The sequence below is a fragment of the Thamnophis sirtalis genome, unplaced genomic scaffold, assembly GCF_051295495.1.
Source record: "Thamnophis sirtalis isolate CommonGarterSnake01/CBP01778 unplaced genomic scaffold, rThaSir2_p1.2 scaffold_14, whole genome shotgun sequence".
NCBI classification, from domain to species: domain Eukaryota; kingdom Metazoa; phylum Chordata; class Lepidosauria; order Squamata; family Natricidae; genus Thamnophis; species Thamnophis sirtalis.
Window position 1 is genome coordinate 9,916,704 of NW_028261394.1, and position 71,698 is coordinate 9,988,401.

General features: G+C 45.4%; 2 protein-coding genes across 2 annotated transcripts in view; one reads left to right on the forward strand and one right to left on the reverse strand.

Moving 5' to 3' along the window:
* Positions 1 to 12,121: 12,121 nt before the first annotated feature.
* Positions 12,122 to 45,708, reverse strand: CPPED1 (calcineurin like phosphoesterase domain containing 1). The gene is made up of 4 exons (XM_087728876.1): positions 45,550 to 45,708; positions 36,222 to 36,440; positions 20,664 to 21,086; positions 12,122 to 12,430 (listed from the first exon to the last, which is right to left on the reverse strand). Exons 1-4 carry the CDS (start codon positions 45,614 to 45,616, stop codon positions 12,198 to 12,200), a joined length of 942 nt encoding a protein of 313 aa, XP_087585002.1. The 5' UTR covers positions 45,617 to 45,708; the 3' UTR covers positions 12,122 to 12,197.
* Positions 45,709 to 68,302: 22,594 nt separating this feature from the next.
* The window catches only part of SHISA9 (shisa family member 9), a 229,109-nt gene continuing 225,713 nt past the window's right edge, over positions 68,303 to 71,698 (forward strand). Inside the window, exon 1 of the mRNA XM_087728458.1 lies at positions 68,303 to 68,921. Coding sequence (XP_087584584.1) covers positions 68,383 to 68,921 — 539 coding nt within the window. The 5' untranslated portion in view covers positions 68,303 to 68,382. The remainder of the gene's footprint in view (positions 68,922 to 71,698) is intronic.

A 71,698-nucleotide genomic window follows, 5' to 3' on the forward strand; every position in this document is an offset into this window, starting at 1 on the left:
GGGAGGTCGTTTTCACCGGCAGAGTGCTTGGGCTACCACAGGCGCCCCCGACACAAGTGATGTCGAGCTGGCCATGCCCACCCCAGCCACGCTCCCTCTGCTCCCCTCCCAAGGTCAAACACAACCCTGATGCGGCCGTCAATGAAATCGAGTTTGACACTCCTGCTCTAAAGAACGCCAAGGCAATCAGCTCCAGCTTAAATAATCAGTTCCAGACCCCAAAGCAGTGGTGGGTTTCAAGAATTGTTCGAACCTACTCTGTGGGTGTGGCCTCCTTTGTAGGAGTGGCTTGCCGCCCATGTGACCCGATGGGAGTGGCTTGCCGCCCATGTGACCGGATATGAAGATGCCAACGACACTTGTCAGAACCACCTTAAATTACCTCACACACAGCACTGGCATGCATAAGAATGTGATGCAAACTTGTTTTTTAAAAGGCATATTTGGTTTGCGTTAAAACAACTTCAACACACGCAATGTTCTGATTGCACCACAAACGCAGTAGTCATCCTTACCTTTCACAGAGGAACTGAGTTTTATAAATAGGAGCATGATAGTGTAGAATAATCATATCCAAGGACCAATGATGGATTTCAAAAACTTTTGGAACCTCTTCTGTAGATGTGGCCTGCTTTCCGGGTCCACTGGTGGAACCTCTTCTAACCGGTTCGGTAGATTTGACGAACCGGTTCTACCGAATAGGTGCGAACTGGTAGGAACCCACCTATGCCCCAAAGGAAGAGTGGGGAGTTCCTCTCTTCTGAATACCTGGCAGCGTTCAGTTCTGCTGACGCAGGATTTGATTCTGCCCCTTCCAAATATTGAACCCGATTTAGTCCTCGAAACTCATTTATGTATCACAGATGAAATAAAAACTCCTCGCCTCCCATATCTTCCTCCCCCCACCACCAGATGAGAGAAGGGATCAGAGATAGAAACACAAATAGATTGCTTTTAAGGAGGAAAAGGATTCGGTGATATTGATTTTACAAAGCCCTATTTAACAGAAGATAATGAGATGAGACCATGAATAATCTGTCGAGATGAGACCTCTTTGTCATTTTAACCTTCCTGTCTTTTGGCAGCCAGGAATGAGACATCTGAATAATGCAAACACTATTGATTTTAGGATAATGTTTTTTGAAAAGCAAAGGAAGAAAAATGTAATAGACTACAACAGCAGAACGAATTGTTTCTCTCTCTCTGCCTTTCGTCATTCCGTGCTAGAGGTATTTCACCTTCTGGAGAAGTAGGTACCTCCCCGGTCTTGTTTATTTAATTTCGTCATGCAATATTGCACGGCGGGGGCAGAACCCCCCTCCCCAAACCATTTAATAACATGACTACTCAGTTCCTTTCAATTAATGCATCTAAATTCCAGCAGGCAAGAATAGCTGTAGCTCAGGGCTAAAAGTTCTCGGAGCTGTCTCGAGTTTTATTATTTATTTGCAGACATTTGAGTAATGAAATGTCTGCAAATCAACCATCAAGCTCGGAGCACCCAGAACTCCACATCTAAATCCATTATCGTGATGTTTTCGGTTTTCAATGCTTCTTTTAGTGTTAGCAGGCCAAGAGGATACCAAGGCATCCTGGCTAGTTTAAGTAGAAGAGTACTTGTGGCGTCCTTGGTGGTTTCCTTGCAGGGCTGTGTTGTGACCGAGGCTTCCCGAGAGCATGAAGCAAACTCCTGGTCCCGACAAAAACCCCTTTTATTAAGTGACTGTGAATTCTGCTCATTCGCATCCAACAAAGTCTTTCAAGGGAGGATTTACAGTCACAGACCTTCTCTGGCTTGGAGAGCTGCCAGGACGATATCTGCAAAACTTGGCAAGGAGTCTGGGAGAGTCATGAACCAATGAAGCAAAGGAATTGTCTCCTGCAAACTCCACTCCCCTTTTGCTCCTCTTTTCTTTCCTCTGGGAGGGGCCATTCATCGTCCACCTGTGGCCTTACTCCCAAGTCCACCCCTGTTCTTTAGCTGCTCCCTTTGTTTGGCAACTCTGCGCATGCGCATACTGGGAACAGGCTCCAGCTGTTCATCTGCCTCACTGATGTCTGACTCTGAAAGCAGCTGATAACTGGCATACAGCTCTGGACCCCTCTCTGCCTCCGACACAGAGCCCTCCTCAGAGCCTGGAACTTTGATATGGCCCAAAGGCTAATCAATACAGTGTCAGGCCTGCAGTGGTTCCTTTAAGAATCTTTGGCCTGCCACACTCTTATTAAGCTGGGGATTTAGCAAAGGGTAGAATGTGCTGTTTTCAAAATAAGAAGTTCCTTCCTAGAAGCTCAAGGTCATCTTTTGTCTCCCAAACCTTTACACCTGGACGGAAGCAGTTAGGCGTGGACGCCAGCGTGGAAGAAGGAGATTGGACCATGTGATGGACTGTGGGTGTGGGGGCAAGATCATGAACTTTTAACTGGGTGGGATTCTGATGTAACTTCCAGAGTCGGAATACCATAGCACTATGCCAACATGCCTGCTTTATTAAATTGGAACTTTAAGCAGGGGTGGGTTTCAAAAAATGTTCGAACCTACTCTGTGGGTGTGGCCTCCTTTGTGGGAGTGGCTTGCTGCCCATGTGACTGGATGGGAGTGGCTTGCCACCCATGTGACCAGATATGAAGATGCCGACGACACTTGTCAGAACCACCTTAAATTACCTCACACACAGCACTGGCATGCATAAGAATATGATGTAAACTTGTTTTTTAAAAGGCATCTTTGGTTTGCGTTAAAACAACTTCAACACACGCAATGTTCTGATTGCATCACAAACGCAGTAGTCATCCTTACCTTTCACAGAGGCACCGAGTTTTATAAATAGGAGCATAATAGTGTAGAATAATCATATCCAAGGACCAGTGGTGGGTTTCAAAAAATGTTGGAACCTCTTCTGTAGGTGTGGCCTGCTTTCCGGCTCCACTGGTGGAACCTCTTCTAACCGGTTCGGTAGATTTGATGAACCGGTTCTACCGAATAGGTGCGAACTGGTAGGAACCCACCTCTGACTTTAAGTATAGTTTTGGCTTCGACTCTGATTTAATTTTACATGGTATTTGGAACGCTTACATACAGACCCAAAGACTCTTATAAATATATTTGTGAAGGAAGTCTATTAGACTGTTCTAAAGTACTTCAAAACGCTTGGAAAAGGCCACAATACACATCAAGATCAAATAACAGGGAAGGGGGAAAAATATGATTTTATAGCTTCTCCAAATTGAATGTTCTACCTTTGCTCTCGCTCCTCTTGTTTTGTTGTCGCCGCAACAAAAGCCGGAGTTCATTTGATCGCACCACAAAGGCGGTACATTTTGCAGGATGCGTCGGAAAATATATATATATAAAGAGGGGAGGGGGCTGTCTCCCCACACACACACACACATACACACACTGCACTTCCAACGGAGGAATTAAAATTTGATGCCTGGCTGTTCCTGTGACAGAAAGCAAGCACAACAAAAGAGGTTTGCACAATAAGGCAGCGGCTTATGAGAAGAAATTACCGGCTCTTTTGTGAAAGCCTGACCCAGTTGGGCAATCTGGCAGGAGAGAGTCTCTTTGTACTAATTCACTGGGAAGAGCCTGCCGAGCTGTAAAGCAAAGGGGTTTTTGAAGGCCTTTTGCAGCCGATCCCGTCTCCCCGCCACTCCCCGATTCTCCGGAAGATCAAGATTCCCCCCAAACGCCTCTTCAGATGTCTTGCAGCAAAGATCAGGGGGTCAGGTGGGCGGCCGAGTTTGGGAGAGCTTCCGAGGAGTTTTGGGAATTGATTTTATGGAAGGGGTCGGGGAAGCAATTTTGACACACATTTGTTTGGCTGGATCTAAATCAGGGGTGGCAAACTCCCTTTTTAATGAGTGGGTAAAGTGGGCATGGCCAGCTTGACTTCACTTGTGTCAGAGGTGCCTGTGGTGAACCGAGTGTTCCGGGAGTGAAAATGGGCTCCCAAGCTCCATTTCCGTCCACTAAATCATCACCATCATCATTTAACAACCTCGTAATCCCTTGCAGGGTGGAGTCTGGGCAACTGAATGGAGCTAGGAGTGTATTTGAATGGCCAGATGCCTTTCTTATCGCCGGTGCAGAGTTTTGTTCAGCAGATACATTCTCAAGTGTGCCCAGAGAGAGAGAAATAAATATCTTGCCTCTACCGAGGATCGAACTCACAGCCTGCTGATTGTGAGGCGAGAGCTCAACCCCTCTAGGGAACAAGAGAACACCCATGGCTTTTGAACGGTCACTAAACGAACTGTTGTAAGTTGAGGACTGCCTGTATTCACAGCCGCCAGTCTTTCTGGAAAGATAGAAATATCACCTTCCGCAGATCAAAAGCTTGTTTCCTTTGATGATAATTAGTAAGTCTCTGTAGGTGGTTTGTTTCCTAACTCTGCTCAGCAGGAGTTATGTTGTTCTACATAAACAAATGAAGGGGAAGTGCTGTGTGACCACACAGGTCTCTGCCTCTCCTGATTAGGAGAGGCATCCAAATCAGTATTAATCTTGTTTTAAAAAAAAAAAAGTACAAATTGGCCGGCCCAAGTTCTCTCCCCCCCCCCCCCCCTCAGTGACTTTGCAGGTGGAAATGGGATTGCAATATGAAGTTAGCCAAGGGTTTGTAACTGGAATGCAGGTAAATCCTCAATTTTCCAGTGTTCAATCCACTGCCTGCTCTACAGATTCGTTACAGGTCCTTGACTTATGACCACAATGGAGCCCAAAATTTCTGTTGCTAAGCGAGACATTTGGGAAGTGGGAATTGTGAATAATTAGTTACCTTATGGTAAGATGGGTGACCAATAAATGTTATACATAGATGATAGAATGAGCTAGAGAGATAGGATGGATGGATGGATGGATGGATGGATGGATGGATGGATGGATGGATGGATGGAGAGAGATGGGATAGATGATACATAGATAGATGGATAGAGATAGGTAGGTAGGTAGGTAGGTAGGTAGGTAGGTAGGTAGGTAGATAGATAGATATAGAAAGATAGATAGATATAGAAAGAGATAGAGGTAGAGAAATAGGGTAGATAGATGATAGATAGATAGATAGATAGATAGATAGATAGATAGATAGATAGATAGATAGATAGATAGATAGATAGATAGATAGATAGATAATAGATATAGAAAGATATAGAGATAGAGAAATAGGGTAGATAGATGATAGATAGATAGATAGATAGATAGATAGATAGATATAGAAAGAGAGAGAGAGAGAAATAGGGTAGATAGATGATAGATAGATAGATAGATAGATAGATAGATAGATAGATAGATAGATAGATAGATAGAATAGATAGAGATAGAGATAGAGATAGAGATAGAGATAGAGATAGAGATAGAGATAGAGATAGAGATAGGATAGATAATGGATAGAAAGATAGAGATAGAGATAGGATAGATAGATGATATATAGATAGGATAGATACGAATATAGAATAGATAATAGATAGACAGACAGACACACACACACACACACACACACACACACACAGGATATGATAGATAGATAGATAGATGATAGATAGATAGATAGATAGATAGATAGATAGATAGATAGATAGATAGATAGATGACCAGAACTGAAAGCTCCTTATCTCTAGGATCAGGCAAAGAAAGAGAATGATACCTGTGGCTTTGTACAGAAAGTAAAAAATTACCCCTTGGCAAAGCCACGTTTTGTGTGCTACTCAGAAGCTTTGTACACCCGGCATCCAAGTTTCTGCTGTGAATTTGTTATTTCAAGCCCAACGCTTTCCCCCCTCCTTCCTGGCTCTTCTCAGTCGAAGACTTGGCATCCCGGCGGCACCCAAAGACACCTTGAGATGAAATGGTTGCACTTTACCTCGGCGGCTACAGAGCCCCTTGTCATAAGCAGAAAACCTTGAGTTGCAGCCCACAGCAATTTCCCTCCTAATGGAAAGTAATTTCCCCCAATTTCCTTCTTCCTCCAAACAGGCATTCCGCATGAACACCATACCTCTACACCTAAAAATAGCAGCCGCATATGGAAATATGGGCTTTTATTTTTCTTTACTGTTTTAGATATAAAAGTGGTTGAGGCGGGAGGATATTTCTCTCGGGTTTTTTATTGATTTCCGTGGGTCCAACACAGATTTAAAGGTGAGCTATACGTATGAACAGTGCAACTGATCTTATTTCCATCCAGCAATGTATGTTTAAACGGGGTGATTCATGGTCCATCAGACTGTTGGGGGGGCCCGGACGGGTGTGGCTAAGTGGTCATGTGATTGGGTGGTGGATCTAAGTGGTCATGTGACACGGTGGGAATGGCTAGGTGGTCATGTGATTGGGTGGTGGAGCTAAGTGGTCATGTGACTGGGTGGGCGTGATCAATTTAGCAGTTCCCCTACTCACCCACCGCCCCTGGATCATATAGCAGTGGAAAACATCCTGAAAGGCTGTTTTTAAAGTGTTTTAAAAGACTTTTTTCCCCATTTTTTTTTATTTTTACACATTAAGAAACAACGTAAAAAAATTCTCATCCATTGCATACAGTCTGTCGTTTGGTTACAAGTGTTTTTGCATCCATATTCTCAATTACATATACAATCACAGATTTTCTGTCTAATATAACTAGATACCTCATTTTCATTGTACAACATATATTCAATTACAATTAATATTTCTTTCTTTTCAATAAACCTAATTCCCTTGCATTCTTGATTGTCTGTTTAATAACAATATACCTTTATGTAATTACTTATCTCATTCTGAATATTTTTACAGTATAAAAGAATTTGCCAACTGTTTATATTTATATATCACTATTTTCAATTATTTATAATCCCACCAATCATCCATCGAGTATGCTTATGTTCATTATTGTCCTTGTACATCATACACCAATCCTTTATCAAATGTACATAGATTCATTATTATCCTTATCCTTCATTTTAAAACAAAAAATTCTAAATTATTCAATTAATATTGAATTCATATTCATATATATGTCAATCTTTCATTGTATCGTTATTAATCTATTTAGCAACATAATTGCATTATCACTTATCTCCTTTAATTAAAACATAAGTAAAATATTTTTCATAGAGCTGAGGTGGCGCAGTGGTTAGAGTGCAGTACTGCAGCCACTTCAGCTGTCTGGTAGCTGCAGTTCGGCGGTTCAAATCTCACCGGCTCAGGGTTGACTCAGCCTTCCATCCTTCTGAGGTGGGTAAAATGAGGAGCCAGATTGTGGGGGCAATATGCTGACTCTGTAAACTGCTTAGAGAGGGCTGAAAGCCCTATGAAGCGGTATATAAGTCTAACTGCTATTGCTATTGCTATTCATTTCCATGTTTTTTTTTCCAGCCACTGATAAAACAAATCCCATATCTTGTAAAATTGCTCGTCTTCTTGTTCTCTAATTTCAAATGTCAATTTGCTCATTTCAGCACACTCCATTATTTCTCAAATAACTTCTTCCTGTTTTGCTATTGTTTCATTTTTCGTGTTTTTAAAGACTTTTAAAGCACTATTTTACAAGCTGGCAGCAGGGCTGTTTTTCAAGCCAGTAGCAACTCCTCCCCTACTCAACCACCGGCCCTGGGGCATGTGGCTGAACTGGGGAGATCGCCCCTCCGTCAGCTGGTCCTCCCCAGCACCCTTCGGCCTTTGGTGGCAGCGGTGTGATCAGAAGTGCAGCTCAATCAGTGAAGTAACTAACCAGAAAGGCAGCTGGAGTGGATGCTTGCTGGAAGATAAAAGCTGACGGCGATGGGCGGGCTGGATACTTTGCATTGGAGGGCTATATCCAGGGGTGGGTTTCAACCGGTTCGCGGCGGTCCCTGCGAACCGGTTGGTCGCCGAACCCGGAAGTAAGTAACTTCCGGGAACGGCGAAGGGCGCGCCCGCCCGCCCGCCCGCCCGCCCGCGGTCCTTACCCGGTTTTGATGAGTTCTGCGCTTCCACGCATGCGCAGGATGCATACAGCGCCTGCGTGATCATCCAGGAGCAGCTGGAGCGTTGCGCAGATGCTAGTACGCATGCGTGCACTGCGCGTGTGCACGAGGACGCCGCCGGCCCCGTTCCAACCGAACCGATTGGAACGGGGTGAGAAACCCACCCCTGGCTGTATCAGACCTGCGGGCCATAGCTTGGGGATCAGTGGTATAAATGCTTGTAAAAAAGAAAATTGATGGATGGATGGTGCGTGCATCTGTGAGAAAAAAAAAAATCCTTCACAACAATTGTACCTGGATTTATTTCCATCCAGCAATGTATAAATGCTTCGGGGGGAAAAATAATTAATGGATGGATGGATGGTGTATATGTGAGAGAAATCCTTTACAACTTAAGCAGAAACGAGCATTTTATTCAATTTTTACACCCCCTATACCGCCGAGCATCACACTTCCTCCCTTGGCAATATAGCGGTAACCACATTTAATTTTTCACCCACCGAAGACTGTCACAGACTGTAGGAAAAGGATATTTTTTAAAAAAGAAACGGTAAAGCAGGACACCCTATTTTCCTTGCATCAACTCTACACTGGCCAAGTGAACTCTGACCCATGTTTTGGGGTGTGGAGGGTTTTTTTTGGAATTCAGCTGGATTCATGTTGCAAAACAGGGAGGTCTAAGTGACATTTCTCCATCATGTACGCACTTGGGTGCGTGAAAATTTACTCATGCAAGCACTTATAGAGGTGATATTCAGCCAACACGTTATTCTTTCATGTGCACACATAACGTTATGTGAAATTGGGAACACATTAAACTATGGAAACGTCAAATATAAACAAAAGCAGGCCTTTCAATGATCCCTACAAATTAAAACGAAATTGAAAAGATTATTCATGGCTCTCTCGGGCTTACCCTGGACAAGCTGCGTAAGAGAGGCCTGCAGCCATCTTTTCTTTTGAGTCTTTGGCCTGCCACCCTTTCTATTATTCTGCTATGCATTTTTCTATGGTGGGAAAATGAGAGGGGGATTGTACAGAGTTAGATGCTATGTAGCCATAACAACATTCTTCCTAGAAAGCCAAGGTCATCCTTTGTATTTGCACCTCTGCACCTGGCCGGAACTGGATGGGTGGAAGCTGCCAACATGGCAGTGGAAGATTGGACCATGTGATGGACTTGTGGGCGTGGGGGCAAGATCTTGAACTTTCAACTGGGTGGGGAAAACCGGGAAGCTTTCAGATTCTGGTTTTCCCAGATGCGCCAACATGGCTCTCTTAATGAATTGGAATTTTGAGCAATACTTTGCCTTGGACTCTGATTTACTTTTGGATGCTGTTTGGAACGCTGACAGGGAGCTACTTCCAGAACCAGTAGATGCTTGGGTGTGTGTTGAGTTCAGACACATTGTGTGACCCCAGCTTGCTCTGCATTATTAATACCAAGTCCCAGTGGAGTTTCCTTGGGTGTGAAGGTGAAAAGCAATCAACAAACAGGAAAGAATGAGGGAATTCTATTTCATCGGGACTGGAATAAAATGCTTCTTATTTACTTGTCTTGAGGATTGACAAACCAGAGCGATTGTGAGGTGGTGATTGGCCATTCAGTTAGAAGGAGGGGTTTGGAGTGAGGATCATCAAACTTGTTGCTGAAGCACAACTCCCAGCAGCTCCAGCCAAGATGGACAATGGTGAGGGTGTCAGGAATCAACACAGAAAACTCTAGGACAGGAGTGTCCAGCCTTACCAACTTGATGAAGTGTGGACTTCAACTCCCAGAATTCCTGAGGAATTCTGGATGCTGGTCCGCACTTCATCAAGTTGCTAAGGCTGGAGGCCTCCGCTCTAGGAAGCTACAGGCCCTCCATTTGTACTACCTGGTCTAACCCAGGGGTTGGCAACCTTAAACACTCAAAGAGCCACAAAGTTCCTAACTGGAAGCCCCCCATTCAATTCTGGAGCCGACCAGAAGTTCAGTTCCCCCACCATAGAGTTTCCTCCTAGCACAGCGTCTTTTTTCCTCTGCTGACCGGAAGTCCGGTTCCCCCACCATAGAGTCTCCTCCTAGCACAGCGTCCTTTTTCCTCTACCTGTCCTAACCGAAAGCCCTATCAATTGCGGAGTCAACCGGTGACAGGGAGCCACAGCAGAGGGATGAAAGAGCCACATGCAGCTTCAGAGCCGCAGGTTGCTGATCCCTGGTCTAACCTGACACAGTGTCAATCAATCGGGGTTTAATACTACTACACTTCAGGTGGCCTATACTTATTCATCATTTTCAACAGGGAGCAATTACACAGTCCCGCCCCCTCTTTTCAATGAAGGAACTGGCCAACCCATGGCTGCCATTTTAATCGCAGAAGGCAACTGCCAATAATGCTATGTCACTCTTCCAGGAAACCACCCAGCCACCCACCAATTCAGTTCTTCCACACCATTCTCAACCCACTAAATGTGAATTAGGGAAAGGTAAATTGATGAGGCCCTCTTCCACTAGTACCAATTATCCCAGCCCTTCCTGATCCTGCCTGCAGGTATATTTACGGAAGAGTGGAGAGCACTGTAATCTCTGGGAGGCCAAAGGCACAAAATTGGTATGTGGCATCGTTTGATAAACCCCTGGCTGTGATGGAAGTCTGTTAACTCAGCAAAAAAACGTGCGGAGAAAATGTGAATTTAATTTGATCTATTATATAAGGGCATAATGATGCCCTCCATCTGCTGTGAAATATAAGCGATTCCTTTTTGGCGGTTTGCATAATATCATAGAGTGTTCCCAGCCTTATTGGTTTGCCAGGGACAGAATAGCTTGCTTGCTTATCCACAAGGGCCTTTGTGCGCATCTGTGCGGGCGCACGCGCGCACAGAGCTGCTTGTTCTCTAAGAACAGGATGTCCCCAGGAGTGGGTTGCTGGTGGCATTACTGCTAGTTTGCCGCACAAATTTTGCTTCACTCACGTGCACGCCTCACTTGTGTTCCGCACACATGCGTATTTGCACCTAAAAGGGTCTGCGCATGTGCAAAACATTAAAAAGGGGGGGAAAATACATTTCTGCAATGAAAATACATTTCTGCATGCGCAGAAAGGAAAATCAAGATGGCGGGCACTGTAGGAGAACCGCTTTGGGGGTGTGGCAGGCCTGTTGCAGCGACCCAGGCCCCCAAGTTACTACCGGTTCTACTGAACCGGTCCGAACCGCTAGGAACCTACCTCTGGACCCCCCCCCCCATATTTTCTTGTCTGGATTACAAATTCGAGAGGGGTGTCATTATGTCAACAATGCAAGTCGAGAACTTTTCATGAGGAGGAGAAAGTATTCAGAACTTACAATACAATACAATAGCAGAGTTGGAAGGGACCTTGGAGGTCTTCTAGTCCAACCCCCTGCCTAGGCAGGAAACTCTATACTGTTTCAGACAAATGTCTATCCAACATCTTCTTAAAGACTTCAAGTGTTGGAGCATTTATAACTTCTGGAGGCAAGTTGTTCCACTGATTAATTGTTCCCGCTGTCAGGAAATTTCTCCTCAATTCTAAGTTGCTTCTCTCCTTGATTAGTTTCCACCCATTGCTTCTTGTTCTGCCCTCAGGTGCTTTGGAGAATAGTTTGACTCCCTCTTCTTTGTGGCAACCCCTGAGATATTGGAACACTGCTATCATGTCTCCCCTAGTCCTTCTTTCCATTAAACTAGACATACCCAGTTCCTGCAACCGTTCTTCATATATTTTAGTCTCCAGTCCCCTAATCAACTCTGTTGCTCTTCTCTGCACTCTTTCTAGAGTCTCCACATCTTTACTACATTGTGGAGACCAAAAGTGGATGCCGTATTCCAAGTGTGGCCTTACCAAGGTATTATATATGGTATTCATGGGATCTTGATTCTATCCTGTCTATGTAGCTTAGAACTGTGTTGGCTTTTTTGGCAGCTGCTGCCCACGGCTGGCTCCTATTTAAATGGTTGTCCACTAGGACTCCAAGATCCCTCTCACAGTTACTACTGTTGAGCAAGGTACCAACTATACTGTACCTGTGCATTTCGTTTTTCTTGCCTAAATGTAGAACCTTACTCTTTTCACACTGGATTTCATTTTATTAGCTAGTGCTCAATGTTCAACTTGCCGTTTGTTATTCTAAGCGGGGCATTTCCTTAGCCAATAATAGGTTGAGAAAAGGGAACTCAGACCGATGTTTTATTTAAAAAATAAAATATCACAGAAACAAGAGAGAAAAATGCTATTTCAGAACCTAGAGAACTAATTTGGTTTTATCAACGCCAGGAACTCTTTTTCGACATTTTGATGGTCACTCAGCTCGCTCAGGCTGTAGTATCTATGGACGATCTTTTCTGCGGTGACCCCTACCATGCGCACCCCGTGGGTGTCCTCTCCTAGCTGGCATCCAATGGCCGACGAAATGACCATGTCGAGATCTTTGTACGTTCCTCCAGCGTTTTTGTGAAGGTGTCCAGAAAATACTGTTTTAATACCTGTGGGAAATCAAAAGAAACCATTATTTGGGCTCAACAGCAATAGCGTTTAGACTTATATACCGCTTCACAGTGCTTTTACAGCCCTCTCTAAGCGGTTTACAGAATCAGCCTATTTGCCCCCAACAATCTGGGTCCTCATTAGACCCACCTCGGAAGGATGGAAGGCTGAGTCAACCTTGAGCCAGTCAGCATTGAACTCCTGGCAGTGGGCAGAATTAGTCTGCAATGCTGCATACTAACCACTGTGCACCATGGAAAGAAGAAAGGAAGGAAGGAAGGAAGGAAGGAAGGAAGGAAGGAAGGAAGGAAGGAAGGAAGGAAGGAAGGAAGGAAGGAAGGAGAAAAGGAAGAGCAATAGCACTTAGACATATACTGCTTTACAGCGCTTTACAGCCATTTCTAAGCGGTTTATAGAGTCAGTATATTTCCTGGAACAATCTGGGTCCTCATTTTACCCACCTCAGAAGGATGGAAAGCTGAGTCTACCTTGAGCCGGTCAGGATCGAACTGTGGGAAGTCAGCAGAGTTAGCCTGCAATACTGCATTCTAACCGCCGCATCTCATTGCATTGTTATTGTTCAGAGAAAATGTGGAGAGATTCCTTGCGAGCCTTGAGGAGCTCACTAAAATCTTCCAAAGACCTCCATCTAATATTGTGAACATAACCAACGTGGGTTCAAGAAGATTGGAAAGATCTATAAGGTTGCCCAATTTTTTTTTAACAAAATACATTTGATTAGTGAAAGTTGGACCGTAAGGAAGACTGAGCACCAAAGAATGGAGGCCTTTGAACTCTGGTGCTGGAGAAGACTCCTGCGAGTCCCTTGGACTGCAAGATGATCAAACCGGTCAGTTCTAGAGGAGATCCACCCTGGCTGCTCTTTAGAAGGCCAGATACTGAGGAGGAAACTCAAAGACTTTGGCCACCAGATGAGAAGGAAGAAGGACTCCCTGGAGAAGAGCCTCATGCTGGGAACGATGGAGGGCAAAAGAAGAAGGACTGCAAGGTGATCCAACCGGTCAGTCCTAGAGAAGATCAACCCTGACTGCTCTTTAGAAGGCCAGATCCTGAAGAGAAACTCAAAGACTTTGGCCACCTGAGGAGAAGGAAGGATTCCCTGGAGAAGAGCCTCATGCTGGGAAAGATGGAGGGCAAAAGAAGAAGGACTGCAAGGCCATCCAACCGGTCAGTCCTAGAGGAGATCCACCCTGGCTGCTCTTTAGAAGTCCAGATCCTGAAGAGGAAACTCAAAAGACTTTGGCCACCTAATGAGAAGGAAGGACTCCCTGGAGAAGAGCCTCATGCTGGGAACGATGGAGGGCAAAAGAAAAAGGGGACGACAGAGAAGGAGGTGGTTGGATGGGGTCACCAAAACTATCAGCATGAGCTTCAATGGACTCCAGAAGATGGTAGAAGACATGAAGGAAGGACAGGGGTCGTGATAGGTCGGACACAACTTCCCATCTAAACAACAACAACAAAAGTATTCCATATACCAGCAGCTACTGCCAAAGAAGCCACATTTCCAAGGGTTGGGGGACAGATCGAGATGACAAGGTCTTATTTTCAGGCTTCCTCTTCCCCAATCCTTTTGAGTTTCATTTTAAAGCCTGGTTTACAGATAAAATTATTCCCTTCATTGCACTTGTTGTCTGAAGCTCAAACATAGTCAATCAGAAATAGGTTTTGCGGTGTCTTTCAGACCGTGATCCTTGAGCGTTTCATTTCAAGACACTAATAAAACATGGCATGCAATTTAAGACATGATCCATGCTTTGACAGACAATTGTTGCTAATGTGCCCCGATTTCAGATTAATGGGAAGGCACAATGAAATCTCAATGAGGGGAAGGGTTAAAGAGAAAAATAACAACAATTCCCTGAACTGGTTTGCCACCCAATTCCAAAGCTGTGAGAGTAACACAATCCCCTAGCTCGCTTTTGGGGACCTCACACCAAATGTGTTGGGACTCCCACTAATTCTGGTTGACTTGGCCAACGGCTAGGACCTGTAGGAGCAGAAGTCCAAAACACATGGAGTGTTGTGGCCCGCCGGCGCAGCTGGCAGTAGATTCGGACAGTGAGGAGGTTGGGGAGGAACCCTGGGCTTTGAACTTGAGATTCCTGTTCCTACGCAAGAACATGGATTCTAGTCCTATATTCTAGTCCTGGAACATGTAGTCCTGGAGCCTGGGGAAAGCTCTAATGAGGGCTCTGTGTTGGAGGCAGAGAGGGTGCCAGAGCCGTCTGGCAGTTATCAGCTGCCTTCAGAGTCAGACATCAGTGAGGCAGAAGAACAGCTGGAGCCTGTTCCCAGTGTGCGCATGTGCAGAGTTGCCCGACGAAGGGAAGAGCTAAAGAACAGGGGTCAACTTGGGAGTAAGGCCAAAGGTGGCCAATGAATGGCTTATTTCCTCCCAAGGGAAATAAAATAGGAGAGAAAGGGGAGGAGTTTGCAGGAGACAATTAATTTGTTTAATTGGTTGGTGACTCTCCGAGACTCCTTGCCAAGTTTTGCAGAGATCGGCCTGGCAGCTCTCCAAGCCAGAGAAGGTCTGGGACTGTAAATCCTCCTTTGAAAGACTTTGCTGGATGTGAATGAGCAGAATTCACAGCCAATTAATCAAAGGGGTTTTTGTCCCTTTATGCTCTTGGGCAGAGTGACCAGACGAAGGGAACAGCTGAAGAACAGGGGTCGACTTGGGAGTAAGGCCTCAGGTGGACGGTGAATGGCCCCTCCCAGAGGAAATAAAAGAGAATATCAGAATTCCCTCCCCAAAAGGAAGAACTTCCAGAGGGGTTTAGAGACAAGACCTACAGCTTTGGGCTACACATTGTTAGGTTCTTCTGAATTATGCAGGTGGCCAGAGGTTCTCCTGCCCAAAGACAGAAGGATTGTCCTTCTCTGCGTGGCACGACAAAACCGCGGTCCACTAAAGCGCGCCCGATTAAAGCGCGTACCTGACATCATCAGCAGCGCGACAAATACGACCGCGGAGAAAAAAGGGCGCTTTAAAAAGCGCTTTTAAAGCAAGCCGATTCACGTTAAGGTAAGGGTTAGGGTTAGGGTTAGGTTAAGGGTTAGGTTTAGGGTTAGGTTAAGCGTTAGGGTTAGGTTTAGGGTTAGGTTAAGGGTTAGCGTTAGGTTTAGCGTTAGGTTAAGGGTTAGGTTTAGGGTTAGGTTTAGGGTTAGGTTAAGGGTTAGGTTTAGGGTTAGGTTAAGGGTTAGGTTTAGGGTTAGGTTTAGGGTTAGGTTTCGGGGGGTTAGGTTTAGGTTTACGTGTTAATTTTAGCTTTACCGCTCACAGCGTGCTTTTTTCGTCGCGCTGTGATGACGTCAGGTACGCGGTTTCGTCGAGCGCGCTTTAGTCGACCGCAGTTTTGTGGTGGAACCCCTTCTCGGATCATATTTTTCTCCTCCTTTCGAGGAACAGTTTTACGGCAGAGAATCAAAACGAGAGGAATGCTCCTTTTGGGATGTTATTTTTTTTCTTTTAAAGCAGCCAGGATGGCGTGACACTATATCCTCTGGGGTTTTGCACCGATGCAACCTGCCACCTGTTTTTCTTCTGCCGCTTTCCGCTGGATTTTCAGATTTGTCTCTTCAAGGAAGGTGCCGGGAGTAATTGAAAAGCAACCTACATACACAACCAACATAGGTAAAAAAAAAAAAAAAAAAAAAAGGAGAAAACCCCCCCACCATCCATAAAAACCGACAGCGAAATAGTCACTGGATTTTTTTCAGCTCCCTGCCATTCACCCAACTCAGTTTTCAGATCTCCCCAAGGTTCCTGCGCCGAACACAGCACCACCAAGTTAATCTGTCCCAGGTGGCCGTTGCATCTTACAATTCGATGTCATAAAACTTCAAAAATCTGGCTGTTTTCTGACTTCGGGGCTGGGTTTTTTCAAGCTGAGTCGGCTTTTCATTGGGTGGGTTTTAATCAAAATACGCTTGGCAGAACTTCCAGAGTATTTTAACATTCTGGTCTGACACCACCTCAAAAAGAAACTTTTAATGAAGAAAACACAGCAGGGAATAGGCCAGCCGCAGCTATCTGGAACAGGGAGTAAGTTACGTTTTCATCATCTGACATCACCTGATTAGCAACGAATGCGTTCTGCGTTACGATGTGCAGAATGTCCTCTGCTTGAGGCATCCCGAAGCCATCCTTCCCTCCGGATTTCTCGGTATCCAATTTTAGTAGTTTAATGATGCCTCTGTGGGGACCTTGGTGCTGTCTGAGCTTGGCTGTTTTCTCGCAGAGGTTTCATTACCCAACTAGGTGACATCATCAGTGCTAGAAGAGAGTGGGGTTTGCGAGGAGGAGAAGGATGATGAAGAGGAGGAGAAGAAGGAGGAAGAACAACTGTGGGGTCCTTGGTGCTCTCTGAACTTGGTGGTTTTCTCGCAGAGGTTTCATTACCCAACTGTTCTGACCGAGGCTTCCCAAGAGCCTGAAGCAAACTCCTTGTCGTGACAAAAGCCCCTTTTATTAATTGACTGTGAATTCTGCTCATTCACATCCAGCAAAGTCTTTCAAGGGAGGATTTACAGTCACAGACCTTATCTGGCTTGGAGAGCTGCCAAGCCGATAGCTGCAAAGTTTGGCAAGGAGTTCTCGGAGAGAACATGGGCCAGTCCTGGAGTTTGGGGAAGGCTCTGACGAGGGCTCTGCGTCGTAAGCAGAGATGGGGCCAGGGCCGTCTGGCAGTTATCAGCTCGCTTTTGGGGACCTCACACCAAATGTGTTGGGACTCCCACTAATTCTGGTTGACTTGGCCAAGGGCTAGGACCTGTGGGCGCAGAAGAAGTCCAAAACACATGGAGTGTTGTGGCCCGCCGGCGCAGCTGGCAGTAGATTCGGACAGTGAGGAGGTTGGGGAGGAACCCTGGGCTTTGAACTTGAGATTCCTGTTCCTACGCAAGAACATGTATTCTAGTCCTATATTCTAGTCCTGGAACATGTAGTCCTGGAGCCTGGGGAAAGCTCTAATGAGGGCTCTGTGTTGGAGGCAGAGAGGGGGCCAGAGCCGTCTGACAGTTATCAGCTGCCTTCAGAGTCAGACATCAGTGAGGCAGAAGAACAGCTGGAGCCTGTTCCCAGTGTGCGCATGTGCAGAGTTGCTAGACGAAGGGAAGAGCTAAAGAACAGGGGTCAATTTGGGAGTAAGGCCAAAGGTGGACAATGAATGGCCCCTCCCAGGGGAAATAAAATAGGAGAGAAAGGGGAGTGGAGTTTGCAGGAGACAAATTCATTCCATTTCAATTCATTTTAGTTCAATTCATCAGGGTGAAGATCTGTTCCTGACTTCTTGCCAAGTAATTGCTGCCACAGCGTGGCGTTTGGAAGATATCGGCCCGGCAGCTCTCCAAGCCTGATCAAGGTCTGCAGTTGTGAAACCTCATGAAAGACTGCTGGCCGGGACTTTGCTGGAGAGGAATTCCCTTTAACCTAAATAAAAGGGGTTTTATCGGGACGAGGAGTCGGCTTCGTGCTTTTGGGAAGCCTAGGTCAGGACAGAAACTGCCTGGGAACCATCATCTCTTTAGGTGGCTTTTGAGCTGAATTAGATGCATGGTAGTGATGTTAGGATGGAAGGTTTTCAGGGAACGTTCTCCATGTATTTAATGAAGGGATTGTTTCATTTGGGAGTTCCTCTAAATCAACCCCTTATAGGTTAGCCCTGGATGGATTTCTTGGGACTCTGAACTGGTCCGTATTTCATTTTTCTTTTTTAAACGAGGGTGCCTTCTTTAGCATTCCGCTTTAATAGCGGGATTGGTTTATAGCTCCGTCTTCTTTTGCAGGATTTATGTTAGCAACCTTCTCATGCATTCCGGAGTGGATCCTATCGTGCCCCTTTGGCAGATTTACTACGCAGTGGTCCGTTATGGAAATGTTTGCACTAGCAAATGCTGATCTTGATGTGTAAATCCGAACCCCCCGGGGAAATAATCAACTGGGAATGGAGTGACTGCTAAATTGGGGTCAGGCCAACGGAACCCACGAGTGTTTTCGGTCCTGCATATTAAGAGTCACATCCCTGCTACTGTTGGCACCATCGCTTGGCTTATATAGAGTGGACTGGGGAAAAAGAAATCAACGGTCTTGACCTTTAAATCTTTTATTCTTCTAAATCAGTCGTTCTTTGTTTTTCATTTCTACTGGCTATTGCAAATTGATAGTCTCATTGAAGGACCATTTAATAAACTTCCCTACACAATTGAGCTGAAGAGGTATGTTGCTAAGTTACATAGAATAGAATGAAAGAGTTGGAAGGGACCTTGAAGGTCTTCTAGTCCAACCCCCTGCTTAGGCAGGAAACCCTAACACCACTTCAGACAAATGGATATCCAACATCTTCTTAAAAACGTCCAGTGTTGGAGCATTCACAACTTCTGGAGGCAAGTTGTTCCATTGATTAAACGTTCTCACAGTCAGGAAATTTCTCCTTAGTTCTAAGTTGCTTCTCTCCTTGATTAGTTTCCACCCATTGCTTCTTGTCCTGCCTGAAAAGGTGCTTTGGAGAATAGCTTGACTCCCTCTTCTTTGTGGCAACCCCTGAGATATTGGAAGACTGCTATCATGTCTCCCCTAGTCCTTCTTTTCATTAAACTAGACATACCCAGTTCCTGCAACCGTTCTTCGTATGTTTTAGCCTCCAGTCCCCTAATCATCTTTGTTGCTCTTCTCTGCAGTCTTTCTAGAGTCTCAGCATCTTTTTTACATTGTATTATATTGTATTGTATTGTATTGTACTTTACTCTACTATACTGTACCCTACTCTGAGAAAATTACCTTTTCAACAAGTTTCTTCACTCTTTTCTTTGGTTCCTCCTTAACCACCATGATATCTTTTGGTAGCACTCAATCCTGGCTTAACGGTGAAATTAAAATGTGGCAGATTTTTCAATTGACAAATATTTATGATAAGGACGCAATTTTATTTTTAATTAGCCCAACTGTTAGGGACACTTGTAAAGTGAGAAACGAAGCTCAGCATTTTCACACCAGATGTAGCTTCTGAAACTCAAGTTTAGCTCTGTGGCATAAAATGAATGGGCCGTTGAAGAAATCCAATTAAACAACAGACAGGCAAATAAACATTTTCTGTTTCATGGGGGACTTCAAACGGAGTAAATACAAACAGGTTGTTTTAGAGGGGGAAAAAAATGGAGAGAACTTCAAGGGAACAGAAGGCTGCCATAGAACAAGTAATTATGAATGAAAGAATTCATAATGATGGGCTTCAGATAGGACGAATCATCATTTATTTAGGAATGGTTTATGTATAAACCAATGCCGGCCAGTGACTGAAATATTGATAAACATTCTCAACAGGTGCATCCCCCCCTCCCCATTTCATACAAAATATCTATACAGGGCTTCCAGTCAGGTGTACTCTGAAGATCAGGGAGAAAATGGTCATAGAAAAAATTAAGTTGTTTTTGTATTTTTAGAATAAGAGATAATTTTGTAACTATATTGGTATTTGAGGCAAAGGAAATTGGAACTTCCTTCCTTCCTTCCTTCCTTCCTTCCTTCCTTCCTTCCTTCCTTCCTTCCTTCCTTTGATCCATCCATCCATCCATCCATCCATCCATCCATCCATCCATCCATCCATCCATCCATCCATCCATGGTGCACAGGGGTTAGAATCAATATTGCAGGCTAACTCTGCTGATCAAGGTTGACTCAGCCTTCCATCCTTCCGAGGTCGGTAAAACGAGGACCCTGATTGTTGGGGGCAAGAGGCTGACTCTGTAAACCGCTTAGAAAGGGCTATAAAGCACCGTGAAGCGGTATATAAGTCTAAGTGCTACTGACGATTAGCTGTGGTGGTGCATTGGTTAGAATGCAGTTTTGCGGTTAATACTGCCAACAGTTCGATCCTGACCAGCTCCAGGTTGACTCAGCTTTCCATCCTTCCGAGGTCAGTAAAACGAGGACCTAGATTGTTTGGGGCAGAATGCTGACTATGTAAACCGCTTAGAGAGGGATGCAAAGCACTGCAAAGCGGTATATAAGTCTAAGTGCTACTGCTATGACTAAGTTAACAATGGCAACGATTCACTTAGGAACTGTGGTTAGAAAGTCCATAACATGGGCCAAAGTAACTGTCTCACTTGCTTAGCAACAGAGACTTTGGGCCGAATTGTGGTTGTAAGTCGAGGACTACCTACAAATAAATTTAGAAAACTGTATCCCACGGACGGAACTGATACCTGCTCGGCAGAATTTTTCCATCAGCTCGTGTCGAACGGCCTTCTCCAGATTGAAGTAGTTGTGGTCCTCTTCAGGTTCGTTTACGAAGAAGGGGATGTGCTGGAAGACGACGGCATGGCGGCACTGCTTTTTCTCCGCCAGGGCCAGCTGCTGCTCCAGCCACGCGTCCTGCGCCGCCTTTAACGCCGCGCATCGAGAAGCGTCGAAATACAGCTGGGAATTCAGCACGAGAAAGAAGACACCGCCGACCCAAAAGCTGAAGTAATCATCGCCCCACTGCTGGCAATAATCGCGGACGGTTTCCGGCGTGGGTGTGTTGCCCAAGTCGTGATTGCCGCTGACGAAAACCAGAGGGATGTCGCTTCTAAGGTCCTTCAGGACATTTCTTAGGTCCCGGATTTGGGCCTCGCGCCATTCCGTCCCTGCAAAACAAGAAGCACGAAGTGTTAGGACCATAATGGCGAACCTACGGCACGCTTGCCACAGGTGGCATGCGCCACCATTTCTGAAGGCACCTGAGGCATTGCGCTGCCAGCTCCAGCAGATTTTTGGCCTTGATTTTCGCCCCTTTTTCGCCATCAGGCTTCTCTGAAGCTTCCGGAGGGCGAAAAACCGCCTAACGTGCAAACCGGAAGTTTGGGAATGGACTTCCGGTTTGCATGTTGGGCTGTTTTTTTGCCCTCCGGAAGCTTCAGGGAATCCCCCTGAAGCCTCCGGAGGGAGAAAAACAGCCCAACGGGCAACCCGGAAGTCCGTTCCTGAACTTCCGGTTTGCAGGTTGGGTGGTTTTTCACCTTCCCCAGGTTCCCTGAAAGTGTCTGGAGCCTGGGGAGGGACAAAAATGGACCTACAGGGCTCACCGGAAGTCGGAAAACGAGCCGTTTCTGGCCTCTGAGGGCCTCCAAGAGGTGGGGGAGGCTGTTTTCATCCTCCCCAGGCTCCTAGAAAGCCTCTGGAGTGTGGGCTGGGCGAAAAACTCCCCCCTGTGCAGGATGTTGGGAAATGCTCAACCAGCAGAGAGGGAGTCTCAAGTGAGGAATTAGCTTAGAATTGTTGCGTAGCCGCAAGAGATCCAAAACCAGGGGTGGGTTCCTGCCAGTTCTAACCTCTTCTATAGAAGAGGTTCCACAAATCTACCGTGCCGTTTAGAACTGGTTCCAGCTCCCTCCTCCCTGCCCGTCCGCACATCATCAAGATGAAGAGCGAGAGGAGGAATTCTGGGAGTTGAAGTCCACAAGTCTTAAAGCTGTCAAGATTGAACACCCCTGGGGTTTTTTCTTCTAAAGGGTTAGGGTTGCAAGGGTCTTATAACTTGACAGCTTTAAGACTTGCGTGCTTCAAATGCCAGAGTTTCTGAGCCAACATTTTGGTTGCTAAGCAAGAGCGTTGTTAAGTGAGTTTCACCACATTTTACAAGTTGGCCACGCCCACCCAGTCACGACTGCCAAGCCACTCCCACTCAGTCACGTGGCTGGCAAGCCACTCCCACCCAGTCACATGGCCAGCAAGCCACTCCAACAAAGCAGACCACACTTACAGAAGAGGTTCCAAAATTTTTTGAAACCCACCACTGTCCAGAACTGACCCTCCCCTAATCTCTGTAGAGCCTCATCTCTCTGCTTCCAAGAGAAGGCAAGCAGTCTGAGGGGGCTACCATGAAGAAGGCGTCAAAAAGTACCTGAAGGTGGGACAAGTAGTAACAGATGGAAACTAATCAAGGATATGTATTACCCTTCCTTCCTTCCTTCCTTCCTTCCTTCCTTCCTTCCTTCCTTCCTTCCTTCCTTCCTTCCATCCATCCATCCATCCATTCATCCATCCATCCTGCACAGAGGCTAGAATGCAATATTGCAGGCTAATTCTGCCAACTGCCAGAAGCTCGATTCTCACCAGCTCTAGGTTGACTCATCCTTCCATCCTTCCGAGGTGGGTAAAATGAGGAGCCAGATTGTTGGGGGCAAGAGGCTGACTCTGTAAACCACTTAGAGAGGGCTGTAAAAGCACTGTGAAGCGGTATATAAGTCTAAGTACTAGTGCCCGCCTTCCTTCCTTCCTTCCTTCCTTCCTTCCTTCCTTCCTTCCTTCCTTCCTTCCTTCCTTCCTTCCTTCCTTCCTTCCATCCATCCATCCACCCATCCATCCATCCACCCATCCATCCATCCATTCATCCACCCACCTATCCATCCAGCACAGAGGCTAGAATGCAATATTGCAGGCTAATTCTGCCAACTGCCAGAAGTTCGATTCTCACCAGGCTCAAGGATGACTCAGCCTTCCATCCTTTCGAAGTGGTTAAAATGAGGATCCAGATTGTTGGGGGCAAATAGGCCGACTCTGTAACCCGCTTAGAGAGGGCTGTAAAGCACTGTGAAGTGTTATATAAGTCTAAGGGCTATTGCCCTTCCTTCCTTCCTTCCTTCCTTCCTTCCTTCCTTCCTTCCTTCCTTCCTTTCATCCATCCATCCATCCATCCATCCATCCATCCATCCATCCATCCATCCATCCTGCACAGGGGCTAGAATGCAATATTGCAGGCTAATTCTGCCAACTGCCAGAAGTTCGATTCTCACCAGGCTCAAGGTTGACTCAGCCTTCCATCCTTCTGAGGTGGGTAAAATGAAGACCCAGATTGTTGGGGGCAAATAGGCTGACTCTGTAACCCGCTTAGAGAGGGCTGCAAAGCACTGTGAAGCGGTATATAAGTCTAAGTGCCAGTGCTATTTATTTATTTATATTTTTTTGCAGGAATTTCCACTGACTCGGTCTGCCTCCATCTTTCAACTCCTGCCATTCCATTTTTTTTACAAAGCCCTCGGAGTTGTAAAAGCCAAGAGTAAAAAATGCAATTATCTCAAAAACGGTTCAACATTTTTTTAAAAAAAAGCAACACAGTCCAAGTGAACCGTAAAGTGTCGACTATTTAATGGCCTCAAAGCAGAGTGCCAATACTTCCGGCTGTAAAATGTGTTTGATCTCCTGTCAAAAGCATTTGTTTCATCTGATATGTCTAGATTTTATAGGGGCTTCAGAAGAGGTGTCAGAAATAAAGTCGCAGGGATCCCGTATCAGCTTTCTGGCTGTAAATTATCAATTAACATGCTGTGGTCACTCAGTGGTGGCTAGCAAGCTGTTGAGGTCAGACATCGAGAACTTGAGGGTGGAAAGCAAGGGGTTTCAATCAAGATCTCCTGAAAAAAGTCTCTTATTTATTTATTTTCTAGCTAGATATCCGTGCTTTGCGATGAAACCGTATGATCGGGCTATGCAGGAAAAATTCAGTTCACAGTCCGTTGGCTCAGCGGCGATCGGTGATTGAAACACATAAGGGAATATCATTCCCGCCGCCTTGAGTCCGGAAGCAGTTCCATGGGTGGAAGGCGTAGACATTTTGGTGAGGTACCAACATTTATTACTGCAAGGAGCCCCAGGTCGCTCCTGAGTGAAGGAGTGGAACGTCTGCCAGTTTGAACTGAGGTAAAAGAATGTGAGGCAACTGGCAGTTGGAACAGAGTTCTTTTCAGGTGGGGAGGGGGAGTAGAACTCCTTAGCATCAGAGCATGTTAATTACTGTATAAGAAATACTAATGATCCGATGGTCATTTTGAAAAAATCTTTTCTTAGCGAGCACCTAGAAGCCAAAAGGAACATACGTGCCAAATTTCACGTTTCTAGGCTTTATGGTTTTGGAGATTTTGTGATGAGTGAATGGTACTTGGCTTCTATCTATCTATCTATCTATCTATCTATCTATCTATCTATCTATCTATCTATCTATCTATTATCTATCTATCTATCTATCTATCTATCTATCTATCTATCTATCTACAAGATTTTTGATTTTGCCTTAATTACTTTATAAGTAACTTAAGGCAGCTAACATATTGCTATTTGTGTGAAAAATATGTGTGTGAATGCATATAAAACAGTTGCCTTATTAATATGTCAGTTTTATTAAATAACAAAGTTAGTGGGCTTATATGGCTGGAGGTGGCGCAGTGGTCAGAATGCAGTATTGCAGTCTAACTCTGTATTCCCACTGCCAGGAGTTCAATCCTGACTGGTTGAAAGTTGACTCAGCCTTCCATCCTTCCGAGGCCAGTAAAATGAGGATGGTGGGGTGACATGATAGCTGTTCGAATATCTCAGGGGCTCCACAAAGAAGAGGGAGTCAAGCTATTCTCCAAAGCATCTGAGGGCAGGACAAGAAGCAATGGGTGGAAACTAATCAAGGAGAGAAGCAACTTAGAACTAAGGAGAAATTTCCTGACAGTGAGAACAATGAATCAGTGGAACAACTTGCCTCCAGAAGTTGCGAATGCTCCAACATTGGAAGTTTTTAAGAAGATGTTTGTCTGAAGTGGTGTAGGGTTTCCTACCTGAGCTGGACTAGAAGACCTCCAAGGTCCCTTCCACCTCTCTATTCTATTCTATTCTATTCTGTTTTTAATTCTACTCTACTACTATTCCTATTCCTATTTCTATTCCTATTCTATTCTACTCTTAATTCTACTCTATTCTACTCTACTTATTTCTATTCTATTCTATTCTTAATTCTACTCTACTACTATTCCTATTCCTCCTTCTATTCTATTCTACTCTTAATTCTACTCTATTCTACTCTATTTATTTCTATTCTATTCTATTCTATTCTATATTCTACTCTACTACTATTCCTATTCCTATTCTATTCTACTCTTAATTCTACTCTATTCTACTCTACTTATTTCTACTCTACTCTACTCTACTCTACTCTACTCTACTCTACTCTACTCTACTCTACTCTACTCTTTCCTATCCTATCCTTAAAGCAGAACAATTCATTTCAACGATCTATACAGCCTCCTACTTCTTTCCTAAACCTTAGCCAACAATACATTCATGCAAAACGGAACAAGCCGCATCAAAAGAAATGACATTTGGGTTAAGGTGTGTGTGTGTGTGTGTGTTTTTAAAATAAAAATAAAAAAAGGACAATGAGCCACACCGATCTTCTACAAGCGAAGAAGAAGAAAACAGAACAGAATAAAATCCTGAAAAAAACATCTTGCAAAACATCCATCGCTCCCCTCCATTTCCACTGCGGCATCTGATTAGCACTTTAACATCCCATCTTTAATATAGTGTCAAACTTAATAAAAATCGGCCGGGTTCTCTGTTATGAGCGCTGTCCAAAGCGAAGCGGCTTTGTTTTAACCTGATGGTTTTGGCATGAGTTCTCGCCTCTGCCTTCTGTTCCTTAAAAAGTACAGCTCGTTTCTCTGTCCTGAAAAATATCAATTTGTGTCATGTCTACTGAGCGGAATCATGCTCATTACCGCCAGAGAATTAAGGGCTTGAAAATTATTCTGCTAGGTTAGGAAGGGGGAAAAAGAAACCCACAGAAAGTGAGGACAGTGGAACAGCTTGCCACCAGAAATTGTGGGCGCTCCACCGTGGTGGGATTCAAATAATTTAACAACCGGTCCTCTGCCCTAATGACCAGCTGGGTGGGCGTGGCTTGGTGATCATGTGACTGGGTGGGCATGGCCAGCTCAACGTCACTCAGGTCGATGGGCGCTTCACCTTAGCTGTTACAATGTCATAAGGGTTAACCGGAGAAGCAGTTTCTGTAAGCAGGGCAATAAAGATGAGGCTAGAAACAACACCAGAATGTCTCCTTCCTGCCTTCCTTACAGGATTAGCCCTGTGAAGTGGAAAAAAACAAAAGGAGATTTCTTCCAACAACCGGTTCTCAAAACTGCTTAGAAAGTTAACAACCGGTTCTCCCGAATAGGTGCGAACCGGCTGAATCCCACCACTGGCACTCCATCACAGGAGGTTTTGAAGCAGAAGATTGGACAGTCACTTGTCTGAGATAATAGATATCAGGGGTGGCAAAGTCGATTTCACTGAGAGCCGCATCAGGGTTGAGTTTGACCTTAGGGAGCTGGGGGAGGGAGGCGTGGCCAGCTCGATGACACTCGTGTCGGGGGGCGGGTGTCCTGTAGTGGCCCGAGCACTCTGCCAGTGAAAACAGGCTCCCGAGCTCCGTTTTCAGCTGCGACAGCCTCCTGCAACCCTCTGCCAGCGAAAACGGAGCTCGGGAGGGCTGCACGCAGCAGCCCCCCCCCCTCAAGCTCCATTTTTGCTGGCAGAGGCACTGCAGGCCAGCCCTTCACTGTTTCTAGGGAGGCCCTACAGGCCTGATCTCAGCTCCCCGGGAGCAAAATCCAAGCCTTGAGTTTGCCACCCCTGGTATAGGTTCTCCTGTTTGACCAGGGGCTGGACTAGAACCGCGGTCACCAACTAGTGGTCCGTGGACCGCTGGTGCTCCGTGAGAAAATTTCGGTGGTCCGCAGAAAAATCTTTGCATTTTTTTATACTGCACTAAGTCAGGGATCCTCAAATTATGACCCCTGGGCTTGATACGGCCCGCCAAAGCAATTACTCCCATTTGCTGACGGGATGGGGTCCTTCAGGCACTTAGCTTGGCTGCCTGTTTAGTAGCTCTAGCCCCTCCCTCCTTCCCTGGGAGTCCAGGCCCTTCAGTGAGCGGTGCGTGAAACTTCGGCCGGGGTCCTCAAAAGACAGTTCGCTTGGGGGGGGGGGAGGCGATCTAGCGCCTGGCCTGGCCACAAGACCCACATTCATTCTTGGCCCTATTTGAGATTCCTAGCTGCAATGGACAGCAAATGTAGGGTTGACCCCAGCGGCTTCTTCCCCGTTAACAGGGCGGGCCAGCTCAGTGCCTGAAGGACCCCATCCCATCACAAATTCATATTAGCGGTCCACGGGATTTAAAATTATGAATTTAGTGGTCCTGGGGGTGGTGGTGGTTCTGAAAGGTTGGTGACCCCTGGACTGGAAGACCTCTGAGGTCCCTTCCAGCTCTGTTCTATTCTAATCCCCCAGCTCTTGTAAAATACGACAAAGTCTTTGGCTTTTAAGATGCCTGGGACAACTGCAGCAGCAAAAAAAATAAAATAAAATAAAATAAGGCATCATCAGCTAAAGTGGGCTGCAATCAAGCAAAACACTTGGCACCGTTTATGAACCCGTTAAAGGAACTAAGTAATCAGCGGCAGTGTCTTTGGTTATGTAAATGGTGATTAAATGGGGAGGGGGGGGTTTGCGCTCGGATTGTTGTTATCATTACTAGTAGGGCAGGGATGGATTCTTTTCCCCTCCCCCTCCCCCACCAGCCCCCTTTCCCCTTGATTGTATGGAAGCCTTTGATGATACCCAGAATAAGCCGATGCATGCTATTGCAGGAGGAGATCGGCAGGGTTATTAGAACTTTGCGGGGAACGGAACTCTGCTGCAGAATGTCGCTCCTTGGTTATCGAGGTGATGCAGATGTTGGGGTGCTGATTGGAAAGCTTAAGGGATCTTCCCTTCCGCAATTGGGACCTCTGGATATCTCGGTATCAATTTTAGTAGTTTAATGATGCCTCTGTGGGGGACCTTGGTGCTCTCTGAGCTTGGTGGTTTTCTCGCAGAGGTTTCATTACCCAACTATCAGAGCTAGAAGGGAGAGGGGTTTGCAACTAGAAGGATGATGAAGAGAAGAAGATGGAGAAGTGTTGTGGCCCAGCAGGAACCGTTAGAGCTGCCACCAGACTCCCGACAGCGAGGGGCCCTCTGAGTCAGCTCTGGAGGATGTGGAGGACCCTGGACAGGATTCCGACTCCGAGCAGGGCACAGAGAGGCTGGTTGGCCACCAGGAGGCACCTGAGTCTTGGACCAGTGGGGAGGAGACAAGGGAGAGTGAGCCGGAGGCCAGTAGTGAGTTGTTCCTGGATGCACGCCATTGAAGAGCTAATAGGCGTCAGGAACAATTATGCAATTACAGGAGGTAATTGCACTAGCTGGTGGTCATTAGGCTCCTCTCCAGACTATAAAAAGGCTACCTTGCATCCGCCCTCTTTGCAGAAGTCAACACAGGATTGAATGTTGGAGGACATTACTGGGAGCTTGGCAGGCTGGATTGCTGCCAAGCCTTATCTGTGTTTATTGCTGCCTGAATTTGTCTGAGTTGCTGCCAAGGTTCTTATCTGTTTGTTATGCTTGGCTTTCAGCCACCAAGGTTTTGGTGTCTTGCTATTAAAGTACATTCCAGTTAAGCTTGTCTCGGCATTTGTTACTGGATGGAGGGGGGAGTCAGAACAGAGAAGGAACAACTGTGGGGTCCTTGGTGCTCTCTGAATTTGGTTGTTTTCTCGCAGAGGTTTCATTAGCCAACTAGGTGACATCATCAGAGCTAGAAGAGAGTGGGGAGAAGGATGATGAAGAGGAGGAGGAGGAGGATGAAGAGGAGGAGGAGAAGGAGGAAGAACAACTGTGGGGTTCTTGGTGCTCTCTGAGCTTGGTTGTTTTCTCGCAGAGGTTTCATTAACCAACAGTTCTGACCGAGGCTTCCCAAGAGCACGAAGCAAACTTCTGGTCCCAACAAAAGCCCCTTTTATTAATATACTGTGAATTCTGCTCATTCACATCCAGCAAAGTCTTTCAAGGGAGGATTTACAGTCACAGACCTTCTCTGGCTTGGAGACCTGCCAGGGCAATCTCTATAAAACCTGGCAAGGAGTCTCGGAGAGTCATGAACCAATTAAGCAAACTAATGGTCTCCTGCAAACTCCACTCCCCTTTCGCTCCTCTTTTATTTCCTCTGGGAGGGGCCATTCATTGTCCACCTGTGGCCTTACTCCCAAGTCAACCCATTCTTTACCTGTTCCCTTTGTCTGGCAACTAATTGTCTCCTGCAAACTCCACTCCCCTTTCGCTCCTCTTTTATTTCCTCTGGGAGGGGCCATTCATCATCCATCTGTGGCCTTACTCCCAAGTCGACCCTTGTTCCTTAGCTGTTCCCTTTGTCGGGCCACTCTGAACATGCGCACACTGGGAACAGGCTCCAGCTGTTCCTCTGCCTCACTGATGTCTGACTCTGAAGGCAGCTGATAACTGTCAGACGGCTCTGGCCCCCTCTCTGCCTCCGACGCAGAGCCCTCATCAGAGCCTTCCCCAGACTCCAGGACTGGCCCATCTTCCTCCCCAACTTCCTCAATGTCTGAATCTGCTGGCCGCTGGCGGGCCACAACACCAAGTAGGTAACATCATCAGTGCTCGAAGGGAGTGGTATTTACAGGGAGGAGGGAAAGAACAATTCCTCGGTGCTCTCTAAGCTTGTTTTCCTTGCAGGCTTTTCATTACCCAACTAGGTGACATCATCAGTGCTAGAAGGGGAGGGCTGCTCTCTGTTTATATGCAAGCGACTCGCCAGGTCAGTTGCTAGTGGGAATGATCTTGATGCTTCCTTAATGAGGTTGTTGTTTAGAGCAAAGCCCACTCCATTCTAGCCCTGATGATGCTAGCTAATTGGATAATGAAGCACCTGCAGGAAAAACAGCCCAGCTCAGAGAGGACCCAGGATCCAACGGGTCAGCTCTGAATTATAAATATTCCGCTGGTAACGATGCTTTGAAATCTCTTTTATTTCTCCCCTTGCAAGATGGGGCAAATTTTGCTTAGGAGAGAGACTTCGGATCCTACAATGCTTCCATGCTGGAAATATTTTAACAATAGGAGCCAGGAGGAAGGCAGGTAAATTCTCAACTTATATAGTGACCTGTTCTGACCCCCCATCCTCCATCCAGGAATGAAAGCCGAAACCAACGTAAACGAGAAGGTTTCTTTTAATCAGTCAAGACTCTCGTTGGCTACAAGCCACATAAACAAAGAGATAAGCACTCTGGCAGCAAGTCCTACAAAACTTGGCAGCAATACAAACGAACTCTGGCAGCAATCCAGCCTGCCAAGTTTGTTTCTTGTTAGTCCTTAACGTTGACTTCTGCAAGAAGGGCATGGCACAAGCAGTCTCTTTTATAATCAGGAGAGGATCTTAATGAGCATCAGCTGAGCGTAATCACCTCTTGTAATTACGCCGTTGTTCTTGACGCCGAGTAGCCCTTTGACGGCGTGCATCCCGGAACAACTCACAGGTGTTTTCTGGATCACTCGCTCTTGTCTCCTCCCCACTGATCCAAGGCTCAGACGCCACCTGGTAGCCAATCAGTCTCTCCTCGCCCTGCTCGGAGTCGGAACCCTGTCCAGGGTCCTCCACCTCCTCCAGGGCCGACTCATAAGACCTCTCGCTGACGGAGTCTGGCAGCAGCTCCAACAGCTCCTGCCGGGCCACAACAGTGACCAATCGAACATTACAGACGTGCTGGGAGAAAAAGTGACTTATGGCCGTTTATCGCAATAACAACTGCTGTAGCATCCTCACAGCCATACAATCAAAATTCAGTCGGTTGATCACTGACTCCCATTTATGATGGTTTCAGCAACCCAGGGTCCTGTGATTCCCTTCTGACAACCAGATTCACTTAACGACCTTGTTATTGACAACCGCAGTGATTCACTTAAGGACTGTCGCAAGGTTGGACTCAGTCTTTCCTCCTTCCAAGGTGGGTAAAATGAGGAACCAGATGGTTGGGGGCAAGAGAGGCTGACTCTGTAAACCGCTTAGAGAGGGCTGGAAAGCACTGTGAAGCAGTATATAAGTCTAAATGCTATTGCTGTAATTGATTGGATGTTGCATTAGGAGCCCTGGTGGCGTAGTGGTTAGAAAGTGGTATTGCAGGCTGACTCTGCCCACAGTCTGGAGTTTGATCCTGATCGGCTCAAGATTGACTCAGACTTCCATCCTTCTGAGGTCGGTAAAATGAGGACCTAGATGGTTGGGGGAAATAAGGCTGACTCTGTAAACCACTTAGAGAGGGCTGTAAAGCACTATGAAGCAGCATATAAGTCTAAGTGCTATTGCCCTTCCTTCCTTCCTTCCTTCCTTCCTTCCTTCCTTCCTTCCTTCCTTCCTTCCTTCCTTCCTTCCTTCCTTCCTTCCTTCCTTCCTTCCTTCATGCCTGCCTTCCTTCCACCCATCCATCCTGCCATCCATCCATTCATGGTGCACAGTGGTTAGAATGCAATATTGTAGGCTAATTCTGCCAACTGCCAACAGTTCGATTCTCACCAGCTCTAGGTTGACTCAGCCTTCCATCCTTCCAAGGTGGATAAAGTGAGGACCCAGATTGTTGGGGGCAAGAGGCTAACTTTGCAACCCACTTAGAGAGGGCACTTATGGCACTCACTTGTAAACCTTTAGAAGGGGTAAAGCACTGAGAAGCGGTATATAAGTCTAAGTGCTTTTGCTATTGCTGTGGTTGATTGGGTGTTGCATTAGGAGCCCTGGTGGTGCAGTGGTTAGAATGTGGTATTGCAGGCTGTCTCTGCCCGCAGTCTGGAGTTCGATCCTGACCTGGCCAAGGTCAACTCAGCCTTCTGTCCATCTGAGGTGTGTAAAATGAGGTCCCAGATTGTTGGGGACAAATGGGCTGACTCTGAAAACCGCTTAGAGGGGGCTGTAAAAGCCCCGTGGAACGGTATATAAGTCTAAGTCCTATTGCTATTGCTAAAAAGGAGATTCCCTCCCCCCCCGCCCGCCCGTCCAAATGGTTCTGAGAGCAGAAAGAAGATGGATTTGAAGTCTCCCTGGGGAGACCCATCACTCTCGCTTTGCTTGCTGTTCCTTGCCAATGTTTGCCCAGCTTAGACCAAACACACAACCCAGCTCAAAAGCAATTTTGGTGCTCAAGATGTTCTGTTCAAACGTTTCACGCCCCGCATGGCTAAATGTGTCTTTGGCAGTTGTGTGTGATGCATGGGAGGGGGGGGTGCGGGTGGAGGGGGAGATGGGCTACATAAGCAAGACCCAACTTCTCTAGAACATCCGATTTCTCTTATTTTTTTAAAAAACAAGAACCAAAAAATTAAAGAGAGAATCAATTTGCATGCACACTTTCTCGTAACGGCTTCGCTGGAATTCCTACCCTGTTTTCCCCCAAAATAAGACCTCCCCGGATAATAAGCCCAATCGGGCTTTTGAGTGCATGGGCTAAAATAAGCCTTTGCTCGAAAATATTGCAACACAGTAGCAGCCATGAGGTGACCACACTCACCACCTCCTGCACCTCAAAACTAATAAGACCTCCCCGAAAATAAAGCCAAGCACTTATTTCAGGGATCAAAACAATATAAGACCCTGTCTTATTTTGGGGAAAACATGGTAGCTGATTGTGCAAAGGAAGGGAGCTCTTTTATTTATGTATTTACTTCTTCGTGTATTATTATTTCTTTCTTTATTAAATTTATTGGCCACCCATCTTACCCCGCCCAGGTAACTCTGACCAATGTTAACCAAATTCAACTTTTTCCAGGAGGTAGACCTGGCTGACTTACAGCCAAAATTCCTGTTGCTAAGTGAGACATTTGCTAAGTGAGTTTTGCCCCGTTTCACGATCTTCCTTGCCACGGTTGTTAAGTGAATCACTGCAGTGGTTAAGTCAGTGGTTAGTTTAACAAGATTTTGCTTGTTAGAACATCACAAAAGGTGATCTCGTGACCCCAGGGTACTTGCAACCGTCATAAATATGAATCAGTTGCCAACCATTGGAATTTTTGATGGTATGACCATGGGGACGCCACAACCTTTGTAAGTGTGAGAAGCAGTCATAAGTCACTTTCACTTAGCAACGTACATTGTGGTTGTAACGTGAGTACTATCTGTACAGTTTGATGTTTCATTCAAAGGAAATGTCACAATCTCAGGCCCGGATTAAAACCCGCCAACGATTCATCGCAAAAAATGAAGGCTGCCTCCAAGAGAGGCCACATCAATTTTCAACACAAAACACACAAGCAAAGTTGTAAGATGCCAAGCCAAAGATGATTTTAGCGTTGGCAGTTTGAACAGAACTGTTTGTAACAAGGGATCGCTGCGTTAACACATCGGAGAGGTTTTCTTTTTTATTTATTCTTGCTTGTTTTTTTCCCCCCTTGTAATTGACAGGAGATCCATGCTGGGAATTCAAAGGAGAGATTTTTAGGGCAGAGAAAATCTAGCCTGGGGTGGGGGGTGGGGGAATCCTGCAAAGTTGAAAGAGAGAGAGAGAGAGAGAGAGAGAGCCAAAAACAGGAAGTCCCCCAATTACTGTCAGGGTTCCGATGGATGCCATAATCAAATCATGAGCCTCCAGCCAAGCTTCAAAAGAAATCCAGTCATTTATTAGGATTTTTATGTCAGTACGTACACCAAGTAAAGCCAGCTCTGACTCCATGTAATTTACGGCCCAATCATGACCCTGTTCCCCCCGCCCCTTCCAGGGTGTGTCATCACATTCACAACGAGGCAATTTCGTGGATTGTAGAGACCACTCCCCTACAGCTGTAGAGACCACTCCCCTCCGGCCTGAGTCAATTCCCTCACGGCTACGATTTTCCCCATCGCGCCTCCGTTTTAATAGAAGCAGTAAATGCTTCATTCTCTCCTTTTTCGTTGAAGCCAGGAGATGCCAAGCCAACCTATTTGCCGCTCGGGGGAAATTCCGGCTGTCGCAGACCGAAAAACGAACCACCGGGGCCGGGCAGAATTTTCAAAAGCTGGTTTCATTCCGGCACCCTTTGGGGCCCAGCTAGCGATGATTGCATTTGGAAACGGGAAAGGCCTCGCCTTCGATAATGGGAGCAATGGCTGAATGTGGGGGATTTTGATTATGCTAACAAGATTATTCCATGCAGCTGTGTGAGGGAAAGCAACGCCCGGCACGCAGCCTGTCTGTTAATCCGGCTTTAACAAAAGCCGACTTGGATGGAGATGTTTTATTGAAAAAAAAAAGGGGGGGGGTTGGCAAGCCTTCTCGGCCCGCTCAAAATTGGCCGGCTAAAATGAAATGAAAAGTGGGTAAACATTTGCAAATCGATGTAGGTGTGTGTCGGTGGTATCATTCAAATAATTTAACAAGTGGTTCTCTGCCCTAATGACCAGTTGGGTAGACCTGCCTCGGTGGTCATGTGACTGTGTGGGCGTGGCCAACTCAACGTCACTTCCGTCGATGGGCGCTTCGCCTTAGCGGTTACAATGTCGTAAGGGTTAACCGGAGAGGCAGTTTCTGTAAGCAGGGCTAGGAACAACACCAGAATGTTTCCTTCCTTCCTGCCTTCCTTACAGGATTAGCCCTGTAACAGTGGTGGGTTCCGGATCTACCTGCTCGGTGGAGCGTCGCGCAGGGGCCGTACGCTCCATGTGTGAAAGCCCCGATCGGTTGAAATACCGGTAAGGAGCGTGGGTGGGCCCTCTGGAGGACCGTACTGGAACGGTACCTGGTGCTCCCAGCAGGCACTGGTACGCCCGTACCGAGGTGAACCGGTCATATCCCACCACTTCCCTGTAAAGTGGGAAAAAACAAGAGGGGATTTCTTCCAACAACCGGTTCTCCCAACTGCTTAGAACCACCATGGCAAACCTATGGTAGCCATATTTGGTGGCACGCCAGCTGATATTTTTGTCCTTCTGGAAGGCCAGGGCAGGCTGTTTTCGCCCTCCCCAGGCTTCAGGAATGCCTCCGGAGGCTGGAGAGAGCGAAAAACGGCTCCAACCGGAAGTTCAGAAACAATCCATTTCCAGCTCCCAGAGGGTCGCCAAGGGAGGCCATTTTCGCCCTTCCCCAGGCTCCAGGAAGGGCTCCTGAGCCTGGGGAGGGGTCTCGTATGCATGCACGGGGTGTGTGTGTCATGCGTGCATGTGCAGGTAAGCAGGGAGATTGAGTGGGCACGCGTGCACAGACGATTTTGCATGTGTGCGCAATTTTGGCACGCCGTAAGAAAAAGGTTCAGCATCCCTGGCTTAGAAAGTTAACAACCGGTTCTCCCGAATAGGTGTGAACCGGCTGAATCCCACCACTGGTGTGTGTGTGCGCGCGCAGTAGTTCCCATCACAATGCACTGCCTGCCACACAGGTAGTCCTCGACTTACAACAGTTTGCTTAGTGACCGTTGAAATTACAACGGCACAGGAAAAAAGTGACTGAGGACCATTGCACTGAGGTGGCGCAGTGGTTAGGGTGCAGTACTGCAGGCCACTTCAGCTGACTGTTATCTGCAGTTCAGCGGTTCTAATCTCACCGGCTCAAGGTTGACTCAGCCTTCCATCCTTCCAAGGCGGGTGAAATGAGGACCCAGACAGTGGGGGCGATATGCTGACTCTGTAAACCGCTTAGAGAGGGCTGAAAGCCCTATGAAGCGGTATATAAGTCTAACTGCTATTGCTATTGTTTTTTCACACTTACAAGACCATCGCAGCATCCCCAGGGTCATGTGATTTACAATCGGATGCTTGGCAAACTGACTCACACTTACGACGGTTGCAGTGTCCCGGGGTCACGTGAGTAACCCTTCCGCGACCTTCGGAGGAGCAAAGCCAACGGGGAAACGAGATTCACTTAGCAACCGCGGTTACTAACTTATCCACGGCAGCGACTCACTTAACAATGGTGGCGAGAAAGGTCGTAAAACCGGGCAAAGCTCCCTTAAGAAACGTCTCACTCGGCAACATCAATGTTGAGTTTCAGGTGTGGTCAGGTGTGGTCGTAAATTGAGGATTACCCATATAGCCCTGGGACCTTGGAGGGGGGGGGAAGGGTCAAACCACGATTCTTCCAGATCAAGAGTTTGAACTGCCTTACCAGGCATCCCGTGTATTAAGTCCCCGCAGAGGACTAGGAACTTTGGTTTCGGGTTAAGGCGGTTAATGGCTTCCACCGCTTGCCGGGTGAGCTGCAATTCGGCTTCCCACTCGTCCCCACCGCTGTTGCAGTCGCCGATGCTGTAAGCCTTCATCAGCCCCAGCTGAGGGTCCGCTCCTTGGATGAAATAGAAAGGGCCCTTCCATTCCCGCTCTGCCTCTGGAAATCAGAACAACACAAAACAAAACAGGGGAACAACTGATTAACCAGAATAGTGTTCTCTTCTCATCCCTGGCAGGAATGGAATGGAATAAGGAATAGAATAGGATAGAACAGAACAGAATAAGGAATAGAATAGAATAGAAAAGAACAGAATAAGGAATAGAATAGAACAGGATAGAATAAAGGAAAAATGGAATGAATTGACTAGAACAGAGAATAGAGAACAGAATAGAATAGAACAGAATAAGGAATAGGAATAGAATAGAAAAGAACAGAATAAGGAATAGAATAGGAAGGAACAGAATAAGGAATAGAATAGAACAGGATAGAATAAAGGAAAAATGGAATGGAATAGAATAGAGAATAGATTAGAGAACAGAATAGAACGGAATGGAATAGGAATAGAATAGAACAGAATAAGGAATAGAATAGAATAGAAAAGAACAGAATAAGGAATAGAATAGAACAGGATAGAATAAAGGAAAAATGGAATGGAACAGAATAGAATAGAGAATAGAATAGAATAGATAGAACAGAATAAGGAATAGAAGAGAACAGAATAAGGAATAGAAGAGAATAGTATAGTATAGTATAGTATAGTATAGTATAGTATAGTATAGTATAGTATAGTATAGTATAGTATAGTATAGTATAATATAAAATAGAAATTAGGAATAGGAATGGATATGATAGAATAAGGAATAGAAGAGAATAAGGAATAGAAGAGAATAAGGAATAGAATATAATAGAATCACAGAGTTGGAAGGGACCTTGGAGATCTTCTAGTCCAACCCCTTGCTTCAGCAGGAAGCCCTACACCACTTCAGACAAATGGTTATCCAATCTCTTCTTAAAAACTGTTGGGGCATCCACAACTTCTGGAGGCCAGTTGTTCCACTGATTCATTGTTCTAACTGTCAGGAAATTCCTCCTTAGTTCTAGGCTGCTTCTCTCCTTGATTAGTTTCCACCCATGGCTTCTTGTCCTACCCTCGGGTGCTTTGGAGAATAGCTTGAGCCCCTCTTCTTTGTGGCAGCCCCTGAGATGTCAACTGTCAACCTTTGTGATCGACAAGCTCAGCGTCTTAGCCACTGAGCCCCAAAGCAGCACTGAGCCTTCCAAACTTGACACCCAGCATTGTTTTTCAGCCTTTGTATTCACAGCACCAGTTAGCAAATGTTGTCCAAAAGCAACATCTCATTAAAATGCGATAAACAAACTATGGAACGAGCAGCGGGCTGACAATGCATCATACTGTTCCTTGATTTGCTAATTTGGTAAATTCAGTTAGTCAGGCGTTCGTGGGAAGGCAGATCAAGTAAGAGACATGGCATGGATTTTAAGAATGTTTTTCTCATTTCAAAAAAAAAGTTGCAGGCTAAAATAACAGAATTTTGGAAAGTCTTTCTCGCTCTCTCGTTCTCGCTAACCAAACTTAATCAAAGTGGGGCAATTTTAATTTTCTTTTTTTATGCCTTCTACTTTCTCAGGGCTGAAGTCCAGAGAGTCCTCAACTTATGACCGCAACTGGGCCCACATTTTCCGTCACGAAACGAGACAGCCGTTCAGCTAGTTTTGTCCCATTTTACGACCTTTCTTGCCACAGATGTTAAGTCGGTGCTTTAGTTGTTCAGTTAGTAACGCCGTCGTTCAGTGAGTCCCGCTCCCCCAATGGCTTCGCTTGTCAGTAGGTCGCTAAGGGGGACCGCGCGACCCCCCCGGACACTGCAATTGATGTAAATAGGAATCAGTGCCCAAATTCTGATTAGGTGACCATGGGGATGCTACAATGGTCGTAAGCGTGAAAAATAGTCATTTTTTTCAGTAATGTAATTTCAAACTGTCGCTAAATGAATTGTTGTAAACTGAGGACTACCTGTATCTTTTTTTAAAGCCTCTGTAATGGTATGTGGGAGTGACCTTGCAGATAGGAGAAAGAGCCACGGACAACAATGAGATAAGAGGTCGCTGAGGCCAAAAAAGGAATGGGGATAGCGGACATCTCAGGAGAGACCCCCTCTAGTTAATTGAACTATAGATGGGGTGTGTGGGGAGATGTATTTTCACACTTGCAAGATTCTGCTCATGTAACCCTACAATAAAGTTGGAACTACTGCTTCTGGATGGGCTTCTTGTGTAAACTAACTCACAACCCTAACTCTCACTCCCATCTCTTTAACACTTTGCTATAGAACAAAAATATAGAGTAGAGTAGAGTAGAGTAGAGTAGAGTAGAGTAGAGTAGAGTAGAGTAGAGTAGAATACATAGTATAGCATAGCCTAGAATATAGAGAATGGAATGGAATAGAATAGAGAATCAAGAGTAGAGTAGAATAGAATAGAATACATAGCATAATATAGCATAGAATATAGAGAATGGAATAGAATACATAGAATAGCATAGAATAGAAAACATAGCATAATATAGCATAGCATAGAACAGAATAGCATAACATAGAATAGTATAGCATAGCATAGAACAGAACAGAATATAGAATAACATAGAATATAGAATACAATATATAATATAAACTATGGAATAGAATATAGAATAGAATAGAACAGCGTAGCATAGCATAGAATATAAAATAGCATAGCAAATCATAGAATAGAATAGAATAGAATAGAATAGAACAGAACAGCATAGCACAGCATAGCATATAATAGAATAGAATAATAGAGTTGGAAGGGACCTTGGAGGTCTTCTAGTCCAACCCCCTCTGCTCAGGCAGGAAACCCTACACCACTTCAGACAAATGGTTATCCAACATCTTCTTTAAAACTTCCAGTGTTGGAGCATTCACCGTTTCTCCTCTAGGTTGCTTCTCTCCTTGATTAGTTTCCATCCTTCCATCCTTCCTTCCCCATTCCCAAATCCAGGTCTCCATTCTTCGGCAATCATTCAATCCAGTTTACCACCATCTTTAGTGCCCCCTAATAATGTTCATTGAAAAAATCACCCCCAAAAATGTTTGATAAAGAGAAAGGAATGTATCTAGTTGTGTATGCATGAGTTAAAAACAGGGGGGGGGGGATTAATTTTTGAACATTTTTTTCTTTCAAGAAAAGTTTTTTTTTAAGAAAAACCGCATTGAAAAAAAGGATGAGGAGGGATCTTAAGGAATTCTAGCATTTTTGCAATACTGAGCACCAGAGGTGCCAAAGAAAAATTACTTTGCACGCACGTCTCTTGATAATGAGATTAACTCATTTTTTTATTTTTTAACCTTGCCAACTTTAAGATGTGTGCACTTCGACTGCCAGAATTCTCCAGCCAGCCTAGTTGGTGGCATTTTTATTGTTTTATATGCACCTTGCCAACAATCCTATCTGCCATATGCTAGCATTAAAAAGCGCTATATAAATAAAATACATTTCAAATCATAGTTTAAAAAAACCAAAAAACCTGGATCATTTTAGCAGAGATACAGGTAGTTCTCGATTTACAACCATTCAAAGTCATTTTAAAAAGTGACTTACGACCATTTTTCACACGTTCGACCATTTGCAGCGTCCCGATGGTCCCGTCATCAAAAGTCAAAATGCTTGGCAACGGATTCATGTTTATGACGGTTGCAGTGTCCCCGGGGTCACACGATCCCCTTTTGCGACCTTCTGACAAGCAAAGCCAATGGGAAGCCAGGTTCACTTAACAACCGTGTTACTAAGAACTGCAGGGACTCACTTAACAACTGTGGCAAGAAAGGTCGTAAAATGGGGCACTTAACCAATGTCCCATCTAGCAACACAACTTTGGGGTTGTGTTTATGTCCACAACATAAACTGTGGAGATACATCAAGGGCTAGGGGAGACATGATAGCAGTGTTCCAAGATCTCAGGGGCTGCCACAAAGAAGAGGGAGTCAAACTATTCTCCAAAGCATCTGAGGGTAGAACAAGAAGCAATGGGTGGAAACTAATCAAGGAGAGAAGCAACTTAGAACTGAGGAGAAATTTCCAGACAGTTCGAACAATTAATCAGTGGAACAGCTTCCCTCCAGAAGTTGTGAATGCCCCAACACTGGAAGTCTTTAAGAAGATGTTGGATAGCCATTTGTCTGAAGTGATATAGGGTTTCCTACCTGAGCAGGGGGTTGGAGTAGAAGACCTCCAAGGTCCCTTCCAACTCTCTATTCTATTCTATTCTATTCTATTTTATTCTATTCTATTCTATCCTAAACCTGAAGACCAACTGGCCAGTGCATGCATGCCTGGGGGCATTTTTGGCTGTTTTCCAGACCATTTTGGGGGTGTTTTTCAGGCCTGACTATCTGACTAGTGCGCCGGAAACAGGAAGAGCAGTTGGCAATGGCACACATGTCCACAGAAAGGGCTTTGCATGCAACCTGTGGCACGCATGCCATAGGTCCATCATCACAGGTTTAAACAATTTCAAAGGATAGCAAGCAGTTATAGGACACATTATGGGTTCTAGTGAAGGTAACTGTGGAGCCTTAATTAATACAGTAGGACCTAAATATCAGCCCAATTGAATTCACTTAATTCTTTTTTAACCTCACAGTGGAAAAAGTCCTTGAACTGAACAACTATTACGCACTGCAAAGTAACTCACACTGTTCCCAACTATAGGCAGAACAGCGTTCCCAGGGAACTAAATCCAGCCAATTAGTTGCAAAGATCAACAGATTTATTGTGATGTAACATCAAGATTTCTGGAAATGAGCGAGCTAAACACATGCTTTTTGGAACACCCCCTAGTTGTGCAACAGTTAGTTATATCATTTTAAAGCCAATTCAGCCCTAGGTCTAAATATTAAAATTGGCAACTTCCTTAACATTCTTAAATGCATGGTGCTGATTTCCTTGGGTACAGCATTTATTGACAAGTTTTGCCAATGCGACAAGTGGTAATTCAAAGAATAACACACAAAGAATGAGATTTGCATTAGTGTATTTTTAGACTGCGAACTATAGTATATCAGGAAGTATGATAGTCTTGTTATTACTAAGCGCATGAGTGTATTAGTAACACTCAATCTCAACTTAAAGTCTCTGTACCTGTTAATCATCGTTCTTCAGAAGTGTAAACAGACATCACTGTGTTTCATTATTTTTACTATAATATAAACTAATTTGAACACTAGTCGCTCTCTGTTAATGTATGCCAATTATGGAAGTAGACCTTTGAGATGTTCTTTTGTGAAATGAGTACATAACAAATATTAAGGTGTGCAACAATCTATATATATATATATATATAAAAGGCAAATACCACTCACACATTATGAAATCTCCGGAACCGTAAAGCCTACAAACTTGAAATTTGGCACGTATGTTCCTCTTGGCTTCTAGGTGCTCGCTAAGAAAGGATTTTTTTCAAAATGACCATCAGATCATTACTATTTCTTATGCAGTAATTAACATGCTCTGATGCTAAGGAGTTCTACTCTCCCTCCCCACCTGAAAAGAACTCTGTTCCAACTGCCAGTTGCCTCACATTCGTTATCTCACTTCAAACTGGCAGACGTTCCACTCCTTCACTCAGAAGCGACCTGGGGTTCCTTGCAGTAATAAACGTCGGTACCTCACCAAAATATCTACGCCTTCCACCCATGGAACTGCTTCCGGAATCAAAGCAGCAGGAGCGATATTCCCTTATGTGTTTCAATCACCGACCACCGCTGAGCCAACGGATTGTGAACTGAATTTCTCCTGCATAGCCTGATCACATTGTTTCATCAGGAAGGACGGGTGTCCAGATAGTTTAATATACACGGAAATGACTTTTTACAGTTGCTGTTCTCGCCAAGCACTGCAGGCAATCCTGTCCATACTTTATCTGAATTCAGTCAGATTAAATTGTCAGGAAATTACATAGTAAGAGGACAACCAGATGCAATCACATTGATTTCAATTTATTTCTGTAACTGGTGGGTTTGCCACTCACTAGCCAAAAGATTGAGGTAAATACGCTACACAATGTTGAGAATCTATTACCGGTAGTAACCCTGGCAGTGTCAATCAAGAGTGCCTAAATAGTTTTATCTACACATTTTCCTAAACCTCAAAATCACACTCTTGCATTAGATAACACCTTAACAGGGTGGTTTTTGTTTTTTTTTTAAATTGTATTTAATTAATCCCTTTGTCAGCTGTCTCAATTGCAGTAGCAACTACGTTTTGTTTTTTTTAACAAAAATTAAAATATTGCAAAAAAATATTTGGGTTCTATCGCAGTAGCATTTAGGGATGGTACTTGTACTTGTACTTGACGCCTCTTCACCCATCGTGGGTATAGGCGACTTCCATGGAAATTTGACGCCACTGTTTTCGGTCCTGGGCTGGGGTTGTCAGGTGGTGCAGCCAGTCGTTATTATATGATTTTCGGCTAAGATTGAATGGGCGCATGACTATATCTTCCGCTTTCCGTTTGAAGTGACGCAGAGTGGTTAGACGAACACCTCCTTTTGGCCGTTTCCAGGTCGGACCAGGCTTTGCAAGCAGGGAAATTTTTGGGATTCGATTTTCTGGCATTCTCAATGTATGGCCTCGCCAGCGCCAGCGTCTAAGTTCTATAATGGCAGATACATTTTCATTGATCTCACATTTTCGGCGGATTTCAGCATTGGATATTCTTTCAGAGTACTTGATTTTCGTAAGTCTACGCAAGCAACGGTTTTGAAATAAGTCCAGTTTGTGTTGATGAGCAATTTTTATTGGCCAGGTTTCACAACTGTATAATAACGTTGGTATGATAGCAGCCTTGTATATACGGACTTTGGTTTTCAGGCGAATGTCTTTCATATGTTACGTTTCAAAAAAGTTATCACCAAACTCTTCTACTTTTCACACCAACTAACTTCCAAGAAAATATCCAAGAAGATGAGGTTGTGCAGCTCTCCATGAAATAGTTTTGAGAAATCGCACAGATTGGGGGCAAAATGCAACCCAATCAACCATGGCAGGTGAAGGCTGAGCACACAACCTTTGCCAGTGCTAAGCTCACCTGGGCAAAGTTTTGTATGGCATCAAGGGTTATTTTACCCTTCCAACTGTTCCCTGCAGAGGGATTAAGCTGGGACAGGTGCCCACAACTTTTGCTGTCCCCCTCTTTGCTTCTCCTTCCATCTGGGAAGGAACCAAGTGGGCTTAAACCTTTCCTGTACAAGCAAGGATACTACAGGTAGCCTTCACCTTACAACCTACATTAACAGATTAACAGACTTGGAAGGGACCTTGTAGGTCATCTAGTCCAACCCTCTCCCCCACCTGAGCAGGGGACCCTACACCATTTCTGACAGATGGCAGTCCAGTCTCTTCTTGAAAGCCTCCAATGATGAAGCTCCTATAACTTCTAAAGGCAACTTCCGTTCCATTGCTTGATTGTTCTCACTGTCAAAAAATTCCTCCTTATTTCTAGGTTGAATCTCTCCTGGGTCAGTTTCCATCCGTTATTCCTTGTCTGGCCTTTGGGTGCTTTGGAAAATAGCTTGACCCCCTTCCTCTCTGTGGCAGCCCCTCAAATATTGGAAGACTGTTCTCATGTCTCCCCTGGTCCTTCTCTTCACTAGATTAGCCATGCCCAGTTCCTGCAACCGTTTTTCATATGTTTTAGCCTCCAGTCCCCTAATCATCTTTGTTGTCCCCTAATCATCTAGTCCAGTGGGTCTCAACCTTCCTAATGCCGTGAACCTTTAATACAGTTCCTCATGTTGTGGTGACCCCCAACCATAAAATTATTTTATGTTTTCCACATTTTTCAAAAATACGTGTTTTCCGATGGTCTTTTAGGCGACCCCTGTGAAAGAGGTCCCGACCCACGGATTGAGAACCACTGATCTAGTCTAACCCCCTACCCAAGCAGGGAACTCTACACCATTTCTGACAAATGGTCAGTCCAATCTCTTCTTGAAAGCCTCCAGGGATGAAGCTCGCACAACTTCTTTTCAATCAGTTGATTGTTCTCCCTGACAGGAAATTTCTCCTTATTTCTAGGTTGAATCTCTCCTTGGTCACTTTCCATCCATTATTCCTTGTCTGGCCTTTGGGTGCCTTGGAAAAAAGCTTGACCCCCCCTCCTCTCTGTGGCAGCCCCTCAAATATTGGAAGACTGCTATCATGTCTCCCCTAGTCCTTCTCTTCACTAGACTAGCCATGCTGAGTACTTGCAAACATTTGTTTAGGAACCATTTGAAATTACAACAGAACTGAAAAAAGGGAGTTATATGACCATTTTTTCACACTTACGACCACTGCAGCGTTCCCGTGGACACATGATCAAAATTTGGATGCTTGGTGACCAGTTCATATTTATGATGGTTTCAAGTTCCCGGGGTCATGTGATCTGCTTTTGCCACCTTCTGACAATGGGGAAGCCAGATTCACTTAGTGACCATGTTACTAATTTAACAACTGCAGCGGTTCACTTAACAACTACGGCAAGGAAGATCTTAAAATGAGGCAAAGCTCATTCAACCAATGTTTCGCTTAGCAACGTACATTTTGGCCTCGATTGTGGTTGTAAGTGGAGGACTACCTTGTACTAATTTCTGGGCAGAGGGAAGGTGTTTGAGAAGAAGAGACAAGATAGGAGTCAGCATCATCTAGCACAGGGGTCTTCAACCTTGGCACCTTTATGACTTGTGGACTTCAATTCCCAGAATTCCTCAGCCAGCACATGCTGGCTGAAGAATTCTGGGAGTTGAAGTCCACGAGTGGTAAAGTTGCCAAGATTGGAGACCCCTGATCTAGCAAGTCTAGAGAATCAAGAAGCAGGATTAAAAACTCATGCTTTCTCCTTTTCCAGAAGAGTTGACTCTTCCACCCTCCCAAACTAACTGGGCCCCCTGAACTACAACGCCCATCATCCCCCACCAAGACAGGGAAGCCAGACTGAGTTGCTACACTGCAACATTGGGCCCCCTGAACTCTTTCTCTCCCATTTCTCTCCCCCTTCGGCCCTTGTTTTCCCTTCACTTTGGTGCCCGCCTATTTCGGCCCCCCAGTGCCCAGCAGTACGGCGCTGATCAGCCTCCGGGCCCGCCGCGCTCCGCTCGCAAAGGTTCCGCCGCTTTGCAAAATACGGGAAGCGATTGAAAAAATAATAATAATCTCAGGAATGCAATGTATATAAATCTCGATATACCTTCGCGGAAGACGCTCAGGGTCCTGTCTCGGGCTTTTAGCAACTCGTTCTGCCCTTTCTCAGCCATGGGGAGCGCAGGCAGGCAGGCCTTCCCGGGGAGCAGAAGCAGCCCCTTACAAAAAAAAACGGCAGGAGGAAAAAGTCAGGGACTTGACAGTCGAGGGGGTGAAGGCCAATGGAGGAGGCGTGGTCTAGGAAGCCAGGGGCGGGGCTGGGAGGGCACAGAGTGCCCACACACCCCTGGAACAGAGGGAGGGGGAAACTCAACTCTTAAACCCTGGGGAATTGCATTTCCTTGCTCTTGGGGTAAATGCATTTCCTTGCATTTGAATGCATGCATTTCCTTGCATTTGAATAAATGCATTTCATTGCATTGCATTTTTTAAAATAGTTTCCTCGGGATCCAAGCATCCCAGCGTAGGATCGCGAGCGATGCTTGCAATCAAATTAGTTTCCTACTTTTAGGAGTTGCATGGGTTGAGCTTGGGCGGGGAGAGCGCTCTGCAGGCGCTCAGAGGCAATTTGCTCTCTTTGCAGTCTTGCCCCGGCAATGAGACGGGAGACAAATTGGGGTGGGTTCCCATTCATCGGGGAGGCAGTCGGGTGTAGTGGTTAAAGACGCTGGGCTGAAAGAGGAAAAGTGCCTTAGCAGGGAGGTCAGCTGGGGACATGGCGCCAGCCCCTCTCTCTGGAAATTGGAAGCAGATTAACAAAGTTGGAAGCGACTTTATAGGTCATGTAGTCCAACACTCCACCCAAGCAGGAGACCCTACACCATTTCCAACAGATGGCAGTCCAATCTCTTCTTGAAAGGCTCCAGTGATGAAACTCCTTCAACTTCTGAAGGCAACTTCTGTTCCATTAGTTGATTGTTCTCACTGTCAAAAAATTTATCCTGATTTCTAGGTTGAATCTCTCCTTGTTCAGTTTCCATCCGTTATTCCTCGTCTGGACTTTGGGTGCTTTGGAAAATAGCTGGACCCCCCTCTCCCTCTCTGTGGCAGCCCCTCAAATATTGGAAGACTGTTCTCATGTCTCCCCTGGTCCTCCTCTTCACTAGACTAACAGGGCCCAGTTCCTGCAACCGTTCTTCATATGTTTTAATCAATCTCAATCTCTCTCAAATCTCTCAATCTCTCTCAATCAGCCCTGGAAAGAAGACAAGGTTGAATTTTAACTTTGTTATTAATTGGATTTCTCATTGTGCATTTCGTCATGTTTATATATTTTTTTAATTACATCCCGGCATTATCATTTTTAATAAACAACTTAAGGCAGTAAACACACCTAAAACTCTTTCCTCCTCCCTATTTTCTCCACCAGAATAACAACCCTGTGAGGTGGGACTAGAACTCACTCTCTCCTGGTGACTGACCCAAAGTCACTCAGCCCGTTGCTGCGCCCAAGGCGGAACTAGAACTTTCAGTCTCTTGGTGATTGGCTTAGAGTCACCCAGCTGGCTTACCTGCTAAGTGGGACTAGAAGTCACTTGGTGAGATGGCCAGTGTAGAAATTTCATAATCAATAAATTGCTTTTGAAAATGTGACCAAGAAAACTAGAGGGATTTATTCTTATTGAGGATTTAAGCTTGTGCTGGAGTGGGAGCAGAAGACTATCTTGCCTCGGGCACAAGGACACATCTTTAAGTCACCAATTTTTTGGGGGGGGGGACGGGACACTTCTCCAATTAACCATGGGAAGTTCATCAACAATCAGGTTTTTTTTTGGTGTAATGCTGTAGGAAGGTATCACCCAGCCCTCTCCCAGAAAAATGAAATATCCTAGGAAATATTGAAAAGGCAGAATATTTCTCTGGATGTGAAAAGAAAGAAACATGTTTTAAAAGACAGAATAGCTTCCTGTAGCTTCCTGCCCATCCCCACTTTGTCAATGGGCCAGTAAGAAAGCCAAGCTAGTCCCTTTACATAATAAAGATTTCTCCACTTCATCTCCAGGGGGATGGGATTAAAGCATGATAATAATGGCCCTTTACTGCTCAACATGGCATCTGAGAACTCAACCAAACCCGGATTCAAAACGCAGCCTAGAAAGTTGCCACTCCATGGCCCTAGGGGAGTATGACAACCAATCAGAATACAAGATCAAGATCAAAGGCCAGAGAGGGCATAAAACCAGGGACTCAGCATCTCAGCCCTTCCTTCTCTTCTTCTCCACCAACATTGAAGCATGTGATCCCCTTTTCTGTTCAGGGCTCAAGCCATGTGGTCCTGTCCACCAATAAACCATCTTTCCAAGCAGCCTCCATGTCTCCAGTGTCTTTTTCCCCACTTGGAGCCGAACCCAGAAGGACATTTCTTTCATCAATTCCACACAGTTTTGTTATGTGATTAATCTTGAGGGTCAAACAGGACAACATCAAAATGTAAAAACAAAATAAAGATACTTGTTCTTCCAAGAATAATAAAGCACAAATCCCAAAAGAAAAAAAGAAGAAAAAACACCCCACTAGATAGTAACAGTCAAGAAAGATTAAAAAATAAACAACTGTTAAGCATCATTAAAAGCATTCTGGATACACTTTCTAATAATACATTTTCCCTTTCTCTTCCACTGAGTTCACCAACCGCTGAAGACAGCCTGGATATTTATACTTTATATTAAACATTAAAGAGTGTTACTAATATCTCTTTAAATCTTTTTATCTAATTATTTTTTATTCGCCTCACAACTTTCTTCCTAAAAAGAAACATTCCAGATGACTATGTTTCTCCTGCTGTGTAATGGGACGTGTATATATATATATAGGAGCCATTCTTACTTAAACTTCTGTTATGGATATATAACGTCAATTTTGCCAGGGTGGCCTATTCTTCCAATTTTGGCTTCCCAAACTGATATCGTGAGCAAGGTTCTCTTTTTTTCAAGTGTTGTTCCTGATTTTTTTCTTGCAGCTTTCAGCATAAATCTTAGTAAACTGTGATAGAATAGAAGAACAGAATTAAGAATAGAATAGAATAGAGAGGTGGAAGGAACCTTAGAGGTCTTCTAGTCCAACCCCCTGCTTAGGCAGGAAACCCTACACCACTTCAGACAAATGGTTATCCAACATCTTCTTTAAAACTTCCAGGGTTGGAACATTCACAACTTCTGGAGGCAACTTCTGTTCCACTGATTAATTGTCAGGAAATTTCTCCTTAGTTCTAGTTTGCTTGCCTCCTTGATTAGTTTCCACCCATTGTTTCTTGTTCTACCCCTTAGGTGCTTTGGAGAATAGTTTGACTCCCTCTTCTTTGTGGCAGCCCCTGAGATATTGGAAGACTGCTATCGTGTCTCTCCAAGTCCTTCTTTTCATCAAACTAGACACATCCAGTTCCTGCAACCGTTCTTCGTATGTTTTAGCCCCCAGTCCCCTAATCCTCTTGGTTGCTCTTCTCTGCACTCTTTCTAGAGTCTCCACATCTTTTCTACATCGTGGCGACCAAAACTGGATGCAGTATTCTAAGTGTGGCCTTACCAAGGCATTATAAAGTGGCATCAACACTTCACTTGATCTTGATTCTATCCCTGTTTATGCGGCCTAGAACTGTGTTGGCTTTTTTGGCAGCTGCTGCACACGGCTGGCTCCTATTTAAATGGTTGTCCACTAGGACTCCAAGATCCCTTTCAGTTACTACTATTAAGCAAAGTACCACCTATACTGTACCTGTGCATTTCGTTTTTCTTGTCTAAATGTAGAACCTTACTTTTAATGATGTTTTTCATTTAATTTCTCTGCAGTTATGCCTAATATGTGGGGGGATTCAGATTTTATTTTTTAGGATTTTCTGAAAATGTTGGTGTATTTCTTTCCAGTACTCTTGAGTCTGCTGTGGTTTTTTTTTTTAAAAAAAAAAACATGATCACCACATATGAAAAAGTCTTCCTTACTTGCTGTGGAATTTCCAACGTTTATTGTTACTTGATTTGACTTTCTTGGTAATGATTAATTGATCTCAGTGGTGCTTTTTTTTTTCCTTTCAAAAGGCAGTTGAACTGTTTTTTTTTTAATTTGAGGAAGAAGATGTTTTGCTTCTCATCCATGAAGGTTTATGAGTTCTTTATTATTAACTGAGTTATTTAGATTTTAGCTTTAGATTGTTCTTTTATCCTGCCTTTATTACTTTATAAGTCATTCATGTGCCTTCTTTTATACCAATTTCCCCTTAAATTATAACCTGAAATATAGTTTATGGATCCTTCTATAGTTCTTCCCATTGTTGTGCTCGGATGAGCTCTTTGAAGTTTTACATCCATTGTGCCGTTCCATTTTTTTTTTATTTCTTCTATTGCTGTGTCATACTTCCTTGGCAATTTGTATATCCATCCCAATAGATGACCTTGGTAGTTTATAAATATTTTAAATTCTGCCATCTTTCTCAAAATCTCTCCTTTCTCGAGGTCATTTTTTATTCTCCCAGCAATAAGTGAGTACATCAACCATGATCAATTCGTACATTCATCAAAACATTTGTTGCTGTTCCTTCAACCCGTTTCCTGAATCTTGATGTACCTCACGTATTGGCATAAGCAATTAAATCTTTGTTACTATAGTTATTGCTAAAATGAAAGCCATTTGACAATAACCTTAATGTTAAAACTGTCTGTCTTACTCTTGTTTTTTTTTTAAGTGCATATATATGTATATATTTTATCAAAGGCCTTTCAAATTCTTTTCTTCCTTGGTTGACTCATACAGCAAGTACCTATGAAAACAATTGGCTAAGTGAGCTCCTTCTATGATGGATATTCTGCTGTTAGGGGATTTTATTCATTGTATTATCCATGATAGAAAGCCAGCACATTAGTATCAAGTAAAGTTAAGAAAGCCAAGGCTACCTCTCTTTTTCCAATCCTGCAAGTTTTAAAATCTTATTCTCCTTTTTTCTTCCCCCTCCATATAAATCTCTTTAGTGTTCTTTGCAAATCCTGCAAGGTTTTTTTTTCCAAAACTAGAATTGGGGCCATTTGAAATTTAAAAAAAAAAAATCCTTTACTGTCATTTTTTACAGAGAGTCCTTGGCTTAGAACAATTAGTTTAGCAATGAAGTTGCAATGACTCTAGAAACAGTGACTTAATGACTGGTTCTTGCACTTTTGTTCCTCACAGTATCCTCACTGTCCTACATGATCAGAATTCACGTACTTGGAAACTGGCATGTATATGTGACAGTTGCAGCATTCCTGGAATCATGTCATCATCATCGTCATCATCATTATCATCATTTAACGATCCCATAATCCCTTGCGGGGTGGAATCTGGGCAACTGAATGGCGCTAGCAAAGGGTTTTAGTGGCCAGATGCCTTTCCTGTTGCCAATGCGGAGTTTTGTTCATGTGATCCCTCTTTGCAAACTTCCCAACCAGCTTCAGACAGATTTGCTTCATGGCCGCATGCTTCACTTCACAATTGCAGTGATTTCCGTTAACAACTTTGCCCCCCGCCAAAAGGTCATAAAATCAAGTCCAGCTCACTTAACAACCACTGTGCTTAATAACAGTGGCAATGCTGATCCCAACTGTGGTTGTGTTGTGACCCAGGCTTCCTTAGAAAGCAAGAAGCAAAGTCTTAGTCCCAACAAAATCTATTTTATTTACATGACTGTGAATTCCTTTCATTCACAGTCAGCAAGTCTTAGTAAACAGTCTTTCCGAGGAATATTCATCCACACGTACCTTATCTCGCTTGGAGCGCTGACAGATAACTAGTTTCCAAACACAGGGCAAGGCAAAACTTGACACAGAGTCTCTTATAGTCGCAAACAGAACTTTCCAGACCGAATGAACCAATTGTTTCCTGCAAATGCCCTCTCCCGATTCGTTCCTCTTTTGTTTCCTATGGGAAGGGCCAATCCCCTCCAAGGTGTGGCTTTACTCTTAAGTCGACCTTGCTTTCTTAGTTCTTGTCTTCTGGCAGCTCTGCGCATGCACACACTGGGAACAGGCTCCAGCTGTTCTTTTGCCCCATTGATATCCGACTTCGAAGGCAGCTGATAACTATCGGACGGCCCTGGCTCCCTCTTTCTGCCTCCAACGCAGAGCCCTCGCCTCAGACCCCAGGACGACCCATCTTCCTCCCCAGCCTCCTCACTGTCTGACTCTGCTGCCAGCTCCGCCGCCGGCCGGCGAGCCACAACAGGTTGTAAGTCGAGGATTACTTCCTGCGCATAATCTCTGTCCAGCCGATTCCATCGCCTCGCAAAGATGACAGCCATCTGGTGCTTCTGGTGAAGTGATTAAAGCCAACCCTCCTTATCCTTACTTGAAGCTGGCATCTGTGTGACAGCACACTGGCACCCATTCAATCGCCTTCCGCAGCGTTAGCAGAGACAAAACTTTCTTCAGATAATGGGACACCCTAGTGCCGTACGATGATATAAGTGTGAATGAGTCACCGTAATGAGAGAGATGATCCAGTTTGCTCCTTCTTTTGCAGGGTGTACACACAGACACACAGACACACAAACAGGCGGGCATACAAACGCACACCTGAAACGCAGTAGAATCGTTCGGGGTGATTTCCAAGGTGCAGCCAATGGCTGTTTGTGTGCCGAAGACTGGGTGGCTTTTGGTTTGCCAGAACTGCTGCTCTTATTTGTTGTGGTGGTTGCTAGAGTGTAACACTAGGCCGCCATTGATTGTTTCCACAGCTAATCCACGCTAATTGATTTTTATCTGAATCACAGAGCGTGGGCAGCCTCCGCTTGCTCAAGAAACCTCAGCGCACCCTTTGCCACACTGTAATCATGAGCAGAAGAAAGAGATGATGTAACCAAACCGAACCATTATTATAGTTTCACCAGTTTGCATACAAAGGGAAAGGGAACGGTTCTCTTCACACATCTATGCTGGTCGTTCCTGACTCTAAGGGGCAGTGCTCATCTCCGGTTCAAAGCCGAAGAGCCAGCGCTGTCCGAAGACGTGTCCGTGGTCATGTGGCCGGCATGACTAAACACCGAAGGCGCACGGAATGCTGTTCCCTTCCCACCAAAGGTGGTTATTATTTTTCTACTTGCATTTTTACGTGCTTTCGAACTGCTAGATTGGCAGAAGCTGGGGCAAATAATGGGAGTTCACTTTGTTATGCGGCACTAGGGATCCGAACCACCGAACTGCTGATCTTTCTGATCGACAAGCTCAGCGTCTTAGCTACTTAGGAGTCACCGCGTCCCACCAGTTTGCATATAGAGAGCCACAGATCCTAAGTTTTGGCTTATCAGGACGTAACCCCCCTTTCGGGGATATTTCTCCCGGTTAGATCACTGTCCAAATCTGGTTATTTTCTTTTGGGGAAGGGTTTAAGCCAGGAATGGATAACCAAAATGCCCCAAAGGGTTTAGGGTGCAACTGGTCAGTATGGAAATCTCTAAGGAGACACGGCGGCTCGGTGGCTAAGACGCTGATGATCAGAAAGGTTGGCAGTTTGGCGGTTCAAATCCCTTTTACCGTGTAACGGAGTGAGCTCCTGTTACTTGTCCCAGCTTCTGCCAAGCGAACAGTTCGAAAGCCTCCTCCCTCTCGGCAAACCCCGCTCCTTCCTAGCCCTGATGATGTTACCCACTCAGATAATGGAATGTCTGTAAGGAAACAGCCGAGCTCCGAGAGCAGCAAAATTTATTTCCTTTTTTTTTTTTTGATGCTGAGAACACAAGACAGGTTTTCCTCCTGGGAAATATTCTCTGCTCACTTTGATTCAAGGGGCAGGACCTTTTTTTTAGAAAAAAAAATCCAGAAAGAGAAAAAGAGAAACTTAATTGTCACTGCAAGGCAATCAAAACTAACAAATTAACCGAGTCCCACTTCTCCAGATGGGTTTATAGCATTCAAGGGATATTTTCATTGTTGTCAAATTCTGGCAGGCATATGGACGTTAACAGCCTGCAGACAGAAGCGGCGTGATCTGTTCGGCTGAAAAGCAGGGGAGAAGAAGCTGATTTTCTTCCCCCCCCCTTTTTTTTTTTGCCTCTGAGTATCTCGTGTACTATCTCACAACGCCAGGCTGCGTCTTTGTCTCGTCTGGGTCTGCCGCCAGATTCCGAAACGGAACGGTCCCCGGGCCGTCTCTGCAGTGCCTGGTGTCTGCCTGGCATTCTCCTGGCAACCTTTGAGCCAACGCACAAGGGCACCGGCGGTGCTGTGTTGACCATCAATCAATCAGTCAGCCAAGCAGCCAATCCACCATTCCCCAGCGAAGCTTTGTGTGGAAAGAAAGAAGGAACAATCTGGGCTAAACTCACCCAGATTCAGAGTAAAAAAAAAATGCTATCCAATGATAGAGACGGCGACACTGTTTAGTGCAGTGGTTAAAGCGCTGGCCTAGAGACCAGGAGGCCTGAGAGTTCTAGTCCCACTTTAGGCATGAAAGCCGTCAGAGTGATTTTGGATCAATGCCCAGGAGATGGTGAGTTCTAGTCCTGCCTTAGACACCAAAGCCGGCTAAGCAACCAAGGCTGAGTGGCTGAGGGACGGCGGTGGCTCAGGGGCTAAGACGCTGAGCTTGTCGATCAGAAAGGTCAGCAGTTCGGCGGTTCGAATCCCCAGAACCAGATTCACTTAACAACCAGGTTACTAACATATCAACTGCAGTGATTCACTTAACAACCAGGTTACTAACGTATCAACTGCCTTGATTCACTTAAGCGCCAGGTTACTAACACATCAACTGCAGTGATTCACTTAACAACCAGGTTACTAACATATCAACTGCAGTGATTCACTTAACAACCAGGTTACTAACATATCAACTGCAGTGATTCACTTAACAACCAGATTACTAACATATCAACCGCAGTGATTCACTTAACAACCAGGTTACTAATGGTATCAACTGCAGTGATTCACTTAACAACCAGATTACTAACATATCAACTGCAGTGATTCACTTAACAACCAGGTTACTAACGTATCAACTGCAGTGATTCACTTGCTCGAGGACTACCTTTAGCTATGTTATTGTGCTTATAGTCCATATTTATTAGGTTGTAAGTAACTTAGAGTGGCAAACATAACACAATACTCCTTCCTCCTCTTTTTCTTCACAGCAATTACCCTGCAAGGTGATTCACTTAACAACTGTTGCAAGAAAGGTCATAAAATGGGGCAAAGCTCACTTAACAAATGTCTCACTTAACAACAGAAATTTGGGGCTCCATTGTGGTCACAAATCAAGGACGACCTGTACTTTCCCTCCTGTTTGGCTCCACAGTGAGTGGAAAACGTTGAGGAGCGTTTCAGCACAGCTGTCTGTCAGGCCTGGACGCCATCTTGTGCATTGGGCCTTCTGGCCTGCCACATTTAATGCTGTGGGAGAATGGAAGTGGGGATTATATGGAGTAGGGGAGATATAGAGTCAAAATAACATTCCTTTCTCAGAGAGTCAAGGACACTTTCCCCTGCAGCTGCGATGGTGTGACTGGGAGGCATCTCCAGTTTTGGATGGCGCCTGATTGGACCATGTGATGGGCATGTTGTCGGACCCGGAAGCCATCTTTTACACTGGGCCTTCAGGCCTACCACAATTTCTGCTGTGGGAAAATGGGAGGGGGGATTATATGAAGTATGGGAGATATAGAGTCAAAATAACATTCCTTTCTCAGAGAGTCAAGGACGTCTTGCCCTGCAGCTGCGATGAGGCAACTGGGAGGCATCTCCACTTTTGGATGGTGCCTGATTGGACCATGTGATGTTGTCAGCCCCGGAAGCCATCTTTTACACTGGGCCTTCAGGCCTACCACAATTTCTACTGTGGAAAAATGGGAAGGGGGATTATATTGAGTATGAGTGAGATATAGTCAAAATAACATTCCTTTCTCAGAGAGTCAAGGCCATCTTGCCCTGCAGCTGCGATGGTGTGACTGGGAGGCATCTCCAGTTTTGGATGGCGCCTGATTGGACCATGGGATGGACATGTGGGTGCTGGGCGGAGGCTTGGACTTTCGTTTGGGTGGGGAAAACCTGGAAGCTTTCAGATTTGGGTTTTTCCAGATGTACCAATGTGATATCTCTAATAAAATGGAACTTTGAGGAACCTGAAGCCTCGGAGTCTTCTTTCGTTGTGGGTTCTTACTTGGAAGCCTGTCGCTGTCTAGGAAACGCTTCCTTCTTTTCCCATAGGATTATTTCCACGGGCTCCGTGCAGGAACACCGGCAAACCTTCCCCTCCTCTTGGAAGTCGGGAATCCCTTCCCCAAGAAAGCCGTTTAAAACTGTCCCTTATCCCCCACCTTGCGTAATTTATCCCTCCGGACAATTTCCTGGCTTCCCCCTCTGCCAATATTTCATCTCCAAACTGCATTTCTAAATTAAACAAGCACTTCCAATCCAATTTTCGGTTTAATTGGATTTCCCTCCGGTGAGGCAAACGTTTGATTCCCTTCGCTTCTTCAGGTCTTTGAAACAGGCGGCTCGAGGCCGACGTCTCTAACGGACAGGCGCTCAGGAAGAGGCTCACCTTAGAAGTCACTGAAGGTGACCCACCGGATCTCCCCGAGGCATCAGAAAGGAGACGGAATCTGGCCTTCCTGTCCGTTTTGTTCTAGATCACTGAACCGCTGAAGATTTCCCTGCCCGTTTCTGGTCTCCAGAACATCACTGTGATGTCAAGATCAAAGAGGAGAAAGGACAAAATTCGATACTTTCAGCCTTTCCAGGCTGAATCCCTGAAAACAGCTCTGGTGCATTTCGCGATTGTTCAAGGTTAACAGCGACTCTGGAAAAAAAAGTGACTTAGAATCGTTCTTCACATATACAATATAACACAATAGCAGAGTTGGAAGGGACCTTGGAGGTCTTCTAGTCCAACCCCCTGCCTAGGCAGGAAACCCTATACCGTTTCAGACAAATGGCTATCCACATCTTTTTAAAGACTTCCAGTGTTGGGGCATTCACAACTCTTGGAGGCAAGTTGTTCCACTGATTAATTGTTCTAACTGTCAGGAAATTTCTCCTTAGTTCTAGGTTGCTTCTCTCCTTGATTAGTTTCCACCCATTGTTTCTTGTTCTACCCTCAGCTGCCTTGGAGAATAGTTTGACTTTCGCTTCTTTGTGGCAGCCCCTGAGATATTGGAAGACTGCTATCTTGTCTCCCCTAGTCCTTTTTTTCATTAAACTAGACCTACCCAGTTCTGCAACCGTTCTTCGTATGTTTTAGTCTCCTAATTAGTCCCCTAATCCTATTTGTTGCTCTTCTCTGCACTCTTTCCAGAGTCTCCGCATCTTTTCTCCGCATATTCTCCGCATATTTCCGCATCCGCAGGGTCATGTGATCGAAATTCACGCTCTTGGAAACTGGCATGTACTTATGACTGTTGCACTGTCCCGGGGTCCTGTGTTCACCATTTTTAACCTTCCCAGCTGGCTCCCGATAAGCAAAGTCAATGGGGGAAGCCAGATTCATGTAACAACGGCATGGTTCACTTAACAACTTAATGACAGTGGCAAAAAAGGTCGTAAAACGGGGGCAAAACTCTCAGACAGCTGCCTTGCTTATGAATTTACATTTTGGGCTCCGTTGGGGCTGTAAGTTGTGGATTACCTACCCTGTTTTCGCCCCCCCCCCGAAAATAAGACCACCTTGGATAATAAGTCCAATTGGGCTTTTGAGCACATGCGCTAAAATAAGCCCTCCCCTGAAAATGAGCCCTCCCCGAAAATATTCCAACACAGCAGCAGCCATGAGGTGACAATGCTCGCTGCCTCCTGCACCTCAAAAATAATAAGACCTCCCCAAAAATAAGACCAAGTGCTTATTTCGGGGGTCAAAAGAAAATAAGACCCTGTCTTATTTTTGGGGAAACACGGTATGTAGATAAATGCAGCCTTTTATTTGGAGGGGGACGGAATGAATATTCAAATATATGCCCATTAGAAGTAATATTATTGGATTATAAATGGTCTACAAAGGTTCTTTATTTTCTGAACATTTACAGTGGGTATTTTTTCTTTCTTTTCCAACAGGGTTATTGAAAAGATCATTCAAGAGCATCTGGTCAACAATTATATTGTCTAGAGCAGGGGGGGGGGGCTCCAACTTCCAGAATCAATCTGGAATTTGGGAGGAGATTTGAGTGTTTTTTTTTAAAAAAATGGCTGCCAAAATGGACGCTCTTGCAGTAATATTCATTCCCTAGAATTCAATAATCAATATCAATTCAATATGCATTTACCAGAAGTCTACCCATGATATTCTTCTGAAGTTTGCTAGTTAAGGGAATCCATCGGCCTTAAAAGTGTGAGTCCTCCATCACTGGAGGTTTTGAAGAAGAGACTGGGCAGGTGGGATAGGGTCTCCTGCTTGAGCAGGGGGTGGACGAGAATAGTGGTCACCAACTGGTGGTCCGTGAGAAAATTTTGGTGGTCCGCAGAAAAAATGTCTTGCGTTTTTTTTATATTGCATTAAATTAGGGGTCCTCAAACTGCGCCCCCTGGGATACGTGCAATGAACGTTTATATTGCTGCAGAGAGTCTCCCCTTTCGGGATCTTTGTGTGGGGGTCAGAGGGGGGCAGAAATTCTGCCTTGGGGTCTGCTTCAGCCTCCTGGTGGGGTGCTTTGGGCAAAGGCTGGTGGGAAGCACCGCTGGTGGCAAAGAGCCGGAGGGCCTCGTTCCAGTGGGACTGCATCATGGCTTGGAATTGGCTGACCATCTCAGCCCACTGAGCCTCCAGGGGCCGGTCCCTGGTCTTGTACTCCTGCAGGTCTTCCCTCTGCTTGGAAAGTCTATGCTGGTAGTCCTCAGTGAAATACTTCTATTGAGCCTCCTTCTTGGTCCGATCCAATTTTGCCAACTCTTTCTCCTGGTGGCTGCTTAGCTCCAACAACTGCTTCCTGTTGGGGCCCTAAGGAGCCCGGGCGGAGAGGCGAGGAGTGGCTGGGAGTGGCGAATAGACACTGGCAAGGTGCCCCTCAATGTGAGTGACATTGTTGGCCACGCCCACCCAGTCACATGACCACCTTGCCTCACCCACCGAACCAGTCATTAGGCAGATTGCATTAGTGGTCCTCAGGATTTAAAATTATGAATTTAGTGGTCCCCGAGGTCCGAAACGTTGGTGACTCCTGCTCTAAGGAAGAAAGATGGGTGCTCCAGAAGTCCGAAAATCTTTACTTGGAAGTCATTAGGATTTTTTCTTATTTTTCTTCTTCTTCTCTTGCTCCACAATTTCTCTTTCCTTGCATCTTTATTATCTTCCCCTCCCCTGTTCCTCACGAGCTTTTCCATGGGAGCCTGAGAGATCAGTTGCAGAACTGTGAAGGGGAGGATGGCACGTTAATTCCTTCATTTGAATAATTAAACACTTAAAATATTCCTTCCATACTTTTGACGGTGAGCTGCGGATTCATTATTCATACTTAACCCTCACTGTGTAACAAAATACGGGAATTAGGACCATCATTCTGAGCACTTGGAGAGAGAAATGTTCCTTGCCGCACATCCATTTTATTTGTCCTTGGATAATATTCTCTTTTTCTGCTACCCATTTCTCCTCCTTCAGCAAATTACAGCCTCAGAATATTTGACTTTCCTCCTGTGATGAATACCTTCATTTTGAAATACAGGGCTGAAAACTAAGTATAATCTCATAATTGAGTAAAATTCAGGACATGTACGAACATTTGAGCTGCCGGACACTCAGTAGACGGGCACAAGGTAAACTGCGGTCCCCAAGCCACAACGACTGAGTTTAAACAATTTATGCTTTGTTCTTGTCATCCAACAATGGCGAAAAAGAGAGAGAGAGAGAGAGATTTTATGAGAAGCATTATATAAATTTGGAATTCTTTTTTAAAAGATGCCGGAAATGCATCTCTTTTTTTAAAAAGATGGATGGTCTCGGAAAATTATATTTTTTCCCCTCTAAATCTAAATCAAAAATCTAAGTCTAATTCTAAATCTAAATTTAAGTCTAAGTCTAGGGGTACTAGAAATGGTCACAGGCTTTGAGTTATTTGTAAAAAGAATAAAGGCATGTTATTAAGTAAGTAAAGAAACAAATCTGAAACCATTTCCTAGGGTAGAGAGAGGGTCCTAGCTGGAAGGGAACGAATAAGGAGAAGGTCCCAGTCTCTACAGATTCTTGAGCCATTTCTCTGAACTCATAAGAATAGAATAGAATAGAATAGAATAGAATAGAATAGAGTAACAATAGAATAGAATAACAATAGAATGGAATGGAATGGAGTGGAGTGGAATCGAATATAGAATAAAATAGAGAAATGAATAGAATAGAGTAACAGTAGAATAGAATAACAGTAGAATGGAATGGAATGGAATGGAATAGAATAGAATGGAATGGAGTGGAGTGGAATAGAATATAGAATAAAATAGAGAACAGAATAGAATAGAATAGAATAGAGTAACAGTAGAATAGAATAACAGTAGAATGAAATGGAATGGAATGGAGTGGAGTGGAATAGAATATAGAATAAAATAGAGAATAGAATAGAATAGAGTAACAGTAGAATAGAATAACAGTAGAATGAAATGGAATGGAGTGGAGTGGAACAGAATATAGAATAGAATATAGAATAGAATAGAATATAGAATAGAATAGAATAGAATAGAATAGAGTAACAGTAGAATAGAATAACAGTAGAATGGAATGGAGTGGAATAGAATATAGAATAAAATAGATAATAGAATAGAATAGAACAGAACAGAGTAACAGTAGACTAGAATAACAGTAGAATGGAATGGAATGGAGTGGAGTGGAATAGAATATAGAATAGAATAGAGAATAGAATAGAATAGAATAGAGTAACAGTAAAATGGAATGGAATAGAATAGAATGGAGTGGAGTGGAATAGAATATAGAATAGAATATAGAATAAAATAGAGAATAGAATAGAGTAACAGAAGAATAGAATAACAGTAGAATGGAATGGAATAGAATAACAATTGTTATTGTTTAACTAGGCAAGACTTTTGTGCTGGAAAACCGGAGCTGGTTTTATTTCTTCAGTACCAAAATGGTGTATCCAATAAAGTTTTACTTTTGGGATTTCAAAGCTCCTGAGAGGGATTCCTTACTTTGGGTTCACTAGTCGGATGGTTGACACAGAGGCCCTTCCAGTATCATACGATACGTAATTCTGTTCAACTTTGACCAGGAGAGCAAGGCAGGTGAAAACCAGGTGGTTTGGTAGAGAGATCAATAATGGTCAGACCACAGGAAGGTAGATTGTATGATTCCTCTCTCTTAAACTGGGTAGGTATTTAATCCAATTTAATTTAGTTTCAGGTGACAAAACATTTTCTCCCGGTCTTTTGTTCTGGAATCCAGAGACTGCTTTTCTTCAACGAGTTCTGGAGGACAAAAACAACAAAACTAATTTATATCCGGCATTGAAAGACTGGAACATGCATGATTTCCCCCAGTGCTGCCATTGTTTTCAGCTGGCTGACAAAATTCATGTAAGAGATACCAAAACAATGATGGATATTACCTTGCAGGTGGAAGATGATCCTGGATTACTCAGTGTGTGTATGTGAGGTGGGGCGGGGAAGAGAATTTAGTTTCAGAAAGTCGAATTGAAGGGCAGCCCAGCTTTGACTTAGAACATGGGTCCCCAAACTTTCGGACCTCAGGGACCACTAAATTCATAATTTTAAATCCCGCCGACCACTAATATGATCTCCTTGTCCTGACAAAAAAAGCCTTTTATTAATTGACTGTGAATTCTGCTCATTCACATCCAGCAAAGGGAGGGAGGATTTACAGTCACAGATCTTATCTGTCTTGGAGAGCTGCCAGGCCGATATCTGCAAAACTTGGCCAGGAGTCTCGGAGAGTCACGAACCAATGAAGCGAACTAATTGTCTCCTGCAAACTCCCCTCCCTCTTTTACTTCCTCTGAGAGGGGCCATTCATTGTCCACCTGTGGCCTTACTCCCAAGTCAACCCCTGTTCTTTAGCTGTTCCCTTTGTTTGGCAACTCTGCGCATGCGCACAGGCTCCAGCTGTTCTTCTGCCTCACTGCTGTCTGACTCCGAAGGCAGCTGATAACTGGCATACGGCTCTGGTCCCCGCTCTGCCTCTGACACAGAGCCCTCATCAGAGCCAACCCCAGACTCCAGGACTGGCCCATCTTCCTCCCCAACCTCCTCACTGTCCGAATCTGGCAGGCCACAATAAAATCAGGACAAATCTGATCATTTGTTTGGGCTCATCCCCCACCTTTTGGGGAGGGTCACTCCTAGCTGGCATTCAAACTACCAGGGCTATTTAGCATGGAGGGAGGGAGAGAGAGTGGGGGAGGAGAGAGAGAGAGAGGGAGGGAGGGAGAGAGGGAGAGAGAGATGAAATCTCTATGCTTTTGTTCTACTGCTTCCTCCAACCCTCCCCATATTTCGGCCCCTGTGCTTTTCCTCCAAGAACGCAGTTTGCAACTCCAGTTATCACCCTGGAGACCAGCTAAACAATCTCTCAGAGTTAATTCAACTGATATTCTGCAGATTGACTGGATGCTAAGCAAGGGAAGAAGGGGGAAGGGGGAAAAATCTGTTTTGTGTGTTTGTGGATATGTATGAAGGCTGAATTCTTCAGGGTTTCTCCTGCTTTTCCATTTATTTGCAAGGCTCTAAGAAAAAAGCAAAAAAAAAAAATCCCCCCCACAAGATTGTACGCAGTTTAATGCGGGGAATTCTGCTTTTTTTAAAAAAAAATTATATTCGAGTTCATTTTATTAACAAAAGGCCTCTGAGACTTTTCCGCTCTTTGTTCGGGGGAGAACAGATATCCTGAAAGAATCAAGAAAGCTCAGAAGTCTTTTATTAAGTTGTAATTTTTTTGGGGGGGAGGGAATCGCTATAGCAGTGTTTTTTTCAACCGTAGCAATTTGAAGAGGTGTGGACAAGAGCTAAATAGCTTGGAACAGATCTGTACTAAAGGTGAAGGTTCCCCTCCCACATATATGCTACTCGTTCCTGACTCTAGAGGGCGGTGCTCATCTCTGTTTCAAAGCCGAAGAGCCAGTCTTGTCCGAAAACGTCTCCGTGGTCATGTGGCTGGCATGACTAAATGCCGAAGGCGCACGGAAGGCGGTTACCTTTCCACCAAAGGTGGTTCCTAGTTTTCTACTTGCATTTTTTACGTGCTTTCGAACTGCTAGGTTGGCAGAAGTCAGGACAAATAACGTGAGCTTGCTCCGTTACACAGTGCTAGGGATTCGAACCGCCAACCTGCCGACCTTTCGGATTGACAAGGTGGTTCCTAGTTTTCTACTTGCATTTTTTACGTGCTTTCGAACTGCTAGGTTGGCAGAAGTCAGGACAAATAACGTGAGCTTGCTCCGTTACACAGTGCTAGGGATTCGAACCGCCAACTTGCCGACCTTTCGGATTGACAAGGTGGTTCCTAGTTTTCTACTTGCATTTTTTACGTGCTTTCGAACTGCTAGGTTGGCAGAAGCTCTGTTAATGCGGCGCTAGGGATTTGAAACGCCGAACTGCTGATCTTTCTGATTGGCAAGCTCAGCATCTTAGCCACTGAGCCGCCGTATCCCTAAGATCTGTACTAGTCCCCCCTTTATTTCATTGTCAGTAAAACATAAATTTAACACAAAGTAGTTTGTCGTGAAAGCGACTGCCTGCGAAGGCTCCTGGATTGGGGCTGAAAGGCGAAAGGGATGCAGTAGGCTCCGTCCCATAATTGGGTAGCCCTGATAGAAAAAAACACTTAATCTCTCCCCTGGTACAGCTGACAAAATGAGGAGAACCTGTGGCTTAGAGGTTAATACATCTACCCTAATATACAAGCAGCCCAAGTTCAAATCCCAGAAGGGTATGCCTAGCTGATGAGAGCTAAGTAGCTTGAAATAGATCTTTACTAGTCTCCCGTTTATTTCTTTGTCGGTAAACATCAACTCATCAGAATGAGGCGATTTGATTCTTTATAACGAATGCCCAGGTAGGAATTATTATTTCTGGATTTGATCCTGAAACAGCCATTCGTTTCCCCAGGAATGCCCAGAAACCTGGAATGTGAACTCAATATTGAAATATAGATGTTTTGGAATAGTGATTGCAGTTGGAACGCAGAGCGTCTCTGGAGAACGAATATTCCATCTATAGCCCATTACACTTCACTCAGCTTTCAGTTCAGCTCATAATTATGGTGCCTTAATTGATTGCCCCATTCTTCTTGCTACAACAGAACTCTGCTGCCTGGACTGAAATATAGAAGTAATTTATCCCAGTGCCTTTTAAGTTGGCTGTAAGAACAGGATAACGCCAAGGAGTTCATGCTGGATGCTTTTACTTTGATCCTCGTAAAATTTCAGAGTGGGGAGGTGGGATAACTGCTTGGTAACTATTCTGCTTCCTTTCTGGATGGAACTGCCAAGCCAACCTCAATAAGAAGAAATTGCTAAGGATCCCGAGCGGTGATCTTATCAGTCTGTTGCAACAATCTCAACGAGTCATTTTGTGCTTTAGCCTCTTGTGATCCATTTTGACAGATCTCAAGACTCGATTTTCCCCAAACCACAGCAGGGAAAATGTAAACCCTCTTCTACCCATTCTCAGACATGCAATCTTTTTGCATTTTTTGGTGGTGATTGTGGGGGAAGTCGTTCCTAACTCTAGGGGGACAGTGCTCATCTCCCTTTCAAAGCCGAAGAGCCAGTGCTGTCCGAAGATGTCTCTGTGGTCATGTGGCTGGCAAGATTAAATGCCGAAGGCACATGGAACACTGTTACCTTCCCACCAAAGGTGGTTCCTCTTTTTCTACTTGCATTTTTTTACGTGCTTTTGAACTGCTAGGTTGGCAGAAGCTGGGACAAGTCACGGGAGCTCTCTCTGTTACACAGTGCTAGGGATTTGAACCGCCAAACTGCCGACCTTTCTGATCAACAAGCTCAGCATCTTAGCCACTGAGCCACCGTGCCCCTTTAAGGAGGAGTACCATTTTGCAAAAGGAAAGTTCTAGAGGCTGAGCAAAAAGATTAAAATTTAAGAGAGAAGAAAGAAGGAGGAAGGGAGGGAGGGAGGGAGGGAGGAAGGAAGGAAGGAAGGAAGGAAGGAAGGAAGGAAGGAAGGAAGGAGGAGGAAGGAAGGAATCTAACCGCACCTGTTGAGTTTGGCTATTAGAGATGGTTTGGTTGGGATGCTAAAAAAAATCATTAATAGTCACTATTGCCAGGAAGTTCTTTCTGGATAATTACACAGTTTGTCAATCAAATAATAACTACTTTTTTATTCTTTTCTTGTGCTAATTCAGCATGGCAACCTAAAGTTAATTTAGCAAGTTAAATCCTGATTTTCAAAACTTACCCCAATGCCTGGATTCACATACAGTAGCTTACTATCTGAATCAACTTTGCTCAGACAACCTGTAAGGTAGACTTCAATCCCCACAAAATGTTCAGAATTTTGGGTGTTGTAGTCCTTACACTAGAATAGAATAGAATAACAGTTGGATGGGACCTTGGAGGTCTTCTAGTCCAATCCCCCGCTTAGGCAGGAAACTCTACACCAGTTCAGACAAATGGTTGTCCAACCTCTTCTTCTTAAAAACTTCCAGTGTTGGAGCATTCACAACATCTGGAGTCAGGTTGTTTCACTGATTAATTGTTCTGTCAGGAAATTCCTCCTTAATTCTAAGTTGCTTCTCTCCTTGATTAGTTTCCATCCATTGCTTCTTGTTCTACCTTCAGGTGCTTTGGAGAATAGTTTGACTCCCTCTTCTTTGTAGCAGCCCCTGAGATATTGGAACACTGCTGCTATCATGTCTCCCCTAGTCTTTCTTTTCATTAAACTAGACACATCCAGTTCCTGCAACCATTCTTCATATGTTTTAGCCTCCAGTCCCCTAATCCTCTTTGTTGCTCTTCTCTGCACTCTTTCTAGAAGCTCAGCATCTTTTTTACATCGTGGCGACCAAAACTGGATGCCGGATTCCAAGTGTGGCCTTACCAAGGCCTTATAAAGTGGTATTAACCCTTCATGTGATCTTGAGTCTATCCCTCTGTTTATGCAGCCTAGCACTGTGTTGGCTTTTTTGGCAGCTGCTGCACACAGCTGGCTCCTATTTAAAAGGTTGTCCACTAGGACTCCAAGATGTCCACAGTTTGGAAAAGTAAACCAACCACTACAATGAAGTGTTTTCAACAGATGGTGAGGAAAATGCTGGCTGAGGAATTCTGGGAGTTGACATCCACATATCTCAAAGTTGCCAAGATTGAGAAATGCTGAGGTGGAGGAAGACATGTTGGAATGATGTCTTAAATTAATGCACAAACACCCACTCGTTACCTTTACATTTTGTCTGTACTAGGACTACATACAAACCTAGTTGTAAAACACTACTGTAACGCTCGCTACATGGGGCTGCCCTTGAAGAGCACCCGGAGGCTTCAACTGGTTCAGAATGCGGCTGCGTGGGTTATCATGGGGGCACCTAGGTGCTCCCATGTTACACCCCTTTTAGGCGGCCTTCACTGGTTGACAGTTGTCTTCCAGGTGTGATTCAAGGTACTAATTATGACCTTTAAAGCACTCCATGGCTTAGGCCCAGGATACCCGCGAGACCACCTACTGCCACCGGTAGCCTCCCACCGTCCAGTGCCTCCTCAGAGTTGGCCTCCTCAGGGTGCCGTCGGCCAGACAGTGTCAGCTAGTGACCCCCAGGGGGGAGAGCCTTCTCTGTGGGAGCGCCTTCCCTCTGGAATGAGCTGCCCCCGGAGCTTCGTATAATCCCCGACCTCTGGTCCTTCTGACGCGCGCTAAAAAGTTGGCTTTTCCAGCAAGCTGGCCTGGCCTGAACAAAGCAAAATAAATTATTGATCATTGTTAATTTTAATTGATTTTTTTTAAAAAAATGTCATTGTTAATTCTAATTGGGTTTGTTTGAGATATTCTATTTAATTCTTTTTAACTTTTGTAATATGTGTTTTTTTTAAAATGTTGTATGCCACCCTGAGTCCTTGGGAGAAGGGCGGCATATAAATCTAATAAACCTTAACCTAAACCTAAAACATGCTAGATCAGGCTAAAACGGGTTGGTTAGTTTATGACTTGCATCTACTGGAAACCTGACCATTGTCTCAGCATGTTTTGTGAACCAGGCCAATTATGAAGTCATTCGATTGTAAATACAAGAAAGAATATTTGTAGCTCAGGGTTGAACTCATACTGATGAGGTTACCTAGTTTGGTAACGAAACATCTGCCAGAAAACAAGAAAGGTGTTTGTTTGTTTTTAAAAAAACCTGGCTTTAAAGTGTTATGGGAACCTTGATATCTTATCTCCTCTTTTAGCCACACAATTAACACTATGAGATTTGATTGACAGAAATGCTATATTCACCAGGGACTTGCTCAGTCTGGATTCAGAAGGAACCCACTTTTGGTTGAAGCAAACAGGGAATATTTATTTGCATGTCAGGCCAGGAAAAACCCAATCCAGAGGTTAACTCTGATCAAACTTTCCTTTTTTAAAAAACAACTGGTTAAGCATGTCTCAATCTTCCCTTTGACTGGTGGGAAGGGGGCTTCCCACCCCCCCTGGTTCTAAGGATCATTATCCCATTCCTGCTTCTCCTTCCAGTTTTTGTCATAGATCCAACACCTCCCCTCCCCTCCCCTCACCCCCACTCCTCCCCGTTGGACGGTTTAAAGGTGCAAGAAAGTCACTCGGAAGGAGACTAGAGGCGGCTCCCCTGCCCCACTCCCCACCTGCTCCCCCTCCCCACCTGCTCCCCCCCCCCCCGTCAGATTGCCTCTGGCTCTTACTCCCTTCTCTGCTGGTCTCCTTCTCCATCAGCGGGACATGTGCGCACACGTGTCTGTCTCTCTCTCTCTCTCTCTCTCTGTATGTGTGTGTGTGTGTGTGTGTGTGCGCTTTAGTTTGGGGAGGGGGGAGCAGAAGAAGAGACCCACGCTCTGTTCCCGACTCCCATGCCGTTTTTTTTAGGGAAGCTGCAGCAGCCCAAGTCTCCGCCCCTCCTCTTTGCAGGGAGGGAGGGGGGCGCGTCTCCTAGCGAGAGAGTTTTCCCCGCTGGAGAACTTGGCCAGCGCTCTGGCGGAGAGGGGTGTGGGGCAGTGATGGTGGCGCCAGCGGAGGAGGACGAGGAGTGAGGACCCTAAAGGGAGAAGGAAGGGAGAAGGGGCTTGACTCTTTCCCCCCTCTCCTCGCCCCCCCCCATCCGATTTCACTCTGCAAAAAAAAAACCCTCCAGCCCATTCCTTTCTGTCTCCTACCTCCTACCCTTCTCTCCCTCTCCCTTCTCCGTCTCGCGTGGGTCTTTTGATCCCCCACCCCATCCCCCGGTCTGTTTTCCTACGGCGTGAGTCCTCCACCCCACCCCAGTTGCCCCCTCCCCCCACCTTGACTCTTCTGGCCGCTCCAGCTCCTCCCTCCCCCCCCCCCCCATCCTTCTTTTGGCCACTCATTCACTCTCTGGGTGCCTCTCCACACTCTACAAGTGCCGCCGCTCACACTTCCCCTCCCCAGCTTTGGAAGCTGTGAGAAGGTGGGAAGAGGCGAGGAGAGAGGGGGGGTCTGGCGGGAGGGGGGAGGAGGAAGAGGAGGAGGGGGTACCCCGCCCCCCAGCCCCGCATGCTCGGCAGAGGCGGCCCTGCTAGGCTGCGCGGGAGCTGTCCGCGGTGCTGAAAACCCCCCGGCGGTGTCCGCGGTGCTGAAAGGCAGCCTTCGCGACTAACTGCGGGGAAGAAGAGCGAGCGGAAGAGCGCACCAACGGGGCCTGCCCAAGAGAGACCCCCTTTATGTACAATCCTTGGCGCAGCGCCGGAGCGTCGGGAGCCTCGAATTGCGGCGGCGGCGGCAGCGGCGGCGGCAGGGAAGGCAACCTCAGGTGTCCTGGCGGCGCGCTGCGAAGGATGAAGGGCTTCCTCCGCTTGGTTTTGGGCTACTTGGCGGCAGAGCTTCTCCCCCCTCTCCTGTGTCGGGCGCAGGAGAAAGTCGGGCAACACCTGGGCAGCATCGTGATGCTGTTCGATTCCGGCGGGAACCACAGCCGGGCGGGCGAGCCGCCACCCGCCGACGCCTCGGAGCCGCCCCCCAGCCCGGAGGCATGCCGGGGCTACTTCGATGTGATGGGCCAGTGGGACGAGGCTTTCAACTGCAGCGTCCGCGGCTACCCGTTCTGCTGTGGCACGTGCGGCTTCCGCTTCTGCTGCCAGGATCAGAAGAGGCGGTTGGACCAGGACGTCTGCACTAACTACATCAAGCCCCCCTGGCTGAACGGGCGCAAGATGACCAACCGGCCCATGGATCCGTCCCATGACCCCACCCGCGACAAGACCAACCTCATCGTCTACATCATCTGCGGGGTGGTTGCTGTTATGGTTTTGGTGGGCATCTTCACCAAACTGGGGCTGGAGAAAGCACACCGGCCCCAGCGGGAACACATGTCCAGGTGAGCTGAGCTCCTTCCCTCCTCCCTCCTCTCTGGGAGCATCCCCTCCCCAGCCCACTCCACCTCCTCCCACCCCGATGCCATATGATGCCATATGCCACCCGCCGCAGGCCTGTTCTGCTGTTTTAGCCTTGGGGGAGGGAGGGGGGGAAATCCCAGCCACCATGGGGTGAGCATCTTCTTGGAGTGTGTGTTTGTGTGTGTGTGTGTGTGTGTGTGTGTGTGGTGGGGAAATCGGAGCATGTCCCCTCCTTCAGTTTTGGAAAGCTTCCATGGAGCCTTGGAAAAGAGGGCTGGGGAGGGGGCTCTGCAGGGGCAGTCAACCCACACCTCTTGTGCAACAGGGGCCCAAGAGCCCCCCCCCTCAAGAGTGAAGAGGACAGGAAAGGAGTCCCATGCGCAGCTATGCACTTGCAGATGTTGGAGAAGGCGCAAGAATGGAAACCATTATGGATGTTGGTGTTAATGTAGCCAGAATCGCAGCAGGATTTCCCCCCATTGCATCTGTTAGAACTCGGATGGAGGTGTATTGGGGGGGGGGGACAAATCAAGAGTGTACCTATCCACCAACACATACATGCACTCACACGTGTCTGCATGCACACACCCCTTTATCATCTTGCTACTTTGCCTCAAAAAAAGTGTGTGTGTGTGTGGTTCTTTCCTGTTAATTCCCAGCCATCTCTCCTTCCCATCCAGAGCTTGTAGAAATCAGAGATATACCCTAACATGGAACCCATTAGATCAGTGTTTCTCAACCTTGGCGACTTTAAGTCCTGTGCACAGCTGGGGGATTCTGGGAGTTGAATTCCACAGGACTTAAAGTCGCCAAGGTTGACTTTAGATAAACTAGCCATACCATTACAGGCAGTCCAAATACAACTCAAGAAACCCACCCCTGGAGGTATAAACTTGCACACCAGCTTAGTCCCCACTGTAGAAGATAGCAATGCTTGATGGCACCATAACATCACACACACACAGACAGACAGTCAGACACATTCTGCAGTGGGATGAGAACAGACAACTGGGCGAAAAGCAGTGTGTGGATGCATTTGTGCTGCATGGATGTATTTCAGAGCTATACCCATTGAGCAATGGCTGGCTTAGCTCAAACCTACGCTCCCTTCTCTTCGTCAAACAATGTTGCTGGGTTTTGAGCTGTTTGCACGTCCAATCCCTTCAGGGCTCGAGGACCGGGCTGTTTTTGGCCTTCTTGAAATTCCACCCGTCGCCTCCTCACCAAATTTCTCTCCCGCCTAACCCACCACCATGATGGCAACAGGAGGGACTCAAAAGTCGCGATTCATTTGTCAAGTTATGGGGGTCTGTCTGATTCATTATGCTAATCCCCGACACATGAAAGCAAAACAGATGGGGAGAGACATTTTGTAGATCAAATAAAAACAATTAAAAGCAAAAAAGGAGGAGGAGGAGGAGGACGAGGACGAGAGAGAGAAGCAAAGCAAATCGTTTCGTTGGAGGGATAAGAAGCCTGGGGTGTTTTGTGGTGAATGTCCCCATTGACCATTGGGTTGGGTAATGGGGGTGAGAGCTGTAGCCTATAATCAGGTGCCTTTTCCATCAGATGGAGATCAGCTTATGGAAGAAGTTCTCAAGAGGAACAATGGTACCACCAGAAATTTATTTTCTTTAATGGGTGCAGCTAAAATGAGCAATGGCCAGTTGAGGTTCTTCATCTTCAATCCATCTCCGTTGTCTCTCTGTCTGCCTTTCTTCTTCTTCTTCTTCTTCTTCTTCTTCTTCTTCTTCTTCTTCTTCTTCTTCTTCTTCTTCTTCTTCTTCTTCTTCTTCTTCTTCTTCTTCTTCTTCTTCTCCTTCTCCTTCTCCTTCTCCTTCTCCTTCTCCTTCTCCTTTTTCTTCTCCTCCATTTCCCTAAACACCTGGAGTACCTTTCCAGCCCAGGATCTTGCTGCTTGCTATGTGATTAACAGCTTCCCCCTGCATTCAGGCACCCAAAATAGTTCTCAGAATGCATCACCCATTCCTTTCACTAGCAATTATTTGCTATTTATACACTGGCTGATGGGCGATCATTTTTTTACTACCAAGAAGAAAGTCGAGTGCAGGCATTTGCTAGGGGCCCAAAAGCTCCTGTGATCTTCTTTAAGGTTCACTAACGGGGTGGGGGAGAGTGAGTGAGTGAGTGAGAGAAAGAGAGGGGGGGACTCTTCCTCCTGTTGAAGGCGAGGAATCTAATCCGCTCAATCCAGGCCAAGAAAGTTCCAAGGATGCCTTTCCTTCCTTCTGCTTTTTTGAAAAGATTGGAAAAGATCCTTCCTCCCCCCCTCCCCATTCAGATCTCTGTAGTCTCTATATTACATCAGTCCAAGGTATAATGGATGGCACCCAAGTCACCGTCCCATGTTATTGGCTGAAAGGTGAAAGAATTGGAACCGATGTGTTTACACACTTCCTGCAGTAAATCTGAATTTCGGTGCAGTGAAAGAAGGCTCCAGTTTTGAGCACTTGCTTGCTGCTCGGAGGAACCTTCTGCTTACTTCTCCCTTTTCAGAAGGGAGCCGTGCTGTCTTTGCGACGGAACCTTTCCTAAAAACCCAACTTCTCCAAGAGGAGAAAAAAACAGAACGAACTTCCATTTTTCTTTCTCATTCGTCATTGTAAGGCACGATTTGCCTATATATCCACTGCCGGTTGTTTCCAAAATCTTACTTTCCTTTTGAGATGAATGGACTTGGGTTTGGGTGCTCCTGCATACAAATCCTTATGGAGGACTAAAGGAATGGATGGAGGCT

Coding starts and splice junctions, on each gene's coding strand:
- CPPED1 (XM_087728876.1), bottom strand. CDS start 45,616: ATGGCTGAGAAAGGGCAGAACGAGTTGCTAAAAGCCCGAGACAGGACC. Junction 36,441..45,549: donor CCTGAGCGTCTTCCGCGAAG/GTATATCGAGAT, acceptor TCTGATTTCCAG/AGGCAGAGCGGGAATGGAAG. Junction 21,087..36,221: donor CTTAATACACGGGATGCCTG/GTAAGGCAGTTC, acceptor CTTGTTTTGCAG/GGACGGAATGGCGCGAGGCC.